Source organism: Quercus lobata, chromosome 1, assembly GCF_001633185.2.
Source record: "Quercus lobata isolate SW786 chromosome 1, ValleyOak3.0 Primary Assembly, whole genome shotgun sequence".
Classification (NCBI taxonomy): Eukaryota; Viridiplantae; Streptophyta; class Magnoliopsida; order Fagales; family Fagaceae; genus Quercus; species Quercus lobata.
In genome coordinates this window covers 24,000,209-24,064,354 of record NC_044904.1, presented here as the reverse complement: position 1 = coordinate 24,064,354, position 64,146 = coordinate 24,000,209, and the positions used below count along the sequence as shown (strand labels likewise).

Sequence of the window (64,146 nt, the reverse complement as noted above, 5' to 3'; positions counted from 1 at the left end):
CATCTCGAAAACAAAACCTAGATAGGAAAACCCATATCAACTGCGGGAGAGAGAGAGAGAGAGAGAGAGAGAGAGAACGAACGATCAAAAGCCACCGAATAGTTATAACAACTTGTTATACAAAAAAAAAAATCAAAATAACACAAGAGAATAGTACAAAAGCGTTCAAATTCAACCCCAAAACAAAACCCAGATAGGAAAACCCAAATCAACTGCGAGAGAGAGAGAGAGAACGAAGATCTTCCCAATGAGAGAGATAGAACCTGCCGAGTAGAAAGAGAGAATCGGTGTTGTGGCCGGGACAGGAGAGAAGGGAGAGCGGAGAGAATGTGGAGAGAGAGACCTCTGGGATTTTAGGAGAGAGAGAGCCGTTGTGGGTTTTTCCAAATACGTGGAGAGAGAGGGTGAGAGAGCCGTTGGAATGTGCGCATTTAAATACATAAATTTCGGATGTTTTACAAAACTGCCAGAATTTCCTTTTTTTATTTTTATTTTTTATTCCACATCTAAGTTTTACAAAATTCTTTCCATTTATTTATTTATTTTTATTCAAGATAAAATTTTTTCTCTAACTTAATCTAAGTATATACATGTGTGAAACTTCCTCCTAAATACTTGAACCATGATCCTTACCCCTCACACCCCATAAACACTTATATTTGTGGAGTGACCACCGCACCAATGATATACGGTCTTTTTTTTTTTTTTTTTCCTAAAATGTAATAACTTATGTTTATCATAATTCGATATTGTTACATTTTCAATTACAAAATTACCTAGAGGGTGTGATGAGATTTATATACAAAATTATTTCACCAAAAAAATGTCGAATTATAAAGAATGAAAATTATTACATTTTAGGGGAAAATTGGAAGAAATTAGACGAACAAAACTTATATACAATACCTTAAGTATTGTTCCTTAGTTTTCTCTCTTAAAATTCCGTCATGTGGTTACTTAACTTAAAAAACATACTTCTATTCATGAAAAAAAGCTACATGGCATAATTTTAAGAGAGGTGGTTACTTTACTTAAAAAAACATACTTCCATTCATGAAAAAAAGCCACATGGCATAATTTTAAGAGAGAAATCTAAGGAACAGCACCTAAGTATAATATCTAAGTTTTACTCAAATTAGACTTAACCCACTTGTGGTTAGGCCAATTTTGTCACTTAACCCACCTATGGAACCCTCTATTATGCAACCTTAATCCACCTTACCCCATTCCATTTGTAAATCTCATTTACTATATAAGCCAACTTTTAGAATACTTTCTTAAGACACATTTTGAGGAAATTTTTTTTTGAAGAACTTGAGACAACAAATTTGGCCAACACGCTATTGAAATCGCATTATGTGATCAAAATAATGTGAGATCTTGTTTTTGGTACTAATTTTGAGCAAACAGATACAAGTTTTCACCACCATTGTCCTCTCACACTATTAAGTCTATGTTCTAGGGTTTAAAACATTTTTGGAAAAAAATTATATTGATTTTTAGCACAATTGTATGTTGGTGAGTAGGAATTAAAGGTTCACCTTGCACCATGTCTTCCTCATGTGACTTTTACTCAAGTTCTAGTGAGCATTTTTGTTCAAGAGAGTGATGTGCACTAAGGACCTCTTTGATACTATCTGACTTTGTGAGAAGGTTTTTTGGCTGTTGCTTTTACAATTGCTAGTCACATACTTACACGATGCGGGGGAATAAATAATTATTTTGTAATTTCAATATAATGTATTATTTGTTCTCTAAAATTTGTTGAACATATGTTGTTCACCTTAAAAATTAAACAATTATTATTTGGTCAAATTAGGTCTACTTTTGTCACATTTTGTCCAATTAGGTAAACTTCAGTCCACTTTGGTCCTATTTGGTCCACTTGGTCAATTTCGGTTCCCTTTGGTCCATTTTAGTCTAATTGAGCCTTAAATTGATTGTTTTTGTAAGTTGCCTTTTCAAGTTTAGCTAAAGAATTCTTTTTTTTTCCCCCTTAATTTTTGGGTTGAAAAGTATGAAATTTTATTATATTTGGGTTAAACTCTTTAGTTTTGAGTTAAAAAAAAAAAAAAATTAGAGATTGTAAATTAGAAATATGAGCCCTAAAAATGGAGTAAAAATGATAAATATTCAAAAGTTCTATTCCACTTTAGTCCTATTCGATCTATTTTGTCCTCTTCGGTCAATTTTGGTTCTATTTGGTCTATATTGGGTCCAATCGGTCCAAATTGATTCTATTCTATTCACTTCAGTCCTATTTGGTCCATGTTACTCATATTCAGTCCACTTTGGTTTTATTCGGTCCACATTGGTCCTATTCGTTCCATTATGTACACTTCGGTCTACTATGATCCTATTCGGTCCAATTTGGTATTATCCCGTCCTATTTGTTCCTATTCGGTCCATATGTCCATTTTGATCCTAATATCTTAATTCGTTCGGTCCACCTTGTTCCCATTTTGTCATAATCTGTCCACTTAATTTCATTTGGCCATTTTTAAGCACTTACATTTAACGAAAAGATATGTTTGGGTTGAGAGTAGCCGTTCTAAATCCAAATTTATTGTAAAAAACATAGATTACAAACTTATAATATCTAAAATTTTAACCATAATATTTATTATTGCTTTTATACCCTTAAATTCTAAGACTTTAGGGTGTAAAATCGAAAACACCCAAAACTTTAAAAAGTAAAATCTAAACACTCCTAAAATTTGGGAAGCAAAATTCAAATTCTAAAATGTTAGGGTATAAAATTCAAATACCCCCAAACTTTAGAGGTGTAATTTGTAGTTTACCCAAAAAATAATAGATATATTTTCAACAAAAAAGATTATATATATACACAAACGTTGACAAAATTTAGCTAAAAAATTTGTATAATCTTAGGTTACAATTTTGTTTAATATCTTTTTATTGAATTTGAATATTGACAAATTTACCATTGAATTACATTTTATTTTTATATTCTCCATACTTGCAAGATTTCTAGAAAATTAAAGATCAATAACTATGTCATCAATAAAATTTTTAAATTGTAAGTTTTTGTAATTTAAAATTATGTATAAATATAAGCTTATAAATTATATAGTAAATAATATCCGATTAACACAAAATCTAATACGCATATTAAGAATATAAAAAACATACAATTTAACAGAAAAATTTCAAAATATATAATAATATTTATTTTATTAAGTAAAGTTATAGTCTTATTACTACCATAAACATTATGATATATATATATATATATATGTTAAAATTTATTTATTTTATATATATTGTAAGGACACGATTTAGTGACGAACCTAAACAGTATTGGGTTCGTACGTAAAAGGCCCAGACAATATGATTTGTAGAGCGTGGGTATAAAGAACTAGGTTAACTGTGGTATCTACCTCCAAGATTTTCTCTCAAGCCCGTACAAGGTTTTTTTTTTAATTGGTATAATGAACGTTTTTCTTAAGTCACTAGTGCAACTCTCTCTCCCTCCTCTTACTTCCTTCTCTCCAGTTTATGTCTGTTCTTTTCTTTCCTTCTTTCTCCGATCCCCTTCTTCATGTTCTTCTTTTAGTTTATATACTCCCCTTTGCGCTCCATCCTCACCGAACACGTGTAGGTTGTGTCCGGGGGATTTCTTTCTGTCCCATCTGGCACCTCCTGGAACTTCTTATGGGCAGCTATAAGGCTGCTTCCCTACTGTTCAGGTATCACCTCCACATTAATGCGGCCAGAGAGTTGGTTGAGAGGTCATTAATGCGGAGGCAGCTGTAGTTTCAGATATTTGTTTGCCTTATCTCTTTCATCTTTAGTCAGCTACTCTACCCTTTGAGATGACCTAATTCTGAGATCTGATCGCGGCGAGACCACGTCCTGATCGTCCTCGGACGCGTACCGCCAAGGAGCATGATGTCCTCGGACGGGTATACGGCCTCGGATGGGCCACTGGCCCAACAATCCTCAACCAATTTTGAATCCTATGGGCCTATCAATCGAACGATCCCCACAATAGCCCCTCAAAATCCTACTTTTCGACTCCTCAGGAGAAAAGGTGGATTTTGACGTCATAAGCCTGCACTTGTGCGCATTTTGGGGCATGCCCCTGACGCTTCAGCACCCCGATTTTGGCAGCATTAAATTCTGACAACTCCCTTGTCTCCCACGTTCGACGGTGAGATCCAAATCAAACGGTAGGGGGCTTCTCTTGTTTTGTGAGCGGGAATTTCGCCGCTCACAATCTTCACATGACTATAAAGGCGTTCCCAAATTGAACCTGTACCTTACCCTTAATGGTTACGTGGTTCCAAAGCCTATACACTGAATCTGCCCTCTTCCAGTCTTCACTGTTCTCCTGGCGACTACAAATAATCGTACGTTGTCCGAGGTCCTTCCTTTGAACCTGTAAGTCCTCTTGAAGCTTTTACCATTTTTATTCAAAACTAAAAAGTTTTTTTTAAGTCTCTTTAGAAAAAATGGGGAAACAGAGGAATCCCTTTCGGTGTCTCGTTGACTCCGAGAAGGGTATTAGAAACTTCCGCTCTAAATACAATATCCCACCAACGGTAGGGATGAGGTATGCAGCCCAAGGGGAGTGAGTTGACGCCAGGCAAACTAGGGAAGTGGTTATCCCCATGATCACCTTTATTGAAGGCGGGATGACCATCCCCATGGGTAGTATCACTAGGGGTTACCTTAATTTCTTTAGGCTGTCCCCCACCCAATGCGCTCCCAATATGTTTAGGGTTCTGGGGAGTATAGACGCTCTGAATCAGAGAATGGGTCTAAATCTATCCCATCACGACGTGAATTGGGTGTACAGCCTTCACCGCCTAGCTGACCAGGACTATTTTCTCAAGCCGAGATATCCTGAAGTAAGGTTAATTCAGTGCCTCCCTACTTCAAATAAGTACCTAAAAAAAGATTTCCTCATTTTTTCTGGGGAATGGCATGATGGTCTACCTTGCCCGACAGTGGAGGGAACACCAGGTGGGTGCGAAATTATAGACCTATGCTACTTAGCCCATGATCACATTTTAATTACCTTTATTATTTTCGCGTCTTACATTTTTTAACTTTAAAATCAACGGTTTTGCAGATAGACGCTACACGAAACCCAATCTCAGATTGGTCAATAAAGCGAGCCTAGACAGATTATTGAGAGCTGAAATATACGTGAACGAGGCTGATGGTCAGCTACGGGCAACACATTTAATTCTTGGATATACCCCATTTCTTTTGGCTTTCAGGCGCCGAAGTGCGTGATTAGGGCACGCGATCCTCGGCTTCGCCGTATCAGTGTTGCCTACGAAGGGTTCATCGTTCCAGAGGGTATTCCACTTCCCGAATACACACCTCTCACAGAGCCTCTTTTCATGGCCAGCGTCTCAGCGGGGCCTTCTTCACCCCCACCTTCCCTCAAGAAAAAGGGGACCAATAAGAGAAGGAAAAGGGAAAAAAGTAAGGAAACCGTTGTAACAGTATCTGAATTCACGGACGATTTTGAGATTTTCGATCAGCCCTCAAGCCCCGAGGAAAGTTCTGACAAGATGGGGGTACAAAGGAAACCCCAGAAAAGCTTGATGGAGCTGATAGGAGGTCAACAGGGAAAGTCTGCACCTGCCCAAACAATACCATCCCAGGTTTCACCTCTTCCAGCCAGGTCTCCTCCTCCAGTCCCTCGCCACCTTCCTCGATCATCTCCGTAACCAGCACCGCCCAGCACTGCCGAGCAAGAGAAGCGCAGAGAACAGAAGGGTAAAGGGGTGGCAGATGCGAGCAAATCTCGTCCCACTCGAGAGGAGGATGTCCAACGAGCTGCAAAGCAGCAGAAAACTGGGCACCCCGCTACGCGGGGCCAAGAGAAATCCGATTCCCCACATCCCGATTCACAAGCGTGGCTGCCAGTTCCTATGCTCGGTGGGGAGCCCTTGCGGGACGATGCCTCTATAAGGGACTTCAACGGCGGCATTGGGTGCCACGTAGCCTCGGCCATAGAGGAGGCCTTATTGCTTCCAAAGGATATGGCTGAGATAAAGAATGTGAGGAAGAACCAACTCATCCTTGACAATAAACGATACTTGGGCATGGTGAGAAGCTGTCTTTTATACTGTTTCCTTTTGTGACTGTTACTTACTAATGCGCACTTTTCATTAACTATAACGTTAACTCACCCCCCCCCCCCATTTTTTACAGATCATCCAAAACACTTTCAAGCTAGATGAGATGCTCAATACTTGCTCCAACTAGCTAGATGGTGAAAGGAAAAGAAGGGTAATGGCTGTACAAACCTTATCCAAATCTGAACAGGATTTAAGCGACGCAAGGAAAAAACTACAGATCGAAGAAGAAGCTCGCAAGAGTGCTGAATCGACATCAGAAGGCTACCAGAAGCAGGCCGAGGAACAAGCCAAGCTTCTGCGCGAGGAGAATGCCGAGCTGAAGAAGACTCAGGAGCAAGTTCTTATTCTTAAGAAGCATCTAGAAGAAACTCAGAGGCTAAGGGAGAAAGCCGAAAAGCTTAAAGAACAAGCCGAGAAAGCAAAAATCGAGTCTGAGCAGGCAATGAATGAAGCCGAGCAGAGGGGCTACGAAATTGGGATAACTGAAACTGAGAAAGCGTTAAGAGCCGAAGTTCCGGAGGTGTGCCGCATCTTCTGTGCGAGAACCTGGAGCGAGGCTCTTAACCGTGCTGGGGTTGAAGCCTCATCTGAACTACGTAAGTCAGAGAACGTATATTACCTCGAAGCGATACGCTCCTCAGCTCCTCAACCACACCAGGCTGATACTCCAGCCCCAGCTATTAACCCCAGCGAGGAGGTTTTACCTCGCAATTCCCCTCTAGGAGCTTCCCCAAACAAATCCACCACTGCTTCGAAGACAGATGCGGTCTTACAGGGTTTTCAACAAGAATTGGACTCCACAGTTCAATCAACTGGGGGCATTATCAATTAAAAGTAAAAAGATAGAAACTGTTTTGTAATTTTAATTTAGACACTTAATAGAGGACTTTCTCGCTTACTTTCTTATCATTCTGATGGTTCTAAGTTATCTTCACACTTACTTACTTTGTCGTCGTAATTTTGGATGGGTTGATTTCAGATGCCTCTTTCATTGTATGCCAATCTTGCATTCGAAGCTCTCTCTTTCTGACTCCTTAACGAATGTTCATAGGGCATTACTTTCACTAAGTTTATGATTTAGAAAACTCATCACCACTCTATTTGTCATTTAATAATTCAATACACAACTTAGCAGATAAGTTTCTACCAAATTAGTGGTCTAAGGATTTGACATAACATAGTTTCTGTTTAACAACTCAGTATGAATGATAGGATGTTAATTTCCACTAAGTTTGCGATCCGAGGACCTGGCATAACTTAGTTTCTGTTTAACAATTCAGTATGAATGATAGGATGTTAATTTCCACTAAGTTTGCGATCTGAGGACTTGGCATAACTTAGTTTCTGTTTAACAATTCAGTATGAATGATAGGATGTTAATTTCCACTAAATTTGCGATCCGAGGACCTGGCATAACTTAGTTTCTGTTTAACAATTCAGTATGAATGATAGGATGTTAATTTCCACTAAGTTTGCGATCCGAGGACCTGGCATAACTTAGTTTCTGTTTAACAATTCAGTATGATAGGATGTTAATTTCCACTAAGTTTGCGATCCGAGGACCCGGCATAACTCAGTTTCTGTTTAACAATTCAGTATGATAGGATGCTAATTTCCACTAAGTTTGCGATGCGAGGACCCGGCATAATTCAGTTTCTGTTTAACAATTTAGTATGATAGGATGCTAATTTTCACTAAGTTTGCGATCCGAGGACCCGGCATAACTCAGTTTCTGTTTAACAATTCAGTATGATAGGATGCTAATTTTCACTAAGTTTGCGATCCGAGGAATTGCATAACTCAGTTTCTGTTTAACAATTCAATATGATATGACAGGATGCGAGACTTATAGGATGCATATTTGACATAAGTTAAAAGAGAATATTTGAATTAAAACTTCTTTACTAATAATAATACCTTCTGAGATTATTTACATTCCAAGGATGGAGTATAGGTTTTTCGTCTAGGTCCTCTAGATAGTAAGCCCCTATTCCTGCTACAGAAGTAATCCGATATGGTCCCTCCCAATTGGGTCCCAGTTTTCCCCAATCTGGATTCTTAGTGGCTCCCAGGACTTTTCTCAGCACCAGATCGCCTATGGCTAACGGCCTCATCCTCACATTACTATCGTAGCACTGCTTGAGTTTGTGCTGGTAGTAAGCTAGCCGAACCATCGCGCTCTCCCTTCGTTCTTTAATCAGGTCTAAACTTTTTTCCAACATCGCATCATTATTACTCGAAGAGAATGCACTGGTCTTTAACGTTGGGAATCCAGTTTCCAGGGGAATAACGGCCTCGGCCCCATAGGTCATGGAGAAAGGAGTTTCTCCCGTCGAACGCCGGGGTGTTGTCCGATACATCCAAAGCACATGTGGTAGTTCCTCCACCCATCTTCCTTTCGCGTCGTCTAGTCTCTTCTTAAGCCCATGGACAATGACTTTGTTAACAGTTTCAGCCTGCCCATTGCCTTGCGGATAAGCTGGAGTGGAATATCTGTTTCTTATTCCCAGTTCTGAACAGTATTTCCTAAAGGCATTGCTATCGAACTGGAGCCCGTTGTCCGAAACAAGAGCTCGTGGGATTCCAAATCGCGTAACAATGTTCTTCCAGACAAACTTCTTCACATCTACGTCCCAGATGTTCGCCAAGGGCTCAGCTTCAACCCATTTAGTAAAGTAGTCTGTACCGACCAGCAGGTACTTATTGTTTCCTATAACTTTAGGAAAAGGGCCGACAATGTCCAGCCCCCATTGTGCAAAGGGCCAAGGGCTTGAGAGAGGGTTAAGAACTCCTCCGGGTTGGTGGATATTCGGAGCATATCTTTGACACTGATCGCACTTCCTAACGTACTCCTGTGCTTCTTTCTGCATATTCGGCCACCAATAACCTTGCGTTAGTGCTCGGCATGACAGGGACCTTCCTCCTGTGTGGCTTCCACAAATACCCTCATGCAATTCTTCCAGGATTAATTCTGCTGTCTCAGGAGGCACGTAGAGCAAGTATGGCCCAGAGAAGGACCGTCTATATAGCTTTTTATCCTCGGATAACCAGTACCGAGGTGCTGTCCTTCGTATTTTCTCAGCTTCCACCTTATCTTCGGGCAACACGTCACTGTCGATAAATTTTAATACATGGTCAATCCAGCATGGCGTCAAACTAGCTTGACGAACTTGGCAAACCTCCTTTTCTGGTGAAGTGGGAGTACGCAAGTCTTCGACGATAACTATCCGAGGGAAATTTCGTACTGAGGACGTGGCAAGGGTCGCCAAGGAGTCAGCGTGGGTATTTTCACCTCGTGGAATATGTAGTACGTCGAAAGATTCGAACTCTGTTCGCATATGCCTAACCCGGTTCAGATACCCTTGCATCCTTGGGTCTCTGGCCTCCAACTCTCCAGTCACCTGGCCAACGACCAGCCTCGAGTCCGAGAACAGTTTCATCGCCTTTCCACCCATCTTATGGACCATGCTCATTCCCATTATCAGAGCTTCGTACTCTGATTCATTGTTAGTAGCCGAGAACCCTAGTCTTAGCGACTTCTCGATGATGACCTCTTCGGGAGATATCAGAACCAACCCCAATCCAGCTCCCCGTTGGTTTGCGGCCCCATCCACGTATACCTTCCATACTGGCCCTCCTGGCGCGGATATCACGCCAACCGATTTTTCATCCATGTGATCTTGATTCCTACTAACTTCCTCAGGACACTCAGCGAATTCAGCTACCAAATCGGCGAGAACTTGACCCTTTACAGAGGTGCGGGGCATGTATTTGATGTCAAAAGCACCCAGAATCATTCCCCACTTGGCAATTCTGCCGGTATAGTCAGCACTTCTAAGTATGGATTTGAGAGGCAATTGGGTCAAAACAACTACAGTGTGAGCTTGAAAATAATGCGGAAGTTTACGTGTTGCATGGACGATTGCTAGTATGGCCTTCTCTAACGACAGATATCTCACCTCGGCTTCATGGAGGGATTTACTTACATAATATACCGGCCTCTGGACGCCATTGTCTTCTCGCTTCAAGACGAAACTGACTGCGTGTGGAGCTACCGCCAGATAGGCATACAACATCTCATCCACTTCAGGGCTAGACATGATCAGCGGTTTGGACAAATAATTTTTCAACTGCTGGAACGCCTCAACACACTCCTCGGTCCATTCGAATCCCTGCCACTTATGTAACAGACGGAAAAAAGGACGACACCTTTCAGTCGACCTGGAGATGAACCGGTTTAACGCAGCAGTCATCCCCGTCAACCTCTGCACTTCCTTTGGATTTCGGGGCGCTTGCAAATTGTTAATAGCCCTAATCTGATCTGGATTCACCTCAATTCCCCTATGGGTTACCACGTACCCCAAGAATTTCTCGGAACCTACACCAAAGGAGCACTTCGAAGCATTCAGGCGCAACTTATGTTCTCTCAGTATCCCAAAGATGCTAGTGAGGTCCTCCACATGTTCAGTCACTACCTTGCTTTTCACTACCATGTCATCAATATAAACTTCAATACTTCTGCCCAGCTGTGGCTCAAACATTTTCGTTATCATGCGTTGGTAGGTAGATCCAGCATTTTTCAGACCGAAAGGCATCACCTTGTAATGGTAGTTCCCAACCGGGGTCACGAAAGCGGTCTTTTCTTGATCATCGACGGCTAACGGTATTTGGTGATACCCTTGAAAGGCATCCAAGAAGCTCATCCTAGGGTGGCCCACGGTTGCATCCACTAGCTGGTCAATCTTTGGCATAGGAAATGGGTCCTTGGGGTATGCCTTATTAAGATCCGTGAAATCCACGCACACTCGCCACTTCCCCGTCTTCTTCTTCACTACCACCGTATTGGCTAGCCATTGAGGGTAAAAGACTTCTTTGATAGCCCCAGCCTGTTTTAGCTTGGCAACTTCACTTCGGACTGCCTCGGCATGCTCTTTCGATGGTCGCCGAGGAATTTGCCTCCTGGGGGGAACGGCAGGGTTTACATTGAGTCGGTGAAAAATGAAACTTGGGTCTACTCCTGGAGCTTCATACGGGTCCCATGCAAAGACGTCCACATTAGCTCGGAGGAACTCCAGCAAACTCGCTTTCTCTTGCAGAGGCAACTTGGCCCCAACCCGAAAGAATTTCTCTGGATCATTAGCAACAGTCACCTTCTCCAGATCTTCACACTCTACCCCATTGGTTGGTATGTCTAAACCTAATGCTGGGATCTTTAATTGCTATGACTCATTATCGGCTGTAGCCGAGGTTTCTGCCTTAGGCCGATGCCGTATAGCCGCTACTTGGCATTGCCGAGCAGCCGCTTGGTTCCCTACTATCTCCAGCACTTGGTCTCCGGACGGGTACTTCACCTTCTGATGCAGGGTGGATGAAACCGCTTTAAGTGTGTGAAGCCAGGGTCTGCCCAAGATAGCCGTATACGGAGAATAAACATCTACGACAATAAAATCCACCTCCACCACCTCCGTGCCTGACTGCACGGGCAGCCTGATTAGCCCCATAGGAATGACTAACCTTCCCTCAAAACTGACCAGAGGGGAATTATAGGTTGTCAAGTCCTGCTGCTTCAAACCTAGCCCCTTGTACAAATCCGGATACATCACATCCGCTGCGCTTCCCTGATCAACCATCACTCTTCGGACATCGTACCCACTAATCCTCAGCGTTACCACCAAGGCATCCTCATGGGGTTGTATGGTTCCCTCCAAATTTTCGTCTGAAAAACCCAAAACTAAGGGGACACGCTTCTTGGCTCTCTTCCATGCTTGAGAACGATCCTCGGCCGGGGATCGGGACACCGACAACACTCTGGTGGGGCAAGATCCAGTCCTCCCTAGGGCCGCAAAGATGACGTTGATTGTACCCCGAGGGAGCCTTGATGAAGCATCCCCACGCACCTCGGAACCTGCTTGGCTCGCCCTTCCGCTGGAGTGATGCAAGAGCTGCCTTAATTTTCCTTCCCGGACCAACTGCTCCAAATGGTCCCATAAATTCCTGCAGTTGTCTGTCGTGTGTCCATGGTCTTGATGGTAATGGCAATACAAACTCGGGTTGCGTTTTGTAGGCTCTCTTGCCATCCTGTTAGGCCATTTGAAAAATGGCTCGTCCTTTATCTTCTCCAAAACCTGCTGAATAGGCTCCCGAAATACCGCATTAACGACCTGGGCGTTTGCCGAGGCCGACTGGCCAACAAAGTCCCTCCTCGGTCGGTTGTTATTATAACGATCTGACCTGAAATCCCTCCTCTCCTGAGAGATCATCTTGACTTTTCCTTTCCCCTGAAGTTGATCCTCCTCTATCCTTTTGTACTTCTCTATTCTGTCCATCAGTTGGTGCACACTGGTAACAAGTTTACCCGTCAAGGATTTCCTCAAGTCGTGATCAGCTGGGAGACCGGCTTTGAAAGTGGTTATGGCCACAGCGTCATTCTTCCCTCTTATTTCGTTAAACATCTCCCAATACCTATCCGAATAGCTCTTGAGAGTCTCGCCCTCTCGCATAGACAAGGTCAACAAGGACCCCAGCGGCAAAAGAGTCCTGCTGCATGTAATAAAATGAGCACCAAAAGCCTGGGTCAGTGCTTTGAAAGATCCAACAGAGTTGGCCCTTAAGCCATTGAACCACCTCATTGCCGTTGGACCCAAACTCGACGGAAAAATCTTGCACATCAGGGCATCATCCCTGGAATGAATAGCCATCTTCTGGCTGTAATAGTTTACATGTTCCACCGGATCCGAATGGCCATCATACAGAGAGAACGTAGGTTGATTGAACCGCCGAGGATGGGTAGCATCATCTATGCTTCTTGTAAAGGGTGACCTGGAAATTTGACTCAAGGCTTTGTTCATGGCATCGTTTCCCAAGCCCCTACTAGTTGGACTTTTACGCCTACGCCTATGGCGACGCTCCTCTTCATAGGAGAAAGTCTCGCTCTGCGGAGTTCTCGACCTCCGCCTGTAGCTAGTTCCATCCGACTCCCCGGATGATAGTTCGGAGCGAGGTGGGGAACGTTCCCGTCGTGCATGGCGCAACTCTCACTTCAAGTCCGCAATCTCATGTTGCAGATCCCCACCATGCTTCGCGTAGGAAATGTGACTCTTCCCGCGTGTATGGCTCCTCGTGGTATGAGTGGTATGCATACTCCCCTCCCGGACTAACCTCCGTTCGGGACTCCTTCGAGGACCACCATGTTGAGAGCCCCTTGATTCCGCCTAGTGCAAGTTGACATCATCCTGCTGCAGTCCCGCTGCGGGATGAAGTAGCTCCACTCCTTCCATCGGAAACGTTGTATCAGAGGTTGTACAAGCTAACACAAGCTCTCCCCACAGACGGCGCCAATTGTAAGGACACGATTTAGTGACGAACCTAAACAGTATTGGGTTCGTACGTAAAAGGCCCAGACAATATGATTTGTAGAGCGTGGGTATAAAGAATTAGGTTAACTGTGGTATCTACCTCCAAGATTTTCTCTCAAGCCCGTACAAGGTTTTTTTTTTAGTTGGTATAATGAACGTTTTTCTTAAGTCACTAGTGCAACTCTCTCTCCCTCCTCTTACTTCCTTCTCTCCAGTTTATGTCTGTTCTTTTCTTTCCTTCTTTCTCCGATCCCCTTCTTCATGTTCTTCTTTTAGTTTATATACTCCCCTTTGCGCTCCATCCTCACCGAACACGTGTAGGTTGTGTCCGGGGGATTTCTTTCTGTCCCATCTGGCACCTCCTGGAACTTCTTATGGGCAGCTGTAAGGCTGCTTCCCTACTGTTCAGGTATCACCTCCACATTAATGCGGCCAGAGAGTTGGTTGAGAGGTCATTAATGCGGAGGCAGCTGTAGTTTCAGATATTTGTTTGCTTTATCTCTTTCATCTTTAGTCGGCTACTCTACCCTTTGAGATGACCTAATTCTGAGATCTGATCGCGGCGAGACCACGTCCTGATCGTCCTCGGACGCGATCGTCCTCGGACGCGTACCGCCGAGGAGCATGATGTCCTCGGACGGGTATACGGCCTCGGATGGGCCACTGGCCCAACAATCCTCAACCAATTCTGAATCCTGTGGGCCTATCAATCGAACGATCCCCACATATATATATATATATATATATTTCATTGTTATTTTTTTTTTAAAAAACCTCTATAAAAGTTAAATATAATTTTTTTTTTTATTTTTGGTCATGACATGTTTTATCCAAGCCAAATCCTTCTTTACCCATTTACTTAAAAAAAAAAATCTAAAAATCTAAAATCACCCCCTACTACTCCCGTTGGTTTCTTGGCAACCAAATAAATCCTGAAATTCACCATTAAACAAGATTATTGACAAAACCACCACAGGTATTGTTTTGGATTCTGCAACGATGCATTGCGGCTTGACTCACCTTGTTGGTCGAGACTGGGAACGTTAGGATTTGACGGTAGCTTTTTGTAGTCTCACTTTCAGTCTCAGAGTTACAGAGCTTCCTCTTTTTGGGTCTATTTTTACATTTAACATGCATTGATTTTTTTGTTACCGCTACATTTAAAACTAACACGAAAAACTTTGGTGACTGACAGAGATGGCTGTGATCGCCATCAGCAACTTGAATGCTAGTTATTATGGCGACCTGGTCAGGAAGACACAACTATTGACAAGGTCTCATTTTTAAAACTTCAAATTGTATTCTCTGGTTAATAATCAATTGCAGCATATATTGTGTAAAAGCACAGAGGAAAACCCAGAGAAAAACAGAGAGGAAGAGAGAGTTTCTGGCATTGAAAAGAATACTGAGATTGATAAAATGAATTCTTGATTACAATAGTGTTCGTCAACTACAATATATATAGCACTGAGAAAGCATAGGAAATATCTAAGTAAATATTTCCTAGACTAAGACTTACTCTAACAATCCTGTAACTAACCTTCACACGTGCACACGTATAAGCACTAATCCAAGACTAACTTACATAACATAAACGACAAGTGCTTTTAATTTACTCTTCTTAGACGACACTGGTTTTATTGTTGGAATTGTAGTTGCTTCATCTATGTCATGAAGCTCTTCAATTTTACAGCTTGAGCTTTCATCCCCCCTCAAACGAAAGGGGAATTTCCACATGAGTTTGGATGTAAGCCAGTGAAACCGTGGAGAAGGCAGGCCCTTAGTAAAAATGTCAGCAAGCTGGTCATGAGAAGAAATATACTTCACCAAAAGATCATGCTTAAGAACCCTTTCACGCACAAAATGGTAATCAACCTCGATGTGCTTGGTCCGAGCATGAAACACAGGATTTGAAGCAATAGCCAATGCACTCACATTATCACACCACAATAAAGGAGGCCGAGGAAGAAAGACACCCAAATCTCGAAGAAGCATACGAATCCAACAAAGTTCAGCAGCGGAAGAGGCCAAAGCTCTATACTCAGCCTCAGTGGAAGATCTAGAGACAGTAGCTTGTTTCTTGGCAGACCAAGTAATAGGACAGTTCCCAAAAAAGACAACAATTCCAGTAATGGACCGACGATCCACAGGATCCCCTGCCCAATCTGCATCACTATAAGCAGATAAAGAGATAGGGCCAGGGGTAAAAGCAAGACCAAAGTGTAAAGTCCCTTGAATGTACCTCAAAATACGCTTAGCCGCTTGAAGATGATTCTGAGTAGGAAGACTCATAAATTGGCAAGCTTGCTGGACTGCAAAGGACAGGTCAGGTCGTGTGAAAGTGAGGTACTGAAGGGCACCAACAAGACTTCTGTATGGAGTAGGATCAGCAAGAAGAGAACTGTCATGAGGAAGAAGGTGCTGATTTGGGGAGCAAGGAGTCTTGCAAGGTTTGCAATCAGTCATAGCAAACTTTGCCAACAAATCTGAGGCATACTTTGTCTGATGCACAAATAAACCATTGGATGTATAGTCAATTTGAAGGCCAAGAAAGTAATGAAGAGGGCCGAGATCCTTGAGAGCAAATTCAGAACCCAATTGATGAATGAGAGAAGCAGTAAAAGTAGAATCATTGCCGGTAAGAACAATGTCATCAACATACAATAAAAGGAAGACCAAATGACAACCATGCTTGTAAATGAAGAGATTACCATCAGCACTTGAAGCAGAAAACCCAATGTGAAATAAGTGAGAGGTAAACCTCTCGAACCAGGCCCTAGGGGCTTGCTTAAGACCATAGAGAGCCTTATGGAGAAGGCAAACATGCTTAGGAAACTTAGAATCAACATACCCTTGAGGTTGAGCCATATACACTTCCTCCTTTAAAAAACCATGTAGGAAGGCATTACTCACATCAAGTTGCCTTAGTTCCCAATTCTGATTCACAGCCAAAGCCAAAAGCAACCTGACAGTGGTAGGCTTCACAACAGGACTAAAAGTCTCCTCATAGTCCAACCCAAACTGTTGAAGATAGCCCCGAGCAACCAACCTAGCTTTGTACCTAGCAATGGACCCATCACTGTTCCTTTTCAATTTGTACACCCATTTACAAGTAACAATGTTTTTATTAGCTGGCCTAGGAACCAAAGACCAAGTCTTTTGCTGCTGAAGAGAGTTAAATTCAGAATCCATGGCTGCAACCCACTGAGGATGTTTAGCAGCAATGGCAAAAGATGGTGGTTCTGTCACAGTGTAGTCATGGGTAACTTGCAAAGCTTTAGGCTTATATATACCATGTTTAGATCTTGTAACCATAGGATGATTATTATGAGTGACAGGTAAAGAAGAGGCAGAAGGAATAGAAGATGAATCAGGTATAGGTGGGGAGGAATTAGGTAGAGAGGCAGCAAGTATAGATGGTGAGGAATCAGGTGAGGGAACAACAGGTATAGGCAATGATGAAGCTAGAGCAGAGGGTAGTAGAGAAGCAGTAAGGTCCAAAGGAAAAGAAGATGCACAAGAAGAGGGAACATCAGTAGGTTCAGTAAAAGAAGGAGGTGAGGAAGGAAACCAATGAGAGAAATCAGATGTGAAAGGAATATTAGGATTAGTGCAGGCAGAATTATGAGTAAAAGGAAAAAGAGATTCATTGAACAACACAAAACAAGCAATATAAATTCTATTTGAAGAAGGATCAAGGCAGATATAACCCTTGGATAATGGAGGATATCCAAGAAAGATGCACTCTTTGGACTTGGGTTGAAGTTTATTCCTATTATAGGGGGTCAGATATGGATAGCAAGCACAACCAAATGATTTAAGAGCATGAAGAGGAGGTGGTTTGGAATAAAGGGACTGCCAAGGAGACTTGAAGTTCAAAACAGAAGAAGGCAACCTATTGATAAGATACACAACAGTGGAAAAGGCATAAGACCAGTAGTTATAGGGAAGATTTGATTTGTAGAGGAGAGAAAGACCGGTTTCAACTATATGCCTATGTTTTCTCTCAGAAACACCATTTTGCTGTGGAGTATGGGGACAAGAGGTTTGATGAAGAATGCCAGTGGAAGAACAAAATGCTTGAAAAGCAGTGTTGGTATACTCAGTACCATTATCTGTCCTAAGGACCTTAATCTTGGTAGAATATTGAGTTTCAACAAGAGCTTTAAAGTGTTTGAATACAGAAAGAACTTCATGCTTATGTTTCAACAGAAATAACCATGTAAATCTTGTATAATCATCAACAAAAATCACATAGTAGTTGAAACCAAGAATAGATGTGAGAGGGGCAGGACCCCAAACATCACTATGAACAATATCCAAGATAGAATTAGACACAATGGAAGTCTTATTCAAAGATGACTTGTGCATTTTAGCACTTATACAATATGTACAGGAAGAGCAAAGTGTAGTAATCTGAGACAAAGACACATTCTTTATTACATTTTGCAAGGCAGAATATAAAATTCTAGAACTTGGATGTCCAAGTCTATGATGCCAAAGCAAGATTAGATCAGATTTGATAGAAGTAAAAGCAGAAACACTGGACTCAGAGTTGAAAGCAGCAGAGGATGAAAGTGTAGAAGCAATGGGAATGGGATAGACTCCATCCTTACTCAACCCTTTGTAAAGGATCCTCCCCGAAGGCAAATCCTGAATTGAGAACTTCTCAGCATCAAAATAACAAAATGCATTATTTTGAAGACACAACTTATGAACAGACAAGAGATTGGATGCAAGATCAGGAACTCTAAGTATATTATTAAGCCTAAAATTATGAGTAGAAGTTTGAAGCTCACCATGACCCACATGAGTGACAGGAAGCTCTTGTCCATTGCCTACAGTAACTGTCTCATTGCCCTGAACTGGTTGCTGATGCAATGACAACTGAGATAGATTGGGAGTAACATGATCTGAGCATCCAGTATCAGTAAGCCAACCATTACATGACTGCACTTGTGAAGAGTTAGCTACCATTGAGGCTAACTTGGCAGGAGCATGTTTTCCCTGATATGCAAAGTCCATCCTGTGATAGCAATCAACTGCTATATGACCATTTTTACCACAAATCTGGCAAATTGGCCTATTGGATTGATTTTGTCCTCCTTGAGACTTAGATTGATTATACTGTGGACCTGAATGAGGATGGTAACCTGAATTGCCATATCCTCCAGAATTGGGATTATAACCTGAATTAGGATTATATCCTGAATTACCATATCCACCAGAATTGTAACCACCATTTGGATTATATCCACGACCACCTCTGCCTCTCTGATTATTGTTTCTACCACCTCTTCCTCGAGGGAAACCCTGATTCTGTGGCTGAAAATTCATTGCCATGGCCATTGAATTAGGATCAACAGCAAAAGCTTTAGATCTCTTCTTAATCACTCTTTCTTCAGAATTGAGCAAAGTGTTAAGTTCTTCAATAGACAGAACATCACTACGAGTCCTAATTGCAGAACTGAAAGAATCATATTCAGATGGCAATCCATCAAGAGCTATATGAAGAAGCTCTTCATCATCAAGAAACACTGAAACAGCAGCTAGCTTATCACGAGTCTGCTTGATCTTTTGAAAATAACTATCAATTGAATCAGAACCTTTCTTGATTGCATTCAATTCATTTCGAAGACTCATCACATGAGACCTTGAAATTGAAGCAAATCTCTTTTCCAATACTTTCCAAACTCCTTTGGCAGATTTTTGCCCAACAGTAAGAGCAAGAATTGAAGGAGACAGAGTTGAATTGATAAAAGTAAACATAGCTTGCTCACGGTTTTTCCAGGAAATGAAATTAGGGTTAATCTCAGTAGTGAAATTACCAGAAGAATCTTTGAGAAAACGATCAGGAGCTATAACAGAGTCATTGATTACATCAATCGTTGAGTAAGTTTCAAGAATTACCTCAATTTGATGCTTCCAAACGATGTAGTTGCCATAATCGAGCTTGACAGTCATCATCGAAGACATATTGGATAGCAAAAGCAGTGAAGTATTAACAGGTAAAGCTGTACTAGCCATAGCAGGTGTTGAATTTGAAGTAGGAGACGAAGAAGTTGCATTTGCAGAAGCCATTGTTGTGGATTAAAGCTCTGATACCATGTAAAAGCACAGAGGAAAACCCAGAGAAAAACAGAGAGGAAGAGAGAGTTTCTGGTATTGAAAAGAATACTAAGATTGATAAAATGAATTCTTGATTACAATAGTGTTCGTCAACTACAATATATATAGCACTGAGAAAGCATAGGAAATATCTAAGTAAATATTTCCTAGACTAAGACTTACTCTAACAATCCTGTAACTAACCTTCACACGTGCACACGTATAAGCACTAATCCAAGACTAACTTACATAACATAAACGACAAGTGCTTTTCATTTACTCTTCTTAGACGACACTGGTTTTACTGTTGGAATTGTAGTTGCTTCATCTATGTCATGAAGCTCTTCAATTTTACAGCTTGAGCTTTCATATTGTCTACTTGAATTGTTCTGGTTTTTCAACATTTTAGTCTTCTTATTCTAGTAACTGCTACTGATGTATACCTCTCTCTCTCTATTGGGTCAACCTTAATATGCACAATTTGTTGTCAATTTGGTTGCTTTGTTCGTCTCAATCTTGAGTGATTCTCTTATTTTATTCCCTAATAGTTGGAGATTTTTGCTTTACTCTACTCACTGTTGAGTTCTTTGATTATTCATTTATTTACCTTAGTTATTTTAGAATTTAATAGCATGAGTTTTGATAGTTCTTTCATATTATCAAGTGGAGTACTTGGATATTACCACAATTTATAGTCTTGGGTACTAATAAGAGGATTTTTAGAGTTCTGGGCTTCCATGCGTTAGTGGGATGTATCGGTCAAAAGTTTGGACTTATGGATTATTTATTGTTGCATGGTTGTGTCATTCTTTGCATCTCATTTTTCAAACTTCAAATTGTATTCTCTGGTTAATAATCAATTGCAGCTTATATTGTCTACTTGCATTGTTCTGGTTTTTCAACATTTTAGTCTTCTTATTCTAGTATCTGCTACTGATAGATACCTCTCTCTCTCTATTGGGTCAAACCTAATATGCACAATTTTTGTCAATTTGGTTGCTTTGTTTTGTCTCAATCTTGAGTGATTCTCTCATATTATTCCCTAATAGTTGGAGATTTTTGCTCTACTTCACTCACTGTTGAGTTCTTTGATTATTCATTTATTTACCTTAGTTATTTTAGAATTTAATAGCATGAGTTTTGATAGTTCTTTCATATTATCAGGTGGAGTACTTGGATATTACCACAATTTATAGTCTTGGGTAATAATAAGAGGATTTTTAGAGTCCTCGGCTTCCATGTGTTAGTGGGATGTATCAGTCAAAAGCTTGGACGTTTGGATTATTTATTGTTGCATGGTTGTGTCATTCTTTGCTTCTCATCGGAGCTCAGAATCCGATTACCAACCCCGAAGAAGGTGAATTTGCTTTATTTTGTTGCTCTTTTGGATTTCATGATTCACAAGCTTCTTTTGTGCTTAAGTTCTTCAGGAGATGCTTGTTTAGATGTCAAATATTCATGAACTCTCTAATAAGTTATTTTATTGTAATTGCACATGTCAAATTTTCACTTAATGAAGTCGGGAGTGGTTATTGTTGCATATAGTTGAGCTGTAGAGGTCATTTGATCCATTGATTGTCTATGCCTCAAAACTTGAGGCTGCTAACAACATTGATGCATATTTTTAAGATAACATTGGGCTCCTTTAATGCAGATACCCTGATACTAGAATTATCGAAACACAAGTACCATCAAAGATGTTGATGAAACAATGATTAACATTTGTATTAATTTGCAGTGAGGGCTTTGAGGGCCATCAAGAGCAGTTTGATAGATCCTAATGGGAATCTGAGTAATTGGGATCAAGGAGACCCATGTACATCAATTTGGACAGCGGTTTTTTGCTACAATACAACATTAGACGATGGATATCTACATGTTCAACGATTGTATGATTTTTATTTCTACCAGAGAGCATTATTGACATGAATAATGTTGCATATTTTCTTTCACTCAGAACACTTTTTTCTTACTTTTTATTTTTTATTTTTTATTTTTTTTTATAATTTTCTCCCCCTCACATGATGAGATGTATATTATTCCACTTTTATATATACTCATTTATTTTCCCCCCCTCATTTATGTGCATTATTCCACTTTTATTCCACTTTTAAAATTTATCTTCATGATCTTTTGATTTATTGATATATTATAATTTATTGCCTACAAACACATTATTATGTAATGCCTATCATTATATTTGATTTAGATGCTAGTCACAAATTCACATATAAGACTATTAAGCTTTGAGAAAACTTGGCTATTAATTGTAGGCTTTTCTTGTGAAGACGTAGCAATGGCACTTTAATAATATTGTTTTAGGCTGCTTCTCTACAGGGTAATACTGCATATGAATTTGTCTGGAACTTTATCACCAGAGCTTGGCCGCTTATTAAATTTGAAAATATTGTAAGGCAACGGATATCTGAAGGCTGATTTTTTGTGATACAAATATCTTTATCTGAATCACAGTTTTCGGACACTTCTTTCACTCAATATTCTAGAATCCCATGGTAGTATTGGTTACTTATCATACTGATATATTTTTCTCTATCTACTCTGTTGAAGGGATTTTATGTGGAACAACATCAGTGGGAGTATACCAAAGGAGATAGGCAGTATTACCTCTTTGGAACTCTTGTAAGTTGAGCGACTTCATTAATTATATACTTGTACTGTTAAGAAATGCTGATTTGCTTCTAGTTCATGCCTTTAAAGTCGTTGAGTTTTAAATAGTATAGGACATAATCCTTATTTCTAATTTACTTTATATGTCAGCATTTTTCTGAATACTTGGTGTTTTAATTTTGCTGTACATTTGCTTTGTCTCTAATTCTATATGTGGTATTCTGTTTTTCTAGGCTTTTGAATGGAAACCAATTAACAGGTCCCTTACCAGAAGAGCTTGGTTATCTTCCAAACATGGACAGAATACAAATTGACCAAAACCAAATATCGGGGCCACTACCTAAATCATTTGCAAACTTGAATAAAACGAAGCACTTGTGAGTGTGTTCCTGATGTTGTACTATCTAAAATCATTTCTACAATGACTAACCCTTTTACTTATCTTTTTTAATGATCAGTCACATGAACAACAATTCGATCAGTGGGCAAATCCCGCCTGAGTTATCCAGATTACCAAGTCTTGTTCACTTGTAAGTATTTGGTCATATTCTTAAATTTCATATGAGTTATCTGTTAGGCGAGTGACCATCTTCAACTTGCAGGCTTCTCGATAATAACAACTTATCAGGATATCTTCCAGAAGAGTTCTTCAAACTGCCAAATTTACGGATACTGTATGGTTTCCTTATGAAATTATCAGCTTCACTCTACTGGGCTTCCATAAAGATGGTTTGTCTCAAAACCCTTATCTGATATATTTTTGCAACAGAGCTTTTTTGAAGTTGGAACTAATGCTTATTTTGCCATTGAATGATGTAGAAATTTCTTCTATAATTTATTTGACCTATACCGTGAAGTCCTCTATACTTCAAAGACAATATTAGGCTCATGGCATTATTCTCTGTTATTATTTTTTGTTTATATTCTGAGTTACATGTTATGTCTGTGGGTGGCGCATTAAGTGGAGATCACCTTTTCTTTTTCTGCCAACAACATTGAGAAAGACTTGATCTGCACAGTTTAATGATTTGATTTTGCCATGGTGATGCTATGTTCTGTACAAACAGACAATTGCACCGCTGTGATCCAGTACACAAGTGAATAACTGCTATGCTAAGTTCAAGTTTTTTTTTTTTATAAAAATTTTGGGCAATTAAGCTGTGTTCTACATTGATCAAGATGGCAGCTTCAACACCCTCTCACTTATGACTTGACCCCAAGGATAGATGAACTATGACTCAATCACATCTTCCCTTCTTTCATGTATTCATATGTGAGTTGACTATTGTTGCAAAGTTTTGATTTAGTTTGTGCTCATAGTTCTTACCAATGTCACAGATGGTGCCAACTCTCCAAGTTCTGGTTTAAGCAAAGGTGCACTGGCTGGCCTAGTACTGGGAACCATTGCAGGTGCAGTTACATTGTCTGCAGTTGTTATTCTTCTGATAATGAGAATGCATGTGGGGAATTACCATTCACTTCCAAGAAGACATCATTGTGAGTATCTTATGTATATGAAGTTAGGGTTTTCAGGTATATATGTCATGATTGTAATTGTTTGTGTTCTACATCCTGATTAGGCCTATCAATTGGGCACAGATACTAGTCCAATTATAAAGGCCTTAGCCTGGCTTGGTCAATATCTTAGCCCTATCTCAGCTAATGCTGTTGGGCAAACTTCAGCCAAGTTTGGACTGGCCTTTATGCGTAAGTATAAATAAAACGTTTGGATAATCAGTGCATGAGTTTATCAGGTATTTTAAAACAAATGGCACTGCATCTTTTTCTGCAGCATCTATCACTATGTTTTCATTTTAACATTGGACCTATATGTAAAATGCAGTGTCTACACGCTCCATAAAAATTGTTGGGTTGAAGGATTTCACTTATAGAGAAATGGCCGTAGCTACAAACAACTTTGAAAAGTCCACACAGATTGGAGAAGGAGGGTATGGTAAGGTTTATAAAGGCATTCTAGCTGATGGTACAGTTGTGGCCATAAAACGTGCACAAGAGGGATCCTTACAGGGTGTAAAGGAGTTCTTGACAGAGATAGAATTTTTGTCAAGGTTACATCATCAAAACCTTGTGTCTTTGATTGGATATTGTGATGAAGAAGGTGAACAGGTACTTTTTCTCATCTATATATGGGTTAGGATCAAGTTATACCTGGTGTAACTTTAAATAATATTACATCACCTAAGAACTTATTCTGGAAATCCCACAGTTGGATTACATGTTCTCTATGTTCTAAACACGCATTCTTAATTTCTTGTGAATCTGATGTTGTTTACTATTTGATCCATAAAATAATCTTTTATACATAATTTTAAAATACAAAAAACTTGAGATTTGAACATTTTGTGGATGAGAATCATCTTGATAAGAAGAAAATCTAATCCAACAGTAAGCTTGTCAAAATTTGCCATAAAAAAATTTTCACTGGTGTAACATTGCATAAAGTTACAATAGATGTAAATTAAACCCAAACCTATATATATAATCAATAAAAGATTGGATTATCCATCAGTCTCATTATTGGGTACACAAGGAGATGATTCCCATCAACTTAGGAATTTGATGCAATTAACCCAAATGAATATGAAAGCTGTAAGAGTAAAAAAAAATTAAAAGAAAAAGAAATATGCAAAATCGTGTTATAAGTTCTTTGAATAGTTGCTAAAAGTCTTATAACTCTATTGGCATATTTTGGTGTTTCCAACAGAGATGCCAAGGGTTCAAAAAACTTCAAATTCCCCCTCTCCCATTATATCTATCAAATTATCAAAAATAGCACATAGCTACTTTGAATAATTGCAAACGATGGAAGAAATCAAATTCAATCTAGGGATATTACAAAAGAGATTTGGTCAAATTTGTTGCTTATTAATGGAGAAGCATATACAGAGTTCTTCATGATTAAAGGATTATTTGGCTCTAAGAAATGGATTAAAAACTTAAATATGTCCTTTCTCAGTGAACTTGAGATAATATAGTTTTTCATTTACTTCTTCATGAGCAATATTTCTTCTCCTGCAAAATTGTGTGGCTTTATAGGGTCTAGCCTTTTCTTGGTCTTTGTTGCTTAATATGTTTTGAAAAAATTGCTTGGGAAGAACTTCACGTAAGTACTATTTTGCATGCAGATGTTGGTCTATGAGTTTATGTCAAATGGTACTTTAAGGGATCACCTTTTTGGTACACCTTATATTCATTCTTTAAGCTTGCCTTACTATAATATTTTCTAGGTGTTCCTCATTGCATGTGAATGCAAGTAAACTTGCAACAATACACTCCCCAACCCCCCCCCCCCCACCCCCTTCTTTTTTGTCCTTTTTTTTTAATTTTTGGATCTAAATGTAAACATTTTAATTTTCAAATTCTGCATCCCATCCTAATGAGCTTATTAGGGGTCATGTGTGCAATAATATAGCTAAGTGTAAAGAACCTCTGAGTTTTACAATGAGATTGAGAATTGCCCTGGGATTGGCCAAGGGCATCCTCTATCTACATACTGAAGCCAATCCTTCTATATTTCACCGAGATATCAAGGCTAGCAACATATTATTGGACTCTAAGTATATGGCAAAAGTTGCTGATTTTGGACTTTCACAACTTGCACTAGTTCCAGATATTGAAGGGACAGTGCCTGCTCATGTATCCACTGTTGTGAAGGGGACGCCGGTAAGACTCTTTTTTTCTTTTTCTTTTTTTAATAATAGGTGACACCAGTAAGACTCTTATAATTGATGTTTAACTAATAGAATTATAAACTTCGTATGTGTATAGGATGATGAGTGAGTTCTTCCCCCTTTGTATCACTGATTTTGTTATCAGTGTTCTCTGGCTATGGCTCAAGTGCCACATGTTAATTGCCTAGAATTTTTATATGTTTCAACATTTGACTGTCTAGCCTAGGCTCTTGACCCTTCTTGGAAAAACAATAAAAATGAATTGATAATATAGTGTTGTTCATTTCCATTTTTGTTATAAGGGTTGATTGCAAAAAAAAAAAAACCTCCCTAAATTATGGGTACTTGCACGTCTCAAGGTTTGAAAATTTGCAATCGACATTCTAATTGAAACAATTGTGCCAATAGGCACCTTGTCATCCAAATTAGGGTTAAGGTTAATGGTCACTCGTGATTTGCGCATGACCCTCAAAGGGTGAAACGATGGATCTACTCTTTCTAGTTACTAAATAACTAAAATACCCTTACTAACTGCAGACTTTCACTAAAATACCTGACTGATGTTAAGACAAAAGTAGAAAAATAAAGATAGAGTAGGACAAATCTTAAGCTTCACCACTTAGAATATGCCTGTAAACCTTAGGCATCACCACCTAAGAGTGCTTGGAATCACAACCAAGCAAGAGAAACATTATCTAATAAGAAAATTCTTATTCAATTTGTACTACTTTCACGATTACAAAAGCCACTATTTTAATCGTAAGTGTGGGCACCGGATTTATTTATGATTTTTACTTATTTGAGACACCAGATTTCAAACTTTTATTTGAATTTTGAATTAGTTTGGGCTTTATTGTGATTGAGGATTTTGCAAGATTTAATTGTGGCATGATTAAGATTTTCCATATTGATGTAATCTTGGAAGCACTATTAAAATAGTGGCTCTTGTAATCATGATGACATTGCATTTGGAATAAGAATTTCTTGATGAAAATCCTCTCTTTTTTGGTGGTGATTTCAAGCACCCTTAGGTAGTGAAGCCTACGGTTTTTCCCTTTTTGTATCTTATTTTTTGCTTTCCCTACTATGTTCTGCATCAACTTGGTGTCAAACGATTACAAGAGCAACTATTTTAATAGAGCAACTATTTCCTTGATTTTCTTGATTCTTGTCATTTTTGTACTTGATTGTTGACCCCTGCACACTCCTTGTGTACTAGGGTGTCCTTTTTTTATATCAATAAAACTTATTACTTATAAAAAAAAAAGAAAGAGCAACTATTTTAATAGGGATTTACTTATCAATTTTTTTTTGATAAGTAAATCTGATAAAATCATCAATCACAATGAATTCAAAATTCAAAATAAAATCAGGCATCTTAATGAATTAGTATTATTTTGATTAGTAAGTTATGCATGCATCAGTGGGTATTGAACCCACAACTCCACCTTCCATCCCATTATTATGGGGGGAGGAAGTGAAAATTGAACTATAACTTATTGACCTGGTATCTCAAAGAATATCTGAAACAATTATGGTACTCCTTGCATCACAAACTCACCCAAAAATTAGTAAAAATAAGTCTCCCTCTCCATCTCAAACTATGTCAACCGATTCTCGTGCTTGACCTAATCCACAATATCCCAAACAAGTTGTTTCCATCTCGTGACACACTCTTGCTTGTCTCACAGCAACACCCACTGGAACAGTCCATATACGCCCATTCAATGTTGATTAGGGTAATGAATTTTGAGAGACACTTGCATGGGTCTCAATCCCTTACTGTTGTATAATCCATTTGACCTTCCCATTTCATTTGCGCCACAGCTGCCTCTCTCTCCAACCCCTCCATATTCTCCCCCTTTTCTTCCTCCGCTAACCCTAGGATCAAAACCGCCTTCCCTTTTCTCCAACTCCAACCTCCAATTCAGTAACTTATGGCAAGGCTTCCTCCATGCCACTACTTCCTCCAACATTTCAAGTCCACAACTATCTCATCATCAACCCCATTCCCCACACCCCCCCCCTCACCCCCCACCCCCCGCGCAAAAAAAAAGGCATCTTTTGGGACCATATAATCTTTTCTATACATCATCTTCTTGCCACTTTTCCTCCCTGATGACTCAGCCAATGCCTATTCACTTTGCTTTCCCAGTATTGCATCCATTCATTTGTTTCACTATGTGTAACACTTGTTCATAACCTCCACATACCTTGATTGGATGATCGAATTGAACTTTGAGTTCACCTAGTCATGCACATGAGATTCATTGAGTTTGAAATGTGCAAGTCACATAGACATTAAATTTGACCTTATTTGGATGGCGGGTTTGTAGATAGGCACAATTGTTTCAATTAGGGTGTTAATTGCAAGGTTTTATTGGGATGCAAAATGCATGTATTCCCATATATATATATATATATATATATATATTGATTGGTAAGTTACACTCATACCCAATAGGGTTTGAATCCACATCCTCAGCCTTCATCTCGTTAAGTGTTGGTTGAGCTATTGGTTATTGGCAATCCCCATAGTTTAGGGTGGTTTTTTTTGCAATTAACCATTTGTTTAAATTATAAATTCATACAACAATTTTAAATGATGTAAATGATGTCTTCTTTATTCTCATATTCTCTGAATTAAATTTGTAGGGTTACCTTGATCCAGAGTATATCTTAACTCGTAAACTAACAGACAAGAGTGATGTTTATAGCCTTGGTGTTGTATTTCTTGAACTGTTGACTGGGAAGCAGCCAATCTCTCATGGCAAAAACATTGTTAGAGAGGTAAAACCTTATAGACCTATTTGCCTTGGATTTTATAGGGCCTAATGGTATATCAGGTGCTCGTGCATGAAAGGGAAATTGTTCTTCTGTAATTTGTTTTATTTGGGTAGGGTAAAGTTTGACAACTTTTAGTTATGTCCTCATTTGCAAATTTTAGTTTTAAATTTGAGGATATTCGTAAATTTGCAAATGAGGATGTCTCTCATCTTTACAAATTTAAATGAGAGATATCCTCATTTGCAAATTTTAGTTTTCACTTTAGTAAAACATTGAAATCCTTTTAAAATCTTCACTTTCAGCCTTTTGTGAAACACTCGTTTACTTCTATATCAGCTATGATCATTTTGGCATACGTCCATATTATTAGATCCTTCGGATACTTTGGCTCAAATTTATGTAATAAAATGGTATCTTGTAGTTTATATATATATATTTTTTAAAAATGGTTTCTATCTGTTTTAGGTTAATGTTGAGTGTAAATCTGGTATGATCTTTTCGGTCATTGATGGGCGAATGGGATCTTATCCTCCTGAATGTGTGGTGAAATTTTTAAATTTGGCTCTCAAGTGTTGTGAAGATGAGACAGATGCTAGACCTTCAATGGCAGAGGTGGATCGAGAACTTGAAAGTATATGGCATCTGATGTCTGATTCTTACATTAGATCAGCAGGTCCTATGGTGACTAATGCTGAAAAGGACGCGACTCCACTATCATCATCCTCCATAGTGAAGGATTCTTATGTGTCGTCAGAGATATCTGCCATTGAACTTGTTAGTGGAGTCATTCCATCCACTACACTTTGATAAAAAACTTTTCGAAAATAATGGTGTATAAGAACTTGAGATGTTATGATCTTGAAATTTTGAATTGGGAAATGGTATTTACAATCATCTTGGTTGTTGATGTTGTGTAAAGTCTCACTCTTTGATCTTTATTATATATTGTAAACTAATTAGTTAAGAGCAGTAGATGGTATAATAATTAAAAAAAATTGATACCGTTCAATAAATGGAGTTGTTGATGCTTGATGGTGAAATTTTGAAATATGATTGATAAGAAACATAAACGTTTATGGAGGAGTATGTGCTATTCGATACACTCATCCAAAGGGATACTGAGTAGTCCTGAAGCTACAAGAAAAAAAAAGATTTGATTGAAATGCTTTTCATGAAAACTGGCTCCATACACATTGATATGAACAGGGTGGTGGTCACTCAATTAGCATTGAATCGCTATGGATCCTCAGAGAGGCCGTACAATACAATATTGGACCTGGTTCTCACAATGAACTGGTTAGATTCAGATTAATAAGGCCCATTTAAGTCTGGGCTTATGGAGGAGCTTGGGAACAAACCAAAACTGGGGCAAATTGAGTCCCAAACTTGGGGTCCATTTTTACCAATAGGAGGTTGGTGAATTGAATTGAACTTCTAAAATTCATAAATGAAAGTCAACCGATCTAATCAAGTCAAATAATATAATTTTAACAATAACATAATTATTAATTATTAGCAATTTAGCATTTACTTGTAAATGAATAAATTAGTGGTAAAGTTTATTATATACGGAAAGTGAATAACTTAATTTAAGTAGTTCATGAACAAGTTTGAGATTTGATTAGTAAAATTACATATTACACTTTTGGATCTTGAAGTTTGGATTATTTTAATTTGTCTTTTTTGTTTCAAAATTTTCATTTTGGCCATTTATGTTTGATTCTATTTTCATATTGGACCTATTGTCCATTTCCATTAGTTATCATTCCATTCATAATATGTTTTTCTGCTTATATTAATGAAATTCGTGTATTCCACAACATTTTAGTACTAATATTTCATGAAATAATTAAATATAGAGGGCACTAAACAAATTAGAAGAAAATGAAGTACGATTGAACATGTAATCTTGATTGATATTGAACTTGAACTTAACTCGTGTTTGAAATAAAATTAAATAGAAAATCTATATTTTAATTAATAGTCCCTTTCGATTGTGCTCGTTTACAATCCTAGAGCTAACTAAAGCCCTCTCTATATATAATTATATATATTTACACATTTACTATTTATAGTTGATTTTTTATTTTTTTATTTTATTTTTATGGTGCAAACACTTAAAAAAAAAAAAAAAAAAACAAACATTAAGTACTTTAATGACTGCACATTCCCCTCATTTTTTACCTCATTAATATTAAAATTACTTTGTCAAAGGATAAACAAAATACCTCAAAGGCTCAAACCCATTTCATCTCAATAGGGCAGGGCACCTTGATCCAACTATATGCTACTCTGATGTGATCCATAATTACATTAAAACTAATCACTTGGAAAGTTCTAAAATAATAATAATAATAATAATAATCACTTACAAGTAGGGATGGCAAATGCGCTTCTCCTCACTTGGGCCACCCCTACCCTGCTTTTCCTCTCACAAATTTTCCCCTTCTCTAAAAGATGACAAGGTAGATATTGGTTTTACTTGTCCTGTAACATCTTGTTGTGTCCCAAATATATTCAAATAAATTTATTTATATTTAAATTATTTATATAGTTTAATAATTTTTATATATATCTTAGTTATAATTTATTTATGAAAAAAGAAAAAAGAAATATTTTGGCATACTTTTCAATTTCACACAAAAGTGATATAAAAACTTTTCTAAAATAGTTTATTAATAATTATCTTAAGAATAACCATTAGCATGATCTTCTATTTTTTTATTTTATTTTATATTATCATTATATATATTGTCTTTTTTTTTTTTTTTTTTTTTTTTTGGAGAGAATATATACTATCTTGAATATAGTAAGAGTGGCCAACAAAAGTTGCTACGTATTTGCTTACAAGTTGGAAACATCAGAGTGATGAGAGCGCGTTTGACTCTATAGTTTAGTGTCCATCACCCACTCTCACGTTCGAAGAAGAATACGCTGTTACGGGGGTGTTTCCTTCCTCTCACCAGCTGGTGGGATCCACAGCTGTGTGAAAAGAGAGAAACGTACACAGGTGTAGATTCTCCTCACGTTTAGTCTCAGTATCAATATCAATCTCAATCTCTCAGTCTTGGTCTCTGAAAGTGATGGATGTGATCACCATAAACGAGACAACTATTGTCATAGCGACAGGTCACAAAGAGACAACTATTGTCAAAGTCTTTGTCTTACTTTTCAATCTTTCCTTTCTACGTTTCATATTTAATTACAGCGACTTATATCCACTTGCATCAATTTGATATTTTGTTTTTCAACTATTCAATCTTATTCATGTAACTGGTATGGATATATACCTCTCTTTCTCTATTGGGTAACCTTAATATGCACAATTTGGCTGCTTTGTTTCTTTTCAATCTTGAGTGAATCACTTATTTTGTTCCCTAATAATTGGAGATTTTTGCTGTACTTTACTCACTGTTGAGTTCTTTGATTATTCTTTTATTTACCTTACTTATTTTTGAATTTAATTACATGGGTTTGAAGATGAAAGAAGGCGCCAAGGTTTCCGAGCACTTGAACACTTTTAATGACATCCTTAGCCAACTTGAAAGCATTGGTGTAAAGATGGATGATGAGGATAAAGCGGTGACTTTGCCATGTACATTGCCGGATAGTTATGATAACTTGGTTACAACTTAAAGTTGTTCCAAGGTAGATAAGCTTAGCTTGGATGATGATCTTGTTGTGACCCAAATGTATACAAATAAATTTATTTATATTTAAATTATTTATATAGTATATATATATATATATATATATCTTACTTATAATTTATTTATGAAAAAAGAAAAAAAAATATTTTGACGATCTTTTCAATTTCACACCAAAGTGGTATAAAAACTTTGTTAAATGTTTTTTTTTTTTGAGAGAGAGAATACATATTTTGTCCTTAATATAATAAGAGTGCCCAAAAAATTGAGTTGCAACCTATTTGCTTACGAATTTGGAAACATCAGAGTGACGAGAAGCGCATTTGACTCTACAATTTAGTGCCCATCACTACCTTGAAGGACAGGACCCACTCTCACGTTCAGTATCAATATCAATCTCAGTCTCTGAAAGTGATGGATGTGATCACCATCAACGACTGGTCACAAGGAGTTGTCAAAGTCTTTGTCTTATTTTTCAAACTTTCCTTTCTATGGTTCATATTTAATTACAGCAACTTATAATATCCACTTGCATCAATCTGATTTTTTTTTTCAACTATTCAATCTTATTCACGTAACTGGTATGGATATATACCTCTCTTTCTCTATTGGGTAACCTTAATATGCACAATTTTGCTGAAAATTTGGTTGCTTTGTTTCTTTTCAATCTTGAGTGAATCACTTATTTTGTTCCCTAATAGTTGGAGATTTTTGCTCTACTTTACTCACTGTTGCTGTGAGTAAGAATATAGAGATTGGTTTTACTTGTCTTGTAACATCTAGTTGTGCCCCAAATATATACAAATTAATTTATTTATATTTAATTTATTTATATAGTTTAATAATATATATATCTTACTAATAATTTATTTATGAAAAAAGAAAAAGAAAATTAATATTTTGACATACTTTTCAATTTCACATAAAAGTGGTATAAAAACTTTGTTAAAATAGTTTATTAATAATTATCTTAAGAATAACCATTAGCATGATATTCTATTTTTATTTTTTTTATATTATCATTATATATATATTGTCTTCTTTTTTTTTTTTTTTTTTTTTCTTTTTTTTGTTGGAGAGAATATATATTGTGTCTTGAATATAATAAGAGTGGCCAACAAATTGAGTTGCAACATATTTGCTTACAAATTTGGCAACATCAGAGTGACGAGAGCACGTTTAACTCTAAAGTTTAGTGCCCAACACCCATTCTCACCTTCAAAGAAGTATACGCTATTACGGGTGTGTTTCCTTCCTCTCACAAGCTAGTGGGACCCACAGCTGTGAAAAGGGAGAAACGACCACCTGTATCAGGGTGTAGATTCTCCTCACGTTCAGTCTCAGTCTCAGCCTTGGTCTCAGTCTCAGCCTTGGTCTCTGAAAGTGATGGATGTGATTACCATCAACGAGACAACTATTGTCATAGTGACTAGTCACAAAGAGAACTATTGTCAAAGTCTGTCTTATTTTTCAATCTTTCCTTTCTATGGTTCATATTTAATTGCAGCAACTTATATCCACTTGCATCAATCTGATATTTTGTTTTTCAACTATTCAATCTTATTCATGTAACTGGTATAGATATATACCTCTCTTTCTCTATTGGGTATCCTTAATATGCACAATTTTGCTGTAAATTTGGCTGCTTTGTTTCTTTTCAATCTTGAGTGAATCACTTATTTTGTTCCCTAATAGTTGGAGATTTTTGCTGTACTTTACTCACTGTTGAGTTCTTTGATTATTCTTTTATTTACCTTTCTTATTTTTGAATTTAATTACATGGGTTTTGATAGTTGTTTCTTATTATCAGGTGGGGTACTCTGATACTGCCAAAATTTTGAGTTCTGGGGTTCCATGCATTAGTGGGATGTATCTGCAGTCAAGAGTTTGGACGTATGGATTATTTATGGTTGCCTGCATGTGTTGTTCTTCACTACTTATTGGAGCTTCAAATCCGGTTACCAACCCCGAAGAAGGTCATTTTGCTTTAGTTTGCTGTTCTTTTGCATTTCATGATTCACAAGCTTCTTTTGCAATTAAGTTCTTCTGCATTGCACTTGTGCTTTCTGAAAATTTATTCTTGAACTCTCTAAAAAGTCATTTTATTAAAGACACTACAATATGCATGAAAAGCACAGAATAGTTAGAAAGTACAAAAAGTGGAAAGAAAAAAACAGAAAGCTAATTACAAAAAAGAAGAGAGCTAATGAACAAAAGGATAGAGTCACAAGATGCAAGTCCCCAAGTAATTTTTTATTGTAACTTCACATATCAAATATTCACTTCCAGAAGCTGGGAGTGGTTATTGTTGCATATAGTTGAGCTGTAGTGGTTATTTGATTCATTGATTGTCTGTGCTCAAAACTTGAGGCTACTCCCTGATACTAGAATTATAGAAACACAAGGATCAGCAAAGATGTTGATGAAACAGGAATTAACTTTTGTCTTAATTTGCAGTGAAGGCTTTGTGGGCCATCAAGAGCAGTTTGATAGGTCCTTGTGGGAATTTGAGTGATTGGGATCAAGGAGACCCATGTACATCAAATTGGACAGGGGTTTTTTGCTACAATACAACATTAGACGATGGACATCTACATGTTCAACGATTGTATGAATTTAACCTTTCCTAATTTTTATTTCTATCAGAGAGCATTATTGATATGAATAATGTTGCATATTTTAGAACACTTTTTTCTTATTTTGTTTCTTTTGTCCCCCTATTATCCACGTATTTCCCAATGATTGCTAGCATCTCCTAATGGGTTTAAAATTTATCTTCATGATCTTTTCATTTGTTAAAGAAATGAACAAATATTGATATATTATAATTTATTGGCTACAAACACATTGTTATCTAATGCCTAGCATTATCTTAGCTTTAGACGCTAGTCACAGGTGCACATATAAGGCTATCAAGCTTTGATTCGATGAAACTTGGCTATTAATTGCATGTAGGCTTTTCTTATGAAGACTTAGCAATGGGGCTTTAATGATATTGTTTTGGGCTACTTCTCTGCAGGCTACTACTACGTATGAATTTGTCAGGAAATTTATCACCACAGCTTGGTCGCTTATCAAAGTTGAAAATATTGTAAGGCAAAGGATATCTGAAAGATGATTTTTTGTGATACAAATATTGTTATCTGAATCACAGTTTTCAGAGACCTCTTTCACTCAATACTCTGGAATCCCATGGTAGCATTGGATTTACTTATGTTCCTGATATATTTTTCTCTATCTACTCTATTTAAGGGGTTTTATGTGGAACAACATCACTGGGAGTATACCAAAGGAGATAGGCAATATTACCTCTTTGGAACTCTTGTAAGTTGAGCAGCTTCTATGTTGAATTAGTTAGATACTAGATATTGTTATTAGATGATTGATTATATGTTTATACTGTTATGAAATGCTGATATGCTACTATTTCATGTATTTAAATTCGTTGAGTTTTAAATAATATAGGAGATAATCCTTATGTCTTATTTACTTTCTATGTCAGCATATTTCTGAATATTTGATGTAAATTTGCTTTGTCTCTAATTCTATGTCTATATGTGGTATTTTGTTTTTCTAGGCTTCTGAATGGAAACCAATTAACAGGTCCATTACCAGATGAGCTTGGTTATCTTCCAAACATGGACAGAATACAAATTGACCAAAACCAAGTATCGGGGCCACTACCTAAATCATTTGCAAACTTGAATAAAACGAAGCACTTGTGAGTGTGTTCCTGATGCTGTACTGTCTAAAATCATTTCTACAATGACAAACCCTTTTACTTATCTTTTTTAATGAGCAGTTACATGAACAACAATTCGATCAGTGGGCAAATCCCGCCTGAGTTTGTAAGGTTGAATTTATTCAACCATCTAATTGGCTTTATTCCGTGCCAAATTTGCTTGTAATTCAGCATTTAGTAACCTTGTATTTAGGTGGGTTTGATGTAAGGGTAGTGAGTGAGATAGAGTGAAGTTTGCTCAAGAGTGTGCAAGAAAACAGAGACTCGCGGCTGGGACTCGCGGGTGACTCGCGGCTGCAAGCCGTCAGACGCAGCACACGTGCCAAGCATGCTGGAAGGTGAACAGTCATGCAAGCTGGAGCACTACAGGACAAAACAGGACAACTGGCCATACGGTTATCTCGCGACTGGATCTCGCGACTTGGTCAAGCCGCGAGGTCAAGCCGCGAGCCACCCCTGTTTTGTAAAACCTGACGTTTTACATTCCTCTCCCACTCCAGTATAAATACCTCTTTTACCCACGATTGAAAGAGAGCTTCCAGAAAGAATTTTGAGAGAGAAACCCTAAAGAAAAACAAGATTGTTTCACCCACAATCTATACCTTAGAGTCTCTTCAAATTCCTCAACTCTCTTCCTCTCCATTGTCAAATCCTTAAGAGGCATTATACCAAACCTGGTTCTCACCATCATCATCACTGTGAGACAGCTGTTTGGATTTCTGGGAAGCAGTTAGGAAGGAACCAATCTTCATTGGTTGATGCTACGGTCTAGTAGCGGAATCCGGGAAGCTAGAAAAGAAAAAGGTTCGACGCAACCTCGTTGGAGCAAGAAGCTTGGAGGGCTTAGGTGCACTGGGTAGATTAGGCTTGGAGGGTCTATTGCTGTCCATGTATCCCAACTGTATTTTTTAGTGGATTGTTTACCGCTTGGAGGGCGGCGGAGAGGTTTTATGCCGAGGGCTTCGGTTTCCTCTTCAATAACACATCGCGTGTTGTCTTTGTGTTTGCATCTTCCTTCCTCTCTATCTTTGCCTTTTTATTATCTGCTGTGGATTTTATTCTGTGTTGGTTTAGATAGTTTTTAACCAATTTCATATTATAGCATATGTTAAGTTTCCGCACACTAGTTGTTTGACATATTGCTTAAATTGGTTAAGTTGTAATTTGGGGGTCTAAACGTTCAAGGGTGTTTTTACACGTTTTTGAACTTTCATTTGGTATCAGAGCGGGTACACTTGTTGTGGTTTTATTACTTAAGTGTGATCCTAGACCCCTGTGTTGTGGTTGTTGTTATGGAAAATACCATGCTGAATTGTAGCTTAAGTGTTTGTGAAAATGACTCTATGCATATGTCTGAAAGGTGTTTTACTAATGATCTCGTAGAGGTGTTAAAAACTATGAAACATGCTAGAGTATTTGTTCACATGCTGGAATATCTTGAAAATCAGAATCATGTCTTACACAGTAGCATATCTGAATCTAAATTATTGATTAAGAAGTATAAAAGAAAGAATAGAATATTGTGTGAGATGATTGAGAATCTGAAAATGAAAAATCAATCTGAAAGAAGCATGAAAACTGATGATGAGTTTGTGTTTGAAGGTCAAGAATGTTTGTCACATGTGAACCTATTTGTGCATACCTCGTTGAAGGTGTTTAATGCGTGTTTGTGGTATCTTGACAGTGGGTGTTCTCGCCATATGACAGGGGATAAGTCACTGTTTAAGATACTCAAAGAAAAGGTCGGTGACTATGTGACCTTTGGTGATGGAAGTCATGCTCAAGTCCTAGGCAAAGGAACCATTGAGATACCTGGTTTGCCGCTGTTGAAAGATGTGCTGTACATAAAAGGGCTGAAGGCGAATTTGCTGAGCATCACTCAAATTTGTGATGATGATTTCCTGGTACAATTCTCCAAGAAAGGATGCTTGATCATCAATGAAGAGGGGATTCAGGTTTTGGAGGGAAATCGGACTACTGATAACTGTTATGGAATAGTTCCCACAGCACCCATATCGTGTAGAAGTGCTCGTGTGGATATGTTGGAGCTGTGGCATCACAGATTTGGGCATGCCAACTTCAAACAAGTAGCAAAAGTCTCCAAACTTGAAGCAGTCGAGGGACTTCCTAAGTTTGGAAAAGTAAAGAAGACCGTTTGTGGTGCGTGTCAAATGGGGAAGCAAACTAAGGCAAGTCATCACAAGGTGAATGTGATTGCCACTTCTCAGTGCTTGGAGTTACTTCATGTTGATATAATGGGGCCTACCAGAACTGAAAGCCTAGGGGGGAAGAGATACATTATGGTCATTGTGGACGACTACTCAAGATACACTTGGGTTGAATTCCTTAGAGAAAAATCAGAAGCTTGCGAGAGGTTGGAGATTCTGTGCAAGAAACTACAAAACGAAAAAGGGATTCCGATAGTCAAAATTAGAAGTGATCATGGGAGGAAATTTGAGAATGCAAGATTCGAGGCCTTCTGTGAGAAGAATGGAATTAAAAGAGAATTTTCAGCTCCCAAAACTCCACAACAAAATGGAGTGGTAGAGAGAAAAAATCGTGTGATTCAGGAGATGGCAAGAGTCATGTTGCTTAACAAGCAAATACCTCAAAAATTTTGGGGAGAAGCTGTCAACACCTCGTGTCACATTGGCAATAGGATTTTCTTTCGAGTTGGTACAAAGAAGACTGCCTATGAGATATGGAATGGGAAGAAGCCTAAAGTGAAGTATTTCCGGGTGTTTGGAAGTAAATGCTATTTCCTAAATGATCGGGAGAATCTTGGGAAGTTTGATGTGAGAAGTGATGAGGGTATTTTTCTTGGGTACTCTACTACAAGTCGAGCGTATAGAGTGTTTAACAAGAGAACAAAGACTGTGATGGAGTCCATAAATGTCAAGATTGATGATGCCTTACCTAAGGTGGAAATGATTGATGATGTAGAAGGGCCGAGCACCAAAGAGCCCGATGTTGAGGTAGAAGCCTTGGATATAGAAGGTGAAGAACCTATACCAGAAGTAGAATCGACTCCCATCAACCCAAGAATGGAAACGAGATCGATGTCTAGAACATCAAGTCCTCTTACTCCTCCGGAAGTTCATCCTTCTATCTCTCGTAGTGATGAAGTTTCCACTTCAAAAAGGCCATCTTCAAGAGTTATCAAGAATCATCCGGAAAGTAACATCATAGGATCTCTTGATGACGGTCTTCGCCTCAAGAAAGGAAACATTCTGCTAGCCAATTATGTAACATATCACTGCTATCTTGCACAGTTTGAACCAAAAAGGGTTGAAGAGGCTCTTCAAGATGAGAATTGGGTTGAGTCAATGCATGAAGAGCTGAATCAGTTTGTAAGGAATGATGTGTGGGAACTTGCTCCAAGGCCTGAGAATGTTCATGTTATAGGCACAAAATGAATTTTTAAAAACAAAACTGATGAAGATGGAGAGATAATTCGAAACAAATCTCGGTTAGTAGCTCAAGGATACACTCAAGTAGAAGGAGTGGATTTTGATGAATCTTTCGCTCCGGTGGCAAGACTCGAATCCATTCGAATCCTTATGTCCATTGCGTGCACTTTGAATTTCAAACTTTATCAAATGGATGTAAAGTGCGCATTTCTGAATGGATATCTAAATGAAGAAGTATTTGTTGAGCAACCAAAAGGATTTGAGGATCCTCATTTTCCAGATCATGTATTAAGATTGAAGAAAACCCTTTATGGCTTAAAACAAGCGCCTAGAGCGTGGTACGATCATCTTACACATTATCTTCTAGATAGAGGTTTCAAAAGAGGATATGCAGACCGAACTCTGTTTGTCAAACATGATGAAGATTATCTTCTTGTGGCACAAGTCTATGTTGATGACATAGTGTTTGGGGCAATCATCGAAGATCGTGCTACTGAATTTTCTGAGGAGATGAAGAAGGAATTTGAGATGAGTATGGTAGGGGAGCTCACATTTTTCTTGGGTCTTCAAGTCAAACAACAGAAGGAGGGTATATTTGTATCTCAAGAGAAGTATGCCAGAAACATTGTCAAAAAATTTGGACTAGACTCCAAAAAACATGCCTCCATTCCCATGAGCTCATCCACTAAACTGAATGTTGATTTGTCTGGAGTCGAAGTAAGTCCTACATTGTATAGGAGCATCATAGGGAGTTTGCTCTATCTTACAGCCAGTAGACCGGACATTGCTTTCAGTGTTGGCGTTTGTGCCAGGTACCAAGCTAATCCAAAGGAATCTCATCTGACTGCTGCTAAACGAATCATTCGATATGTGAATGGTACTGCAAACTATGGTCTGTGGTATTCAAAAGACTCAAATGCTTGTCTTGCTGGGTATTCAGATGCTGACTGAGCTGGCAGTGTAGACGATCGGAAAAGTACTTCAGGTGGCTGTTTCTACCTTGGTAACAGTCTTGTCTCATGGATGAGCAAGAAGCAGAATTCAGTGTCTCTATCTACTGCAGAAGCTGAATACATCGCTGCTGGAAGTTGCTGCACTCAGCTTCTTTGGATGAAGAAATTACTTCATGACTATGGAATTCCTTAAGAAACGATGTGTGTCTTCTGTGACAACACCAGTGCCATCAATCTTTCCAAGAATCTTGTCCAGCATTCAAAATCTAAACACATAGAGATACGTTACCATTTCATTCGGGATTTGGTAGAGGAAAGAGTTGTGTGTCTTGAGTTCATACACACCGACAATCAAAAGGCGGACATCTTCACCAAGCCTCTCGATGGTCCACGGTTTGAATCACTCCGTAAGACCATTGGTGTTGGTACAATTCCTTGACTCTCTTGTGTGTTGTGTGCTTCACATGTTTATAATATGATAAGTCTGTTTGTGTTGGGGCACACACTTCTTTGTTAGCTCTTTGTGCAACATGTTTATTGTTTGTTTGTCCATTTGTGTATACTGTTGCTTCTTACTATGTTTGTTCAATCATTTTCTTCTTTTATGTCAAAAATCCAAAAATCACATAAAAATTAGAAAATCAAAAAGCTTGATTGACATTGTTGAGTTTTTGTCTCAAAACTTGTTTTTGCCTTGTACCTTTGTACTAATGGCTTTGTGCATTTTCGAGCATTACTTGTTTCTTTGCACTCATATCTCTGTGGGAGAAATCTTGAAATCTTTGTGATTGTTGTAAATAGATCTTCAAACTTGTCATGAATGATTAGTGAATGGTTTTGTTGATCTTGAGACTTGCATAGACTTGTGTCAATATATCTTCCCACTCTTTATTTTTTGTTTTGCTAAAAAGAGCTCACCAAATGTAAATCTCCAAATGAAAAGAGATATTGAGCTGCAAAAGCCTGTCGCACATTCTAGTATTTGACTAGGAAAAGGGGTAAGCGACCTTATATTAAAGTGAATGTTTATTCAAAAAGCCAAAGGCTTGTTCATTAAAGTGAAATATCAAATATCACTCTCACAATGAGAGGTAATTGACTTAAAAGATCAAAAAGATCAAATGTTATGATTGAAAGTGGAGTCAAATGTAAAGCTCCAAATTATGTTATCAAGTCTTGTGGGAGGTCATATATACATATTTCTATAATTGAGATGGATCTCATGATCTAGTGCTAATTGTGTATGTCTTGGTTGAATTGATCATTGAAACTTCACATTAGACTAAAGTCTATCTCATTGTTGATATCCACACACAACACACAAGTTTATGTTCAATAAATGCCATATTCATTTGTGTGATTGTACTTGATGAAATGTGTTTTCACATGCTCAATCTTTGTTAATTCAAGCACAAAAAGATTTTTGAGTGTTTTAGGTGTTTTTGGAAAGTATTTTGTTTGAAAAATCTGAAAATTTCAAAAATCCAGTTTTGCCCTGTTTTGGCGGCTTAGTCGCGGGTATGACAAGTCGCGTGCCTCAATCGCGTCTTCGCGGGTCATATTTGGCGATTTGTTCACGAGTGGAAGGTCCAGTCGCGCGGTTTACTCAGAGATTTTCACGGCTCAGCTCGCGACTCACTCGCGGGTAGACCTTCCAGTCGCGAAAAACACTTAGAAATTTTTTTTCAAATGTTTGTCCATTGAGTGTTTTGGCGGCTTGATCTGGCGACTCGTTTCAGTCGCGAAAATCGTGTGTTTTGGAAATACAGGGGCAGTTTTTAAACTTTTTGTTTTTCCCTCGATCTTTTTGTGACTGTTCATTGTCTTTCTCATCTGCTCTTACTTGTTCACACCGTGCATCCATTTTCGATCTCCATTGTTTGCCTCTTTTCTGCTCTAAATCATCGAGTAACAGGTATGGTTTTTCTGTCTTGAACTCTTTTCTACTTGTTGTTATGGTTTTCCCTCTGGATTATTCGCATTTGATTGTGATTTTGAGAGGGGTTTTTAGCTCAACTATTACTCTTTGTCCATGCTTAGCTTAAGGAAGCTTCTGTCTCTGTTTTGAGCTATTTTATTTTGTTGGTTTTGTTCTTCATCATGTGCTTAGCTAGGGTTAGCTATTTTTGTCTTATCTGCTGTTGATGTGGTGTTTTCAAAATGATCCTGTGTGGTATCCTGTTGATGTGTTGTTGAATGTGGGTCCTTTATCAGCTGGTTGTGTGGTTCTATTTTGACTCCCTCTACTGTGTAGTTCAATTTGGGTCATTTGTGTCCCTCATTGCTATTTTCTGGCCATTTTCATCCAGCTATTAGGGTTTCTTCATTGTCCCTAAATTTCCACTAACCCACTGCTAATAAAGTCTGTTGGATTGTGTTCTACCATTTTTCTTGTTCATAATACAGACTAGTCATGTCACCATTCAAGAAGGCTGCTGTGAAAGGAGGTAGTTCCAAAGGGAAGGAACCAGTAATTGATGTTGATGATTACCCACCTCAAACAAAAGGGACTCGCTCTTCATCAAAGAGCTTCGATCCCAACAAGTTCAGATCATATGCAGCCTATCAATCTTATGAGAATTATTTTCTACATGCCACACCATTACTAGAAAGAGCTGTGGATCAGCCCTCACTTCATGACACTGACATTCCAAAATGGTTTGCTCACAAGGATTGGAATTACCTTCTCTCTGATCTGGATGATGCGTATGAAAATTTGGTAAAAGAATTTTATGCTAACGCAATTATGGAAGGAGATGAACTTAAGTGCTGGGTTCGGAAAAAGAGCTTTTCTGTCTCTCCTGCATATTTGGCAGAAATTCTTCACATCAACAGACCAATTTTCCGACATTCACCGGTTTACGATGATCTCTGTCCTGATGAGGAACTTCTCAAAGAAAGTCTTGGTCAAGATTTGGAGTTCTCACCCAATGGGAAATCCATCAGTGTTTCCTCTCTGTCTCCAAAACTGAGAGTGCTTACAATTGTGATATTTCACAATTTGTACCCCTTATCAAGCACTGGGTATATGAACCTCGGACGTGCTTTGTTTCTTCATGATCTAATCTCTGATGTGGAAATAGACATCTGTGCTCATATCTTTCATGTTCTGGCAAAACGGTTCTTCGAACTGAGTCTCGAATATGCGTTCCTTTCTGCAGTCTCATTTCACGGATCTTGAAGCTCAAGGGAATTTATTCAACGGCAGAAGAGTCTCCTATCTCAAGACCAAGTCCAATCAACATGCGTACATTCAATGCAAGCATTGGACATAGTCGGAAGAGAGCCAAACCAGAAACTTCTGCATCTCACAGTGGATCTCATTTCAGCACTCTCTCCCTAGATGAGAAACTTGATCACATTGTATCCTCTGTCCACGAGCTGAATACAAAGATGTCTGGACTCACAGCTTCTCTACACCATCAAAGCACTCGATGGGATATGAAGTTTACTTCTCTTCAAACTCAATTGGATCAAATTCAGAGAAAGTTGGAAGAGGATGAATAGCCTATTCCATGACAAAAAGGGGGAGTGATAGGCATGATCAGAGGGGGAGGATATTACCTAAGGGGGAGTGTCTTTACATTCTTCTTCAGTTTAAGTTTTCACTTTAAGTTGATATATTGTGTTTTGTAAACTGTTATTCAGGATGTTTTGTGTTTGTACCCATGTGCTTTTGTAAGCTTTTAGGGTTAATGTTTTATGCATAGTTTGTAGGCTTTATGGTATGTACCTTGCTTATTGCAGCCTTTATGCTATGTTGAAATCAGTACTTTAATCTAAATGTCTTGCATTTTGGTTTATGTACTGTCACTCTTGTGCCCTTGTAGGATTGTTCCTAGATGCATATACCTTGTGTACTATGCATTGGTTGAGTGTTGAACATACAAGTGTCTTGCCTTGTGCTTGTTAACTTGTATGTCCTTGTGTTCATTCCAAGTGTGAATGAGCACTGTGATCACTACCTTGTGGTGTTCACTTGGTTGATCAAGTCATGGTTTGTTTCTTAACTCCATCTTTGCTTGATCACATATTGCCTGTTTCATATGCATTTTATAATTTTCTGCTTACAATGATCATGGTGTATTGTTGTGTTTCAGGAGTATTATGTTCATATGATTCAAGTGCTTCACAGCTTCTAGAGTTAGGTGTGAGTGAGTTTTGTTCAACTGTTCCCAACTCACATATTAAGTCTAGAGTCTGTTTTAGGGTTTTGTCATGGAATAGCCAAAGGGGGAGATTGTAAGGTTGAATTTATTCAACCATCTAATTGGCTTTATTCCGTGCCAAATTTGCTTGTAATTCAGCATTTAGTAACCTTGTATTTAGGTGGGTTTGATGTAAGGGTAGTGAGTGAGATAGAATGAAGTTTGCTCAAGAGTGTGCAAGAAAACAGAGACTCGCGGCTGTAAGCCGCCAGACGCAGCACACGTGCCAAGCATGCTGGAAGGTGAACAGTCATGCAAGCTGGAGCACTACAGGACAAAACAGGACAACTGGCCATACGGTTATCTCGCGACTGGATCTCGCGACTTGGTCAAGCCGCGAGGTCAAGCCGCGAGCCACCCCTGTTTTGTAAAACTTGACGTTTCACATTCCTCTCCCACTCCAGTATAAATACCCCTTTTACCCACGATTGAAAGAGAGCTTCCAGAGAGAATTTTGAGAGAGAAACCCTAAAGAAAAACAAGATTGTTTCACCCACAATCTATACCTTAGAGTCTCTTCAAATTCCTCAACTCTCTTCCTCTCCATTGTCAAATCCTTGAGAGGCATTATACCAAACCTGGTTCTCACCATCATCATCACTGTGAGACAGCTGTTTGGATTTCTGGGAAGCAGTTAGGAAGGAACCAATCTTCATTGGTTGATGCAACTGTCTAGTAGCGGAATCCGGGAAGCTAGAAAAGAAAAAGGTTCGACGCAACCTCGTTGGAGCAAGAAGCTTGGAGGGCTTAGGTGCACTGGGTAGATTAGGCTTGGAGGGTCTATTGATGTTCGTGTATCCCAACTGTATTTTCTAGTGGATTGTTTACCGCTTGGAGTGCGGCAGAGAGGTTTTACGCCGAGGGCTTCGGTTTCCTCTTCGATAACACATCGCGTGTTGTCTTTGTGTTTGCATCTTCCTTCCTCTCTATCTTTGCCTTTTTATTATCTACTGTGGATTTTATTCTGTGTTGGCTTAGATAGTTTTTAACCAATTTCATATTATAGCATATGTTAAGTTTCCGCACACTAGTTGTTTGACATATTGCTTAAATTGGTTAAGTTGTAATTTGGGGGTCTAAACGTTCAAGGGTGTTTTTACACGTTTTTGAACTTTCAGAGTTATCCAGATTACCAAGTCTTTTTCACTTGTAAGTATTTGGTCATATTCTTAAATTTCATGAGTCATCTATGAGATGAGTGACCATCTTCAACTTGCAGGCTTCTCGATAATAATAACTTATCAGGGTATCTTCCAGAAGAGTTCTTCAAACTGCCAAAATTACAGATACTGTATGGTTTCTACTTTCCTAGAACATAAATATATTTATGTTTATACATAGACGTCTTTACATGTAAAATTTATGGTTTTTTATTTTTATTTTTTATAATTTTATAATTTTCATCTTTAACTGGGTATAATTTTCTGGACTTTCCTTTTTCTAATGTAATATTACTCAAGCAATCTTTTTCAAGTTTCTTAGTACTTTCATTTTCTTCATTTTGCAGTCAATTGGACAACAATAACTTCAATGGGACTAGAATTCCTGCTAATTATAGCAAAATGCCTAAATTGCTGAAGTTGTAAGTTCATATTATTATTGTATGTTTGTAACTAGGTTCCAAAAGTAAAGATAGAGCATGGTTCTAGCCTTGTAATGTAAGGCTGAATTCTTTTTTTTTTTTGGGCTCAATGATTAAATAAGCTATTCCGCCCGCCCCCCCTAAAATGAAAACCTGAAATAAAGAGGAAAATACTAGGAAAATAAGAAGTAATATAAGATATAGTGGTTTAAATTTTGTTGGGAAAATGCATAAATTATACCAACATTGTTTGAAAGCAAATACTTTTTTAATTGGTAAGTGACACTAACACATGCACTCACTCAGTCTTGAATCCATGACCTCACCTTCCATCCCATTTATTATGAGAGAAGGAAGTGCTAGTTGAGCTATAGATCATTGGGAATTGAAAAGGAATACAAGTGGGAAGTTACTCAACGTAGAAGAGTCGTCGGTTTTAATTAAAGTAAGGTGCCATGAGGCATTTAATTGCGTTTTTCTAAGATTTCAAGGCTACTGGTACACTGAACAAGTCAGGATTTCCTTGATTAATCCTTTACCATTTGATGTTCCATATTATTTTTATGTAGTCTGCTCAAGTTTTAAAGAACCTAGATTATCTTAATCAGTCATCACAATCCTTTCATGCTCTTAGAAGGTTTATACACTTACAAGTTACAAGATGGCAATCAAAGAGTATACACATTCACATGCTGCTTGATATTTCATGGCAAGATTGATAATATTTGTGTTTTGGTTGGATTTTCTAGGAGCCTTAGGAACTGCAGTCTACAAGGACCAATTCCTGATTTTAGCCAAATACGAAGTCTCCTTTATCTGTAAGTTATTTTATTATTTTTTTCCCCTTTGTAGAATCATTTTATGATGACCAAGTATATTTTTAAATCAGAAAAAATAAATGCACTCGGCTGAATAAAATTTTCTCTTTTCTTTGTTAAAACTACTCCATGAGCTACTTTCTTTATGTTTTACTTTATATAAATTTCAGAGACCTCAGTTCAAATCAGCTAAATGGAACCATACCTCCAGATAGGTTTTCTAAAAATATCACGACTATGTAAGATTCTCCATCTTCTGAATGAGATGTCATCATTTATTTATTTTTTTTTTTTTTGCATTTGAATTTAATATCCATATATTGCAAAATATATACAGACATGACTGTTAATTTTTAAAGATAATTTATACTAGAAATTCTCTTGACTTATGTTATCAATTGTTTGAGCAATATGCTTAGCTTGTTATCCCATAACCATCTTACTAGAGCAATTCCCTCCAACTTTTCGGTTTCGTTTCTTCCTGATCTTCAAAGGCTGTGAGTAGTCTCCCTTTCTTTTCCTTCCTTTTGTGTTTACTTCTATAATTCAATGTTATTGTAAATTATTCTATATAAATCTAATTTTGAGATTCCATTTATCTCAACCATTAAATTTTAAATTTATTAGTTAATTTCTATAAATAAATTAAATTGTTAATAAAATAATTGAATTTTTATTTGGTAAATTATTCCCCATTTCAGGTCGATTGCAAACAATTTTTTGAACAGCTTTGTTCCATCCTCGATTTGGCAAAATTGGACTTTGAATGGAATGGGGAAACTTACAGTGTAAGACTTGAGCAACAATGTTGCTATCCCTTGGTTAAAGTGACATCATCTTTTAGCATGAGTGTGTGTGTGTGTGTCCGTTCATGCTCTCAAGCATCTTTTTCTTTTAATGGTGAAAAATCAATTGATGCCTTATTTTGAGTACAGAATTTTGTAAAATTAAAAGGTATAATCTTCTGGGTTAACTTTATAAATTTACTCTCATACTAGACTTTCTAAGCTATTGCTTTTGCCTCTATGTTATTGCAGGGAGTTGCAGTATAATAAACTTTCAGATATAACATTTACAAGCAATTCTAATATACCTCCAAATGTCACTGTCGGGTTTGCTTCTATGCCTCCTTCCAAATTTTCACTTTCTAATTAGTTTCATATAGAACGTCTTTTGTAATGAAATGCATCTTCAAAATGTGAATACTAGATTTAGAGATTTTGGATGTGATCTTTTTAATTTTAGTTTTGCAAGGTGTAACAGACATAGCACATTGATGTGATGAAGTCTCATTTTTAACTGTCAGCCTTAAAGGGAATCCTTTATGCTGGAACTCCAACCTATCCCGGTTTTGTGAATCTGAAACAGAGGATAAAAATTACAGTCAGAATTCAACAAACACCACTTCTGTTTGTCCAGCTCAAGCATGCCCACCCCCTTACGAATATTCCCCTACATCTCCAATAGCTTGTTTCTGTGCTCTTCCTTTGTTTGTTGGATATCGGCTGAAAAGTCCTGGATTCTCAGATTTTCGTCCGTATAGATATGAGTTTGAGGTGTTCCTGACTTCTCGTCTTGAGTTGTCTCTTTATCAGCTGTACATTGATTCATTTACATGGGAAGAAGGACCTCGACTGGGAATGCATTTGAAGTTTTTTCCTGAAAACAACACACGTGTCTTCAATAGGAGTGAGATTCAGCGAATCTTTGATATATTCACATCATGGAAAATTCATAATCCTGACATGTTTGGACCTTATGAATTTATCAGCTTCTCTCTACTGGGCTTCCATAAAGATGGTTTGTCTCAAAACCCTTATCTGATATATTTTTGCGATAGAGCTTTCTTGATGTAGGAACTAATGCTTATTTAGCAGTTGAAGAATGTAGAACTTTCTTCTCTAATTCATTTGAAGTATACAATGAAGTCCTCTATACTTAAAAGACAATATTAGGCTTATGGCATTATTCTCTGTTATTATTTTGTGTTCAAATTCTGAGTTACATGTTATATGTCTGTGGGTGGCACATTTAAGTGGAGAGCACCTTTTCTTTTCCTGCCAACAACGTTGAAGAAAGGCTTGATCTACGCAATTTAATGCTTTCACCATGGCAATGCTATGTTCAGCAGTATGAACAGATACAGTTGTACCGCTGTGATCCAGCACATAAGTGAATAACTGCAATGCTAAGTTCAAGTTGATTTTTAATGTTCTGGAAAATTAAGTTGTGTTTTATATTGATCAAGAAGGTAGCTTCAAATTCACACCCTCTCACTTATGACTTGACCCCAAGGATAGATGAACTATATCTTAGTCACATCTTCCCTTCTTTCATGTATTAATATATGAGATTGAAAGCTTGAAAATGCGTTAAAAACACGAGCTGTTTAGACCCTCAAATTAAAGTTACGGCTCGATAGATTTTACACTAACTTAATTCTAAGTGCGAAATAATGTAAATGCGAGCGGATAAACAAACAAGCTACTTTAACAAATATTCATATAACCACATTAGTAAAATGAAATGTAAAAGAATAGGAAAGAAGAATGCAAACACAGATAACATGCCGATGTGTTATCGAAGAGGAAACTGAAGAACTCGGCGAAAAACCTTTTCGCCGCCCTCCAAGCGGTAATCGATCCACTAAACAATCAGTTAGGATACATGGGTTAGCAAGAGGCCTTCCAAGCCTAATCTACCCACTATACCTAAGCCCTCCAAGCTCCTACTTTAACAAGGCTTCTCGGAACCGTGTCTTGTCTAGCTCTCCAGATCCCGCAACAAGCTCCATGTTGCATCTACCATTCTAAGCTTCTTCCAATGCTTCCCAACAGCACCAAACTATCACTTGATACTTTGAAAAGGTGTGGTAAATGTTTGGACTATCAACCTCTCGATGGTATGAAAATGGAGAGGTAGGAGTTGAGGAAAATCCACAAGCAATTGTGTAGAGAATTGTGGGTATAATAATCTCTAACTCTCAAGGTGTTTGGCTAGGGTTTTCTCTCAGAAACACTCCTTAATAGTTGTGGGTAGTATGAGTATAAATAGTGTAAGCACAGAAAGTGTGTATCAGAATTGACAATCTGGCAAAATAGAATGTCTTGCGGGTGTCTCGTGGGAAGGCCTTACCCGCAAGATATTCGCGAGACATAGCTGTCTCCATCCTACCCTGACTCTTCACATTCCAGCATGTGCAACTCACATGAGTCACTTCACAGGATGCTTAGTCGCGAGATACCCGCGAAAACTCTTTAGTCTTCAATTGCTTGAGTCTTCACACTCTCTCTCTTTATCACACAACCTTTACAATTAAATCCCACAATAAATACAGGGTACAAAAGATTGAATAGAATTACAATCTAATTTGGCACGGAATTAAAGCCAACAAAACACATAGTTATAAATCACAACTTTACATAGATGAATATTGTTGCGTGGTTTTGATTTTGTTTGTGCTCATTGTTCTCACCAATGTCACAGATGGTGCCAACTCTCCAAGTTCTGGTTTAAGCAAAGGCACACTGGCTGGCCTAGTACTGGGGACTATTGCAGTTGCAGTTACATTGTCTGCAGTTGTTACTCTATTGATAATGAGAAGGCGTGTAGGGAAGTACCATTCACATTCGAGAAGACGTCGTTGTGAGTATCTTATGTTTGTGAAGTTAAGGTTTTCAGGTATATTTGTCGTGATTTTTTACTTTGCATTCTACATCCTGATTAGGCCTGTCAATTGGGCCAGGCTGATACTAGTCCAATTATAAAAGCCTCAGCCTGCTTGGTCAATATCTTAGCCGTATCTCAGCTAAGCTAATGCTATAGAGCAAACTTCAACCAAGTTTGGACTGGCCTGTTATTGGAAGCATCATTTAAAGATGAATAAAAAATACCATAAGACCTGGTTGCATACTGGCTCAAACCATATCTAAGTTGAGGAACAAATAGTCAGCAACAATTTTAACAATGTTGTTGACTTGTAAGTGTGTATGTGCTTGTAAGTATAAATAAAACGTTCTGATAATCAGTGAATAATTTTATCAGGTATTTTATCACAAATGGCACTGCATCTTTTTGTGCATCACCTATCACTATGTTTTTATTTTAACATTGGACCTATATTTAATATGCAGCGTCTACAACCTCCATAAAAATTGATGATGTGAAGGATTTCACTTATAGAGAAATGGTTGTGGCTACAAACAGCTTTGACAAGTCCACTCAGGTTGGCGAAGGAGAGTATGGTAAAGTTTATAAAGGAGTTCTAATTGATGGGACAGTTGTGGCCATAAAACGTGCACGAGAGGGATCCTTGTAGGGTGAAAAGGAGTTCTTGACAGAGATAGAATTTATGTCAAGGTTACATCATCAAAACCTTGTGTCTTTGATTGGATATTGTGATGAAGAAGGTGAACAGGTACTTTTTTCTCATCTTGATTATATATACACACACATAGGGTTAGTATCAAATTACACCTTGTGTAGTTTTAAGTAATATTACCACCTAAGAATTTTTTATTGAATGAATATTTTGGAAATCCCACCATTAGATTATATGTTCTCTATGTTCTTAACACACACGTCAAATTTTTTGTGAATTTGGATGTTGTTTACCATTTGATCCATATACTAATCTTTAATAAATAAATTTAAAATACAAAAACTTGAGATTTAAACGTTTATAGACAAGAGAGTTATTGATCTTAAATCATCTTGAAATTTTGTAATTACAAAGGGTGTAAAAAGAAAACCTAATCCAATAGTGGACTTATCAAAATTTGCATACTATAAAAAAATATTCAATATTGTAACATTGTTTATAGTTACACTATGCGTAAATTAACTCAACCCTATATATATATATATATATATATATATATAATCAATAAAAGATTGGATTATCCATCAATCTCATTATTGGACACAAAAGGAGATGATTCTCATCAACTTAGGAATCTGATGCAAATAAACTAAATGAAAATGAAAGCTGTAAAAGTTTAATAATAAAATTTTAAAAAAGAAAGAAATATGTAAAATCGTGTATGTAGTTGATTTGAACAGTTGCTAAGAGCCATATACCTCAATTGACACCTCTTAATGTTTTCAATAGAAACATTTAGGTTTCAAATCCTCATTCCCCCATTGTATCTATTGAATTATCAACAACAGTATATAGCTGCTTTGAATAGTTGCAAACAATGGTAGAAGTCAAATTCAATCTAGAGATATTACAGATAAGATTCTGCCAAATTTGTTGCTTAATAATGTAGAAGCATATACAGAGTTCTTCATAAATAAAGGATTATTTAGGCTTTAGGAAATGCATTAAAACTTACATATCTCCTTTCTTAGTGAAATTGAGACTATAGTTTTTCATATATTTCTTCATGAGCAGTGTTTCTTCTCCTGCAAAATTGTGTGGCTTTAACACCTAGGGACTAGATTTTCTTGCTCTCTATTGCTTAATTTGTTTTGAAATTTTTTTTTGGGAAGAGATTCATGTATGTATTGTTTTGCATGCAGATGTTGGTCTATGAGTTTATGTCAAATGGTACTCTAAGGGATCACCTTTCTGGTACACCTTATATTCATTCTTTAAGCTTTCCTTTTATTGATCTTGAAAGTTCAAAAACGTGTAAAAACACCTTTGAACGTTTAGACCCCCAAAATACAACTTAATCAATTCAAGCAATATGTCAAACAACTAGTGTGCGGAAACTTAACATATGCTATCATACGAAATTGATTAAATACTATCTAAGCCATAACAGATTAAAATCCACAGCAGATAAATAAAAGGCAAAGATAGAGAGGAAGGAAGATGCAAACACAAAGACAACACGCGATGTGTTATCGAAGAGGAAACCGAAGCCTTCGGCGTAAAACCTCTTCGCCGCCCTCCAAGCGGTAATCAATCCACTAGAAAATATAGTTGGGATACAAGGACAGCAATAGACCCTCCAAGCCTAATCTACCCAGTGCACCTAAGCCCTCCAAGCTTCTTGCTCCAACGAGGTTGCGCCGAACCTTTTTCTTTTCTAGCTTTCTGGATTCCGCTACTAGACCGTAGCATCAACCAATGTAGATTGGCTCCTTCCTAACTGCTTCCCAGAAATCCAAACAGCAGTCTCACAATGATGATGATGGTGAGAACCTGGTTTGGTATAATGCCTCTCAAGGATTTAACAATGGAGAGGAAGAGAGTTGAGGAATTTGAAGAGTCTCTAAGGTATAGATTGTGTGTGAATCAATCTAGTTTTTCTTTAGGGTTTCTCTCTCAAAATTCTCTCTGGAAGCTCTCTTTCAATCGTGGGTAATAGGGGTATTTATACTGGAGTGGAGAGGAATGTGAAACGTCAGGTTTTTACAAAACAGGGTTGGCTCGCGGCTTGACTAAGTCGCGAGATCCAGTCGCGAGATAACCGTATGGCCAGTTGTCCTGTTTTGTCCTGTAGTGCTCCAGCTAGCATGACTATTCATCTTCCAGCATGCTTGGCACGTGTGTGCTTCTGGCGGCTTGCAGCCGCGAGACACCCGCGAGTCCCAGCCGCGACTCTCTGTTTTCTTGCACACTCTTGAGCAAACTTCACTCTATCTCACTCTCTACCCTTACATCAATCCCACCTAAATACAGGGTTACAAAATGCTGAATTACAAGCAAATTTGGCACGGAATAAAGCCAATTAGATGGTTGAATAAATTCAACCTTACAATCTCCCCCTTTGGCTATTCCGTGATAAAACCCTAAAACAGACTCTAGACTTAACATGTGAGTTGGGAACAGTTGAACAAAACTCACTCACACCTAACTCTAGAAGATGTGAAGCACTTGAATCATATGAACATAATACTCCTGAAACACAACAATACACCATGATCATTGTAAGCAGAAAATTATATAATGCATATGAAACAGGCAATATGTGATCAAGCAAAGATGGAGTTATGAAACAAACCATGGCTTGATTAACCAAGTGAACACCACAAGGTAGTGATCACAGTGCTCATTCACACTTGGAATGAACACAAGGACATACAAGTTAACAAGCACAAGGCAAGACACTTGTATGCTCAACACTTAACCAATGCATATCACACAAGGCATATGCATCTAGGAACAATCCTACAAGGGCACAAGAGTGACAGTACATAAATCAAAATGCATACCATTTAGATTAAAGTACTGATTTCAACATAGCATAAAGGCTGCATTAAGCAAGGTACATACCATAAAGCCTACAAACTATGCAAAAGATATAAACCCTAAAAGCTTACACAAGCACATGGGTACAAAACACATTATATTGAATAAAAACTTAAACAATATAAACTAAAAGTGCATAAAGTTTCTCCCCTTTAAAGTGATGAGAAGCTGTGATGCACTTGGAACATATATACTTGTAACCTGAAACACTTGCACAAAACACATTAGACCCTCAAGGTAAAGCAAGTAATAAAAGGGTGGGTATAATGTAACAAGCAAATTGCAATCAAGTAAACATGATGTAAAACATGTGAGCAACTTGATCATACACCAAAACAGTCATATAGAAATGACTATAATGATCACATAGTAAAACAAATGATCATCCGAACATGCATTCAATGAAGCACAATAGCATAGGGATATATGCATGTCCAAAACAAAAACATGATGCGATGAGAACCACAAAGCATAACTCAAACAAAACAAACAGAACAAAGTTTTCTTATGAACTCAATGTCTTCTCCCCCTTGGTATATGCATCTCCCCTATGGAATAACTCTTCCCCTACAAATGTGCATGAGAAATAGAATTTCTCCCCCTAAGGATGTGCACAAGAGTCATATAGAAATGACAAAACACTCTGGTATACTCTCTAGAGTATACTCTCCCCCTTTTTGTCAGGAATAGACAAAGGGTCAAGGAGAAACGAGGGCAAGAGATGAAGGTACGAACAATGCTAATGATGCATGAGGGGTGCAAGATGAATGAGAAAATGAAGCTCAAACCCATGACAAAGTAAAATGCTACAAAGCATAAGACAGACATGACATGCTAGGATGAAGAAGCAAGGTATAGACCAATGCATGACAAGGGTAGCAAAGGTGTGTGCAAGAGGTGGCTAAGTGCAATGCATGACCAATGCATGAAAAATGCACAAGTGGGGCAAGGTGTGTTAAATACACAACTAATGAACCAAACATGTTCCTAATAAGGAAACATGAGAAACCCCAAAGTTTGGTACTCATCGGAGTCCAAACAAGCGAGAAAATGTCTAAGAGGCATTTTATCAAACACCTAGCATGCACACTATGAACAAAAATGTGAAACAATGTATGAACATCATGAAATCCACCCTTAATACATGTTCTTTCTGCCACAAGGGGCCAACATCCAATGCATATCAACAAAAGAAACCAATCCCATGAAGAAAATTGACAAAAAAATAAGTTTTCCCAACCCTTATGATGAAAATCCTAACTAAGAGCACAAAACTCTCCAAAACATAATCTAAGGATCAAAAAGAATGAAAAGAGTTTATAATTACCTTAGAGATGTTAATGGATTGAAAAACCATTCAAATTGGTTGGGTTTTGATGTAAAAATATTGAAAGAGGGGTTTTAGAGAGGATGGGAGAGGTTTAAAACAAGTTTCCCACGAAAAAGCTCTTTAAAAAGCTGATTCTGGGCGAGTCGCGACTGGCGAGTCGCGAGCCAAGTCGCGAGTGAGCCGCGAAACCTCTTTGTATGGACTCGCGGCTTAGACTCGCGGCTTGCAAGCCGCCAAACCGAGTAGCCAAAACTGGCAGCTCACGCAAGTAGCCAAAATTAGTGGCCAAAAAATCTGATACTTGTTTTTCAAACCAGAACATGTTTAAACATTGAAAAACAAAGTAAACACTAAACATGAACACAAAGAGTGATAAAAATCACTTCCAAAAACATATAAAATGATCAAAAATCTTTTTGGATTAATCCATATAAGATTGAGCAAACACACATCACATTTAGACAAGTACAATCTAACAAATGAATAAGACATTCATTGAGCATTAGGCATGTGTGTTGTGTGTGTGTATCAAATGTGGAATAGTCCTTAGTCTAGAGTGAAGCTTCAATGATCAATTCAATCAAGTCATACACAACTAGTACTAAGTCAAGTGGTCTATCTCAATTATAGAAATGAACATATATGACCTCCCACAAGAAAATGATTACATAAGATTGAAACTTTTCATTTGGCTTCTTTACAATTCATAACATTTGATCATTTTGAATCAAAACATCTCATTTTGAGATTGATGCCTGAAATTTGTGATATTTCAATTTGATGAACAAGCCTTTGGCTTTTTGGGCATCATACAATTTCATATAAGTCGCTTTCCCTTTTTCCTAGTCAAATACTAGTATATGCGACGGCTTTTGCAGCTCATTATCTCTTTTCATTTTGAGTTTTACATTTATTGAGCTCTTTCAGCAATAAAAATAAAAGAGTGGGAAGAGATATAAGCACAAGTCTACGCATGTATCAAAACCAACATGACTATTGACAAATCATTCATGACAAGCTTGAAGATCGATTTACAACAATCACACAAAGATGTCAAGATTTTTCCCACAAAAATATAGGTGCAAAAATAACAAGCTAAGCTCGTAAATGCACAAAGCCATTTGTACAAAGGTACAAGGCCAAACTCACATGTGATATGTGCTCAAACAAATACGATCAAACTTTTTGAATTTTTCACTTTTTATGTGGTTTTGGATTTTTACTCACACAAAATAGAAACATAAAAGTAAGATCAAAAACGAAACAATGCATACAAATAAATGCAAGATGCACAAAATGCATGATGATATGACATTTAATGCATGAAGGGTCCAACAAAGATCGAAAGAATTAGATCAAGGACCAAAAGAGCAAAGGCTCAACCATAGGAACCCTTCCTCATCCAAACGGAACGATTGTTTGGAATGAGTGTCTCAAGAGAAGTGAGACGAGGGTTGGAAGAATGAGAACTGGAGATGCACATAGACAAAGAGGTAAGAGCATTAACCACTTTCTTCAACAACTTACCATTTTCCATCCAATCCGATTTAGCTTTCAAAGCACAACTTCCAAAAAGCTCAAGTTTCTCTTTTCTTTTGATTCTCTTAAGAGCTTGAAACTTAGAGCAATGAGGTCTTAGATGACCTAAGGCACCACAATGGTGACACACAATGTGTTTAGGTCTACTAGGCTTCTTGGGAAAAGATCTAGTAACATTGTTTTGTTCCCTTTTCAACTTGGAGTATTGAGGTCTTATATGACCGATCACACCGCAATGGTGGCAAGTTGGAACAAATTTAGATCCATTCAAAACCTTAGGTTGAGACCTAAATGAAGGCTTAGGCTTAAGAGCCTTTTTCTCCACTTTTTGATTTCTTTTGTGTGGAGGAATGTACACCGATTTGTCCTTTGAGGTAGAACACATAATAGGCGCAAAATTGGGTACCACAACATGATTGCAACAAATATTTTCTTCTATTTTAGCAACAGGTTCAGCAATCAAACACTTGGCATGCATCTTAAGAGATTCATTTTCAGATTTAAGATCATCAACAAGTTTGTTAGACAAAACAAGTTTAGCATCCAAGTCCTTATTTAAACATTCAAACTCTTTAAGCTTTTCAAGAGAAATTTCAGCAAGATTCTTATATTTCTCAACCAATTTGTTAGATTCATTGAGTTTAGCAATCAAATCATCCTTTTAACAAACTAACTTGCTCAAATTCTTTTGAAACTTCTTAGCTCCTTTCTTCAAGAGTTTGTCAACAACACCTATAGATTCAAGTAACATGTCATCACATTTATGAGGATTAATACTCATAGAGGCATTTTCACAAACACATGGCATGTTACAATCAACAATATCCATAGAAGCATACAAAACATTATCCATGGCAAAACACACAAGGGGTCAAGGATCACACTTAGGTAATAAAACCAAAACAAGTGTACCCGCTCTGATACCAATTGAAAGTTCAAAAACGTGTAAAAACACCTTTGAACGTTTAGACCCCCAAAATACAACTTAATCAATTCAAGCAATATGTCAAACAACTAGTGTACGGAAACTTAACATATGCTATCATACGAAATTGATTAAATACTATCTAAGCCATAACAGATTAAAATCCACAGCAGATAAATAAAAGGCAAAGATAGAGAGGAAGGAAGATGCAAACACAAAGACAACACGCGATGTGTTATCGAAGAGGAAACCGAAGCCCTCGGCGTAAAATCTCTCCGCCGCCCTCCAAGCGGTAATCAATCCACTAGAAAATATAGTTGGGATACAAGGACAGCAATAAACCCTCCAAGCCTAATCTACCCAGTGCACCTAAGCCCTCCAAGCTTCTTGCTCCAACGAGGTTGCGCCGAACCTTTTTCTTTTCTAGCTTTCCGGATTCCGCTACTAGACCGTAGCATCAACCAATGTAGATTGGCTCCTTCCTAACTACTTCCTAGAAATCCAAACAGTAGTCTCACAATGATGATGATGGTGAGAACCTGGTTTGGTATAATGCCTCTCAAGGATTTAACAATGGAGAGGAAGAAAGTTGAGGAATTTGAAGAGTCTCTAAGGTATAGATTGTGTGTGAATCAATCTAGTTTTTCTTTAGAGTTTCTCTCTCAAAATTCTCTCTGGAAGCTCTCTTTCAATCGTGGGTAATAGGGGTATTTATACTGGAGTGGAGAGGAATGTGAAATGTCAGGTTTTTACAAAACAGGGGTGGCTCGCGGCTTGACCTCGCGGCTTGACTAAGTCGCGAGATCCAGTCGCGAGATAACCGTATGGCCAGTTGTCCTGTTTTGTCCTGTAGTGCTCCAGCTAGCATGACTGTTCATCTTCCAGCATGCTTGGCACGTGTGTGCTTCTGGCGGCTTGCAGCCGCGAGACACCCGCGAGTCCCAGCCGCGACTCTCTGTTTTCTTGCACACTCTTGAGCAAACTTCACTCTATCTCACTCTCTACCCTTACATCAATCCCACCTAAATACAGGGTTACAAAATGCTGAATTACAAGCAAATTTGGCACGGAATAAAGCCAATTAGATGGTTGAATAAATTCAACCTTACAGATCTCACTATAGGATTTTCTGGGTGTTCCTCATTGAGTATGAATGCAAGTAAAATTGCAATTTATAACTTGCAACAGTCCCCCCCCCCCCACTATTTACTGTCTATTTTGTAGTTAAACGTATATATTTTACCATTCAAATTCTACATCCCATTCTAATGAGCTTATTAGGGGTCATGTGTGCTATATAGCTAAGTGTAATGAAACTCTGAGTTTTGCTATGAGATTGAGAATTGCCCTGGGATCGGCTAAGGGCATTCTCTACCTACATACTGAAGCCAATCCTCCAATATTTCACCGAGATATCAAGACCAGCAACATATTATTGGACTCTAAATATATGGCAAAAGTTGCTGATTTTGGACTTTCACGACTTGCACCACTTCTGGATATTGAAGGGATAGTGCCTGCTCATGTATCCACAGTTGTGAAGGGAACACCGGTACTCTCTCTCTCTCTCTCTCTCTCTCTCTCTTTATAGAAAAAAGGTGACTAGTAAGACGCTTATAGTTGATGTTTAACCAATAGAATTGTGAACTTCATGTGTCTATGTTGATGAGTGAATTCTTCCCCCTTGTATCACTGATTTTGTTATTAGTGCTCTCCAGCTATAGCACCAAGTGCCGCATGTTAAGTGTATATAAGTTTTATATGTTTCAACATTTGAGTCAGTCTAGCTTGGGATCCTGATGGAAAAACAATAAAAATTAATAGATAATGGTGTTGCCTATTTCCATTTTTGTTTAAGGGTTAATTTCAAAAAAAAAAACTAACTATAAGGTACTTACACACCACAAAGTTTGAAAATTTGCAATTGACCTTTTTTTTTTTTGAGATGGTTACAATATGCTACTAACCTTGCAGTTCGAACCATTTTCCCCTAGACAGAGAGTACTTTGTGTGTATGGGGAGATGCCAATTAAGGTACATGGCTCTTGGCATTGCAATCAACATTCTAATTGAAACAATTGTGCCAATTTGCATCTTGTGATCCAAATGAGGGTTAAAGTTAATGGTCATGTGATTTGCATATGACCCCTAAAGTGTAAAAAGATGGATCTACCCTTTTTAGTAACTAAATTACTAAAATACCATTACTAACTTCACACTTGTTTGAGAAAGATAAAAATAAGGGAAAGGAAAGATAAAGCAGAAAAAACCCTAAGCTTCACCACCTAGAATATGCCTGAAAACCTTAGTCATCACCACCACCTAAGAGTGCCTGGAATCACCACCAAGTAAGAGAAACATTCTCTAATTAGAAAATTCTTATTCAAATTGTACTACTTTCACAATTGCAAGAGCCGCTATTTTAATAGTTGGCATGGACACCAGAATTTTTTTTTAAAATTTTTTATTACTTATTTGAGAAACCAGATTTCAGACTTTTATTTGAATTTTGAATTAGTTTGGGCTTTATTGTGGTGGAGGATTTTATGGGATTTAATTGTGGGATTAGAACTTTCCATATCGATGTAATCCTAGAAGCACTTTCCCTCTTTTCTTTCTCCACTAACCCTAGGATCAAAATCACTTTCCCTCATCCCCACCAACTCCAACCTCCAATCTGCTACCTTATGGCAAGGCTACTTCCATGGCACCACTTCCTCCAACATCTAAGTACACGCCTACCTCTCCATCAAACTCATGCCCTTCCCCCCCCCCTCTCTCTCTCTCTCTCTCTCTCTCTCTCCTAATAGGCATCTTTTGGGACCAGATAATCTTTTCCATACGTCGTCTTCTTGCCATTGTAGTACTCAATGACACAGCCAACGCCTTTTCACTCTGCTTTCCTAGTGTTGCCTCTATCCATTTGTTTTGCTATGTGTACCACTCACTTGTTGCATCCACATACCTTGATTTGCCAACCCAATCGAACTCTAAGTTCACCTAGTCAAGCACATGAGAGTTTTTGAGTTTGAGATGTGTAAGTCACATGGACATTAAATTTTATCTTATTTGGATCGTGAAGCTATAGATTGGCACAATTGTTTTGATTAGGGTGTTGACTGCAAGTTTTTATTGGGGTGAAAACTGTGTATCCCCATATATATTGATAAGTAAGTTACACATATACCCGATGGGTCTTGATCCACAACCTTAGCCTCCATCCATAATGGGAGAAGGAAGTGTTAATTGAGCATAGTTTGGTGTTTTTTTTTTTTTGCAATTAACCATTTGTTTAAATAATAAATTTATAAAACAATTTTTAAAATTAAATAAATAAATGTAACTCAAACTAGATGAAATAGACTTAATGGTATGTTGTTGGAGATTTAATTGATGCCTATTTCTATATTCTCTCATTCTCTGTATAAAATTTGCAGGGTTATCTAGATCCGGAGTATATGTTAACTCGTAAATTAACAGACAAGAGTGATGTTTATAGTCTTGGTGCTGTATTTCTTGAACTCTTGACTGGGATGCAGCCAATCTCGCGTGGCAAAAACATTGTTAGAGAGGTAAAACCTTAGACCTGTTTGCCTTGGATTTCATAGGGGGTTAATGTTACATCAAGTGCTTGTGTATGAAATGGAAATTGTTCTTTTGTAATTATAGGTGCAGGGTAAAGTTGACAGCTTTCAGTTATTCTCTCTCTCTCTCTTAACATATGTCATTTTATTCTAGATGTAAAGACGAGAGATATCCTAATTTGCATGTTTCAATTTTAACTTCAATAAAACATTGAAATCCTTTTAAAATTTTGGCTGTATGCGAAACATTCCTTGTATGAAATTTATGATCATTTTGGCATAATGTTCATATTATTTGATCCTTTAGATACAGTGGCTAAATTTGTGTAATAAAATGGTTTCTTATAATTTTTCTATGGTTTCTATCTATTTCAGGTTAATGTTGCATGTAAATCTGGTATGATCTTTTCAATCATTGACGGGAAAATGGGATCTTATCCTCCTAAATGTGTGGTGAAATTTTTGAATTTGGCTCTCAAGTGTTGCGAAGATGAGACAGATGCTAGACCTTCAATGGCAGAGGTGGTTCGTGAACTTGAAAGTATATGGCATATGATGCCTGATTCTGACACTGTATTAGCAAATCCTTTGGACAGTGACATTGAAAAGGTAGTGAATACACCATCATCATCCTCTATGGTGAAGGATCCTTATGTGTCATCCAAGATATCTAACACTAAACTTGTTAGTGGAGCCGTTCCATCCATCACCCCTAGATAGAAAACATTTCAAAAATTAGGCTGTATCGAAACCTAAGATGCTATGATTTTGAAACTTGAAAATTTGAACTGGGAAATGATATTTACAATCATCTTGGCTGTAGATGTGTAAAGACTCACTCTTCGATCTTCAATACAATTATTATTATTATTTTGTTAACTAATTAGTTAGCAGTTTATAATAATGTCAAGATAAGAAACTGATGTTGTTCGATAAACGGACTTGTTGATAGTGAAATTTTGAAACACGATTGATATTAAACATAAACGGTTATGTAGTATTGTATGGTCTAATTCGACACAATCATCTGAGGAAATACTGAGTAGTCCTGAAGCTACAAAAAATAATGATTAAAAAAAAATTGAATTCCTTCAATGAAAACTTGCTTCTTATATGTTGATATGATCAAGATGGCATCCAATAAACATTAACAATTCAAAGAATTTAAAGATACTTGTAATTTGTTTGGATTGAGGAGGAGGGAAGGGGAGTAGAGTAGAGTAGATTTAATAAAAAAGTAGCTTATTTTTAGCTAATTTTACTATACTCAACTCCTCTCCACCTCCTTTCCCTTTCTATCCAAATAGGCCATTAGTTTTCCCATCACTGACATTAAATAAATTAAAACAAAAAAGAAAGAAGAAGAACAAAAAAAAAAAAAAGAGAGGTAAAAGATACTTGGTCAGTAGGTCTTGTTAGTTGGTGGTCAGTTAGTATTGAATCTTTACGGATCCTAAGAGGCCATCCAATACAAGATTGGACCCAATTCTAACAATTGGCTGGTCAGATTCAGATTGATAAGGCCCATTTAAGCCTAGGCTTATGGAGGACCTTCAGAACAAACCAAAAATGGGGCAAATTGAGTGCAGGACTTGGGCTCCACTTTTTCAAATAGGTAGTTATTTTTTGGGATAGTAATTTTTAATTTTTTCTATTCTTTACGCTATATTTCAATTTTGTCCCTAATCTTTCAATTGTATTAATTTGATTTCTAACATTTTTAATGCTGTGTTGATTTACTATCTACCGTTATTTATTGATGGAAAAAGTTGATGTGTCAAGCAGAATTAAAAAAAAAAAAAAAAAAAATTCATATTATATCAATTGTCAACTGTACCGTCACGTTAAATTATTTAAAAAAAAAAAAAACCAAATTAAAATTTGCACTTGTGTGCATTAGCATCACCTCACTAAAATCCCTTAACTCTCTCTTGCTAAACACTAGTCAGTATCTATTAATGACGCTGGGTTTAGAAACATGAACCTTTTTTTCTTCTTTCATATTTGAAAAGCTTCCAAATACAAAGCTTTCCTAGTTGAGATAAAGCTTGATTCGAGCATTTGGTGTATAATGAAGATATTGAAGGCCTTTGCAAGAGGTAACTGGTTCAGTTAAAGGGATTCGAACAAAGACTATAAAGTTAGGCACACCAATGGCTTCTTTAGACCCATCAATTTGGCCTTGTTTGAGTCCGATGTTTTTGAAGCTGGCTCTAATATTTAATCTCCATCTCTAATCTCTTTACCCCAACTTGCAATATATATTTTTTTTCTTTCAGTTTTTGGGCTGCCAAACTCTAATCTCTAATCTCTTTGAAGCTCGGTCTCTTCTGCATTAACTTCGCCTCAACCATATCAGATCCCCCGCAAAGAAGAGCAGATTGGCAACCACCATGAAAACTATATTGTTTCTTTCTAAAATCTTTTTTTTTTTTTTCCTTCTGGGATTCGATTTATCTGTATAAACTAGATTTTTCTTTTTGTGTGTTTTGAGTTTGGGAGATCTGAAAAT

General features: G+C 37.6%; 1 protein-coding gene and 1 pseudogene across 1 annotated transcript; both read left to right on the top strand.

Moving 5' to 3' along the window:
* Positions 1-20,052: 20,052 nt before the first annotated feature.
* Positions 20,053-29,597, top strand: LOC115951250 (probable LRR receptor-like serine/threonine-protein kinase At1g06840). The gene is made up of 13 exons (XM_031068436.1): positions 20,053-20,942; positions 21,324-21,474; positions 21,923-21,994; positions 22,154-22,225; positions 22,447-22,590; positions 22,672-22,743; positions 22,816-22,942; positions 23,521-23,710; positions 24,057-24,340; positions 25,360-25,411; positions 25,647-25,897; positions 28,561-28,695; positions 29,158-29,597. Exons 1-13 carry the CDS (start codon positions 20,837-20,839, stop codon positions 29,497-29,499), a joined length of 1,998 nt encoding a protein of 665 aa, XP_030924296.1. The 5' UTR covers positions 20,053-20,836; the 3' UTR covers positions 29,500-29,597.
* Positions 29,598-33,956: 4,359 nt separating this feature from the next.
* Positions 33,957-62,513, top strand: LOC115984278 (annotated as a pseudogene).
* Positions 62,514-64,146: the final 1,633 nt, after the last annotated feature.

What these genes read in the sequence shown, in the direction of transcription:
- LOC115951250 (XM_031068436.1), top strand. Translation starts at nt 20,837, where the DNA reads ATGTATCAGTCAAAAGCTTGGACGTTTGGATTATTTATTGTTGCATGG. An exon ending in ATTACCTCTTTGGAACTCTT is followed by an intron (nt 22,226 to 22,446) that starts GTAAGTTGAGCG and finishes CTGTTTTTCTAG; the next exon opens with GCTTTTGAATGGAAACCAAT. An exon ending in ACTTCCAAGAAGACATCATT is followed by an intron (nt 23,711 to 24,056) that starts GTGAGTATCTTA and finishes TGTAAAATGCAG; the next exon opens with TGTCTACACGCTCCATAAAA.